Source organism: Mastacembelus armatus, chromosome 9, assembly GCF_900324485.2.
Source record: "Mastacembelus armatus chromosome 9, fMasArm1.2, whole genome shotgun sequence".
NCBI lineage: Eukaryota > Metazoa > Chordata > Actinopteri > Synbranchiformes > Mastacembelidae > Mastacembelus > Mastacembelus armatus.
The window spans coordinates 24,532,214-24,593,161 of NC_046641.1; the positions used below are offsets into that span (position 1 = coordinate 24,532,214).

The 60,948-nt window shown below is 43.4% G+C and overlaps 2 protein-coding genes across 2 annotated transcripts; both read left to right on the forward strand.

The window, feature by feature from the left end:
* The first annotated feature begins 22,250 nt into the window (after positions 1-22,250).
* LOC113138600 (cilia- and flagella-associated protein 157-like) lies at positions 22,251-26,736 on the forward strand. The gene is made up of 9 exons (XM_033325365.1): positions 22,251-22,339; positions 22,834-23,105; positions 23,506-23,638; positions 23,719-23,965; positions 24,404-24,504; positions 24,716-24,866; positions 25,906-26,054; positions 26,289-26,498; positions 26,625-26,736. Exons 1-9 carry the CDS (start codon positions 22,251-22,253, stop codon positions 26,734-26,736), a joined length of 1,464 nt encoding a protein of 487 aa, XP_033181256.1.
* An 8,847-nt stretch (positions 26,737-35,583) lies between these two features.
* Positions 35,584-55,037, forward strand: LOC113139342 (reticulocyte binding protein 2 homolog b-like). Its single transcript, XM_026322484.2, has 9 exons — positions 35,584-35,622; positions 35,721-35,811; positions 36,347-36,414; positions 37,143-37,196; positions 37,336-37,959; positions 38,055-38,093; positions 38,511-38,863; positions 51,303-52,143; positions 52,250-55,037. The coding sequence occupies exons 2-9, from the start codon at positions 35,759-35,761 to the stop codon at positions 54,340-54,342; spliced, it is 4,125 nt and encodes a 1,374-aa protein (XP_026178269.1). The 5' UTR covers positions 35,584-35,622; positions 35,721-35,758; the 3' UTR covers positions 54,343-55,037.
* Positions 55,038-60,948: the final 5,911 nt, after the last annotated feature.

The following is a 60,948-nucleotide window of genomic DNA, read 5'->3' on the forward strand; positions in this document are numbered from 1 at the left end:
AATCCACAGAACCATCGACCCAATCAGACTGACTTCTTCTTCTACTGTTCTATTTCCTGCAGATTAAACCCCTCACAGCAGGTGGAGCCACTTTGCTCATGTCAGAAAGTTTATTCTGAAGCTGTAAACACAGATCTGATTGATTTTAAGTTTTTAAATGAAAAATCGTGATCAGCTCGACGTGAACAGGGGGAATCTGATCAGAATAATGCCAGGCAGAGTGAAGTGAAATGAGTCCCTGTGAGTTAAAGACACCAATAAACATAAAGACGTTTGAACCATACACAGTCTCTGATGTACGTGCTGGAAATTGTTTGCTCTTTGATGGACGATGCAGTGATTTATATTCAGATCCTCACAGATCCTCGCTGTGTGTTTAGTTTGTTCTTATGTTCCAGAATCCAGTCTCCGCCTCCATTTCATCACATGTCCTTTGTTCTATGTTTCCTGATGCTTTCCACTGATAATGACAATAAAAAAATCTTAGACATGAATATTTTTAAACTGATTCAAATTCTTTTAGAAGTTTTCTTAAGAAACTGTTTTCATCCCGCCCACTGGATAAACAACCTGCATAATGTGTTCCTGTGTAAACTGTTTCATTAGCCCGTGACATGTACACACAGGTTTCACATCTGACAGTGAGAGTCTTAGAGCTGAGTAATGACCTGGTACGTGCAGACCTCGATCAGTGAAACCATGAATAACTCTGCTTCTTTAGAACCTGAATATAATAGAGCTTGTTTGAACAATGCTGCAGCCTTTTCATCAGCAGAGCTTTTCTGTAGAATGAGCGATTAATGATGAAATTAGCTCTAAATTAGCTGTTGACTCCATAAGTGAGCTGACAATAAAAGTGTTAAATATTATATAGAGGTTTGTATAAGCTGCTTCCAGTCAAGCTAATGTACGTCTGTTGTTCCAGACTGCAAATTAAAAACCAACTTTTGGATGGACTGCCATGGTTCAGAGTCTTATGTTCCCCACAGGATGAATGGTAACAACGTTCATTTAACTAAGATGGTTCTGCTTTAGTGAAGCCATTTATCACATGGTCTAATCTGACTTTAATCACAGGTGACACCACAGACAATGATTATATCATGAAAAACTTTCAGACACAAACTGGTCTTTGTCTGTTTGTCTGTTTGTTTGTTTGTTTGGGACTTTTCTTGGTGTCCTGTTCTGTCTCAGCCTGTTTTTCTCCTCAGACATTATATAAACTGTGCAGACATTCAACAGGCCACCAGAACATGAAGAGAAAGAAAATTAGCAGCTGGTAGAAACAGAAAATAACAGTTATTCAAGCAGCTGCCTGAATATGTCAGTATGGGAGTATTTGTTTCTATTCACACAAAATAAAGGAAGTATTTGGAAATGAGGTCGACACAAACTAGACACTGTGTTTTGTTAATTAATGATTCTTTGAAAAACCTTTTGTGACAGTTTCAATTCAAAGTGTCAGACTGGGCCTGTTGGTGCCAGCAGCTTTGGTCATAGGATAAAAGAGAGGATGGACAGAGGATGGACAGAAGATGGACAGAGGATGGACAGAGGATGGACAGAAGATGGACAGATGATGGACAGAGGATGAACAGATGATAGACAGATGATGGACAGAGGATGGTGTCATGGAAATTTCTTTATGGTGTGAGAGTTGCTAATTCTCAGGAACAAACACAAGTGTGATGAATCATCTCAGGTTTAATTACGTGTGCATGGAGAGAAGTCTTTTCTCTCCAGAATTCAGGTTTATATAGCTTGACAAAATGGGGTGGACTCATATCGGAAAAGACCCCACATTTGTTCAGGTGTCCTCTATCTTCAGACCTTTACCAGCACTAAAACTAATTATTGGCAGTTATTTTCAGGCCTCTAAAACCGTAAAACACTAAAACCATGCATTCTTCAGCCCAACACATTTAAGTGACCCTTTGAAACACCTGTTCCATGGTGTGTACAACAACCACAATGGACAGCTGATGGACAGAGCATGGACAGAAGATGGACAGAGGATGAACAGATGATGGACAGATGATGGACAGAGGATGGACAGATGATGGACAGATGATGGACAGAGGATGAACAGATGATAGACAGATGATGGACAGAGGATGGACAGATGATAGACAGATGATGGACAGAGGATGAACAGATGATAGACAGATGATGGACAGAGGATGGACAGATGATAGACAGATGATGGACAGATGATGGACAGAGGATGAACAGAGGATAGATGATGGACAGAGGATGGACAGATGATGAACAGATGATAGACAGATGATGGAGAAAGGATGGACAGAGGATGGACAGATGATAGACAGATGATGGACAGGATGAACAGATGATGGACAGATGATGGACAAAGGATGGACAGATGATAGCCAGATGATGGACAGAGGATGCACAGATGATGGACAGATGATGGACAGAGGATGGACAGATGATAGACAGATGATGGACAGAGGATGAACAGATGATGGACAGAGGATGGACAGATGATGGACAGAGGATGAACAGATGATAGACAGATGATGGACAGAGGATGAACAGATGATAGACAGATGATGGACAAAGCATGGACAGATGATGGACAGATGATAGACAGATGATGGACAGATGATAGACAGATGATGGACAGAGGATGGACAGATGATGGACAGAGGATGGACAGATGATGGACAGAGGATGAACAGATGATAGACAGATGATGGACAGATGATGGACAGAGGATGAACAGATGATAGACAGATGATGGACAAAGCATGGACAGATGATGGACAGATGATAGACAGATGATGGACAGATGATGGACAGAGGATGGACAGATGATGAACAGAGGATGGACAGAGGATGGACAGAGGATGGACAGATGATGAACAGATGATGAACAGATGATGGACAGATGATGGACAGAGGATGGACAGATGAACAGATGATAGATGATGGACAGAGGATGGACAGAGGATGGACAGAGGATGGACAGAGGATAGACAGATGATGGACAGAGGATGGACAGAGGATGGACAGATGATGGACAGAGGATGGACAGAGGATGGACAGATGATGAACAGATGATGGACAGATGATGGACAGAGGATGGACAAATGATGAAGAGATGATGGACAGATGATGGACAGAGGATGAACAGATGATAGACAGATGATGGACAGAGGATGGACAGATGATGGACAGAGGATGAACAGATGATAGATGATGGACAGATGATGGACAGATGATAGACAGATGATGGACAGAGGATGGACAGAGGATGGACAGATGATGGACAGAGGATGGACAAATGATGAAGAGATGATGGACAGAGGATGAACAGATGATAGACAGATGATGGACAGATGATGGACAGAGGATGAACAGATGATAGATGATGGACAGATGATGGACAGAGGATGGACAGAGGATGGACAGAGGATAGACAGATGATGGACAGAGGATGGACAGATGATAGATGATGGACAGATGATGGACAGATGATGGACAGAGGATGGACAAATGATGAAGAGATGATGGACAGAGGATGAACAGATGATAGACAGATGATGGACAGATGATGGACAGAGGATGAACAGATGATAGATGATGGACAGATGATGGACAGAGGATGGACAAATGATGAAGAGATGATGGACAGAGGATGAACAGATGATAGACAGATGATGGACAGAGGATGGACAGAGGATGAACAGATGATAGATGATGGACAGATGATGGACAGATGATAGACAGATGATGGACAGAGGATGGACAGATGATGGACAGAGGATGGACAGAGGATGGACAGAGGATGGACAGATGATGGACAGAGGATGGACAAATGATGAAGAGATGATGGACAGAGGATGAACAGATGATAGACAGATGATGGACAGATGATGGACAGAGGATGAACAGATGATAGATGATGGACAGAGGATGGACAGAGGATGGACAGAGGATGAACAGATGATAGATGATGGACAGATGATGGACAGATGATGGACAGAGGATGAACAGATGATAGACAGATGATGGACAGATGATGGACAGAGGATGAACAGATGATAGATGATGGACAGATGATGGACAGATGATGGACAGAGGATGAACAGACGATGGACAGAGGATGGACAGAGGATGGACAGAGGACATGTCTCCATGCTGCTTTGGAAACCTCTCTGGCCGGTGACTCAGATGTGGCTCTGACAGTAACAGGTTAGAGCAGCCTGTTATTTTAATGTCTCTCTGTGATGAACTCTGGGCTTTTTCCACTTTTACAGTCACAGCTGCTGAGGTTGAGTCATGTGGTCAGACGTGGTTTGTATAACGGAGGTTCATTTTACAGTAACTGTGCTCCTGCAAACACAGGAGTCGAGGTCCCACACACACACACACACATTCACCGATCACTGTCTCTGGTCACACGCCTGCCAGGTCGTTATGGCAACCATGTGATGTGGGTCACTGCTGTGCCGTAATTCAGATCCGAGCCACTTGTGATTGGCCGTGCTGACCTGTCACTGGCTCATCGCCATGAACACAGGCCTACGTGCAGGAAGGAGCAGCGTCCGCCCTCCGGCAGGTCACACGTTTTTTTTCCTAGATGGTTTCTTTCATAAACTCTGTGTCCATCCCCTTTTTAATTTGCAGTAATTTGGCTGATTTCTATCCTGAAGAATGAAGTGTTTCACCAACGTCTGGGCACATTTCTACTGTCCAGTTTTAAAAAGTGAGAACTACAAGAAGCCAGAGCTGTGCTGCCTCTGTCTTCTGTCAGGAAGAAGCCTGTTAACCTCTAACTCTTCACACACTAACATTTTATTCCTGCCTGTGGTTTTTAAGTTTCCAGCTCCAACGATCATCACAAACCGTCTGTGATGAAGCAACAATTTTAACCCTTCAACTCTCAAAAGTCCAGACTTGTAAAGATTTAAGAGTTTAAAATGTGCAAAGTCTAAATATGAGCTAAAGGCCTAGACCTTCAGGCCACATTCTATTTAGGTGCCAGTTTGCAGGAAAGAGCCTCCGGTGTCTGTCCTGTGGTGCAGGCCTGACAGAGCTCCTCCCCAGGAAAGGGTTAAAGCTGGACCCCGGGCTCAGGACTCTCACCTCATCGTTGGCTCACAGCAGAAAGTTTATTCTGCTTTTGGCCAGTTTCCCCCTCGATCTGATTGGTCAGCAGATCTGAGAGGAGACAGGGGGATGTCCTGACCAGTCCTGGCTGTTTCTGGTTTGGTTGCTCTTCACAGCTAAGAATGACTTCCAGCCCGTGAGTCACTGCTGACCGGCGTCAGCAGCCGCGACCTCGTGTGCACGGCTCGTCTCACAGAGGGAAACATACACTGGAGATGTTATGTCATGCTTTGTCACCGCTTTGTTTTTTCCCTCTTCCTGTAACCAACAGCAGGAAAATCCGACAGAGCTCTTTGACCATTTGATCGTCTGCTCTGACAAAAAAATAAAACACACTTTCAAATGTTGATGCAACAGCTTCCTCCGTAAACATAAGATTACTCAGAGAGGAATCAGTTCCTCAAACACTGAGCTGTGCTCATCACGTATTAAAACCAATAAAAAAACAATATTTCAGGCGTCCACACAAACGCACCGTCCTGAGACTTCTGTTCATTTGTCCTGTTAGAAACTTTGAGTCCATCACTGTCTGTTGTTCAACTGAATCCTTTAATGAGCTGAGGGGATTGTTTCCTAAAACAGAACAAATATATTCCTGCTCAGGTTCAGCCTCTGTCTGTGAGTGTCTGTGTCTGTCTGTGTGTCTGTGTCTGTCTGTGAGTGTCTGTGTCTGTCTGTGTGTCTGTGTGTGTCTGTTGTCATTTATTACAGATTTTCTTTCAGATCTGTGTGATTCCCATCAGTCCTTCACATCATCCAGGGCCCAGGGTGTTGTACTTACTGCGGCTGGACAGATTGGGAGCAGCAGGTCGGGAGCAGCAGGTCGGGAGCAGCAGGTCGGGAGCAGCAGGTCGGGAGCAGCTGTGTGACGGTGTTGAAACAGAAATAACTGAAAGAAGAAAATATTGACCAATTAGACACGAGCCTGAACAGTTTGCAGGCACTGAGCACCTGGAACAGGAAGAAACGTGTCTGAAAACTGACCAGGAGGCTGCAGCGTCGTGATGCTCAGTGTTTGGGTGTAATCAGGACTGAAGGTGTGACGGACCAGCTCAGGGACATCAGGTCGGTTTGCGCTTGAGGATCAGAAATCTGAATCAGTGCAGCCTCAGAAGGTTGGATGTTTTTGTCCAGACCTGTGGTTCCTGGTGGGATCAGGTGTGTTTTAATAATACACCAGTTCTGAAATAGAACCTGGATCCTGACCAGGAAGGAAATAAAAAAACATGAAACCCACTGTTTAGTAAAATCCTAACACAAAAGAGCAAAAAGCTAAAAGTGGAGTCGTCTGTTCTCCTTTCTGGCGGCAGGTAAACCCAGAGACGAGAACAGACCAGGAACTCTCTGGGTTTTAATGTAGAACATGACAAAGCAGCAGGTTTTATTTACACACCTCATCCTGTATGTGAAGAACCTTTACTTTGTCTCATCACCAGTGAAAACTAATTAGACCCAATAACAGAAACCAAACAATAAAACAGTCCAACCTATTTTAATAACAGTCTCTATTCAGCACCAGTGTCCTCAGCCCAATAATGACTCCAGAGACGACAAGACAAATGAAGTGACATCAGATGTCGACGTGCACGACTTAAGACAACAAAGAGGAGCAGGCGGAGAAATGAGGTGAGCCCAGTGCAGCTTGGTGACGTCCTGAGCAGGTTTCTAACCTGCCTCGCCTGAGATTCTGTCTGGAGGCTGAGCAGAGACTCAGACACTGATCTCAGCTCCAGATGTTTCTGGAACCAGGCTCCAGAAAACAGGCGAAAAGACTCTCGGTAACTAGACTGCACCAGGTTTCAGATCAGGCCTCTGACCATTGTGTTTCAGGACCGCACGGGCTGAGATCCCAGAAACTGGTTATTCTAATGAAAAAGCACCTGAGCAGTAAAGTGCAGGGATTTCTTGCTAATAGGTTGATTCAGTGTTTATGAATAAGTTTCTATTTAAATATATAGTCAGTGTGAATATTTCCACCATGAAGAGAGCAGGACCTGTTCCTGTGACTAACCCTAAGAAGAAGATATGGGGAATATTTTCTAAACAAGGATTTTGCAACGTCTCCTTTCACTAATGTTTCCCCCTCATGTTTCCTGCCTCTTCTACTTTACAGATGAATAAACCAAAGCAGTCAGGCTCATTTCTAGGAAGCAGGACATGAAAGTGCCAACGAGTGCAAAGAAAATCGAATCACTAAAATTAGAGTTTTTGGAATTTGTCCACTTTAATGTTTGGAGAGAGAAGAACGTGGGTGGACGTCCAGTAAAAGTCTCAGCTTAAAGAGGAAAAACAACTAAAAAGCAGAAAAAGTGGTTCATAAGATTCACATTTCTTCCCTGTGTGAAAGATTTCCAGCCACACATCAGCGTTCCTCTCTCTCCTCAGTCACTGCCAAAAACCACTAATGACCAAATCCCTCTCTCCCCAAGAGACTTTCCATAAACCTGGGACCAGTTAACCCTGGGCCCCTGACACTGAGCCCAGAGCTAATCCTGTTACCTGCAGTCTTAAAATAACCAGCAGCACAGGAAACTTTCTCTCCTTCAGGTGTGGGTTGTAAACCTGCCCTCTGACAGCTGTGAGTGACAGCTGGCGTTGGTGCAGGTGTGTTTGGTTGCACGTATCAGGTTGACACCGTTGTGAGCAGTTCCAGTATAGAAAGAAATCCTTTGGAAGCAGCTGGCACCGAGCGCCTGGCAGGAGGGAAACACACTTTCTAATTCACACACACACACACACACACACACACACACACACACACACACACACACACACACACACACACGTTCCTGCAATAATAAACAATAATGCTCTCAGGTGTTTTCCACTGCATGAACACAGGTATGAAACCCAGGAGGAGGAGTGAGTGAGTGAGTGGGTGGATTTCCACTGAAGTGCTGATAATATGCAAATGATAGGATATCAGATTACAGGAGCTGCAGGGGCCGATAATCCTGTCACGGTTTCACAGCCCATTTGTTCTTCTAAAAATATTTCTGATCAGACCTTGTGTCTAAATTTGACTTGTGAAAAGATGCAGCACCAACACAGATGGACGTGCATTATTCAAAGTACATGAAGAACATGATTATATTTATATTTATTCTCCTCAGCACAACAAGCAACTAATCTTGTGTTGAACTTTACCTGGTTTGTGGTGTCTGTCAGTGTGGAGCTCTGTGGGAACCACTCAGATCCACCTGTGCACATACCTGAACACACCTGCAGTGAGTATGTGTACTGATTGTTCTGCCAGTTTACAACACACACACACACACACACACACACAGAGTGCAGATAGAAACCGACAGCTGTGCTCATCACACTGTCATCCTGCTCTGTGGTGACGTTATGTCGTCTTCTTCTTCATTGTCACACAGTGTGAACTTTAGTCACCCCCAGAGTCAGTCGGGCATCAGTCTGTCACAGCGTGTCTGTCGCTGATTGGCTCGTTCAGCTGGTTCTCCTCAGCTGAGGTCACCTCACAGCGTCTATGACAAAAGTGTCAAAACATTTCTAATCTCCAGTTCCTGCAAGTTCGGCACTTTGAAGGATAAGAGGTGCAAGTCCAAAATGCTGCTGTGAAGGACACAGAGACTGCACCAGACAGAGAAACAACAAAAACAAGAATACATAAATAATCTCACACACTTCTCTCTTTTCTTTACCTGAGACAGACGCACAGTGAACTGCTCATATCAAAACGTGAATAGAGGAGATTTCAGGTGAGTGTAGCTGAAACAGGCAGTAACAGGCGGTGAGGAGCTAAAGCTGTTCAGCAGATTGGACCGTCCTCATGAGCAGCAGCCAGGTAAGCACACTAACTCCCTCACCTGGCCTGCTCACGCACAGTCATGCTGGTTCCCGTCAGCAGACTGGGACAGACCCCGGCTCAGACCTGGCAGCAGCTGCAGCTCAGGTCTCACTGTGACCTGGTGTCTGTACTGATGGACCACATGAACACACAGTTTATATCATCAGGTAACATTTGCCTTGGAAACGTCTTCACAGTTTGCACAGGCTAAATATTTGAGCAGGTATATTTAGATTTATATTGTCAGGTACATTTTTTTGTTTGTTTACTTTTACTTGTAAATACTTTAGATTTTTATTTGCTGCTGTGACATGAAAAGGAAAGTTGCTGTGTACAGTAGTTAAACTGTGTACTATAATATATACTATCATACTGTATAATATGACGGCGTGTACTATAATATATACTATCATACTGTATAATATGACGGCGTGTACTATAATATATACTATCATACTGTATAATATGACGGCGTGTACTATAATATAAACTATCATACTGTATAATTTGACGGCGTGTACTATAATATATACTATCATACTGTATAATATGACGGCGTGTACTATAATATATACTATCATACTGTATAATATGACGGCGTGTACTATAATATATACTATCATACTGTATAATATGACAGCGTGTACTATAATATATACTATCATACTGTATAATATGACGGCGTGTACTATAATATATACTATCATACTGTATAATATGACAGCGTGTACTATAATAAATCAGTCTAGTCATCTACACATTCCAGGGCATGTCCTGACACACTCAGTGATACCTGGCAGCCTGATATTTCCTCTGTCGGTCTCAGACTCGTGTGTTTTCTCAGCCTGCTCTAGCTGGAGCAGGGATTACCTGCTCTCCCTGAGGGAATCACACACACACACACACACACACACACACACAAACACACACTCAGGCCTCACACGGGTTCCCACCGCCTCAGGGAACACCCGAGCACCGGTCTACCGATGACGGAGGCGGCGTTCTCACATTTCAGAGCAGGTTGAGCCTGAAACGGATCCATTCATGGTGTGATAATGTAAAGTCTGTATTGTGGTGACAGAAGAACTGACAGACTGCACCAACATCAGCCTGTAAAATGACTCCAGTGAAAAAAGGTTTGCTCTTTAAAACTCCTCTTTAATCTGTAGTGTAACATGCTAACATGCTAACATGCTAACTATAATGTAGTAATTTACACAGAAACACACAGATTAGATCTTTATTTAAAAATAACACAGATATGAAACAGTTTTCATATTTGACATTGCAGTATTGTTTTGCTGCTGTGACAATGTGCGACAAGGTTCATCTTATCTGATTTAAAAAATCATTGTACAAGTTTCTTTTTGTGTTAAAGACATTCTGCTTGAGTCTTTTACAAAGAGAGAACATATCATCGTCAGCGTACCAGCTCACTGCAGTTTAACATTAAGGATTTTCGTCCAGGGGAAAAGGCCTCAGTCCCCTTCAGCACTGAAAGAGTCACATCTATTTGTACAGATCAAGTCTCCATCACTAAAGCTGCTGCCACATAAGGCCCTGACAGGACACTGTCTCTCCCTAGTCAAACCAGTATGGACAGAAACAGGAAGATGTGATCTCAACCTGCAGATCCTCGGCTGACGTCACCTCTGTCAGTCTGCAGCTTCTCCTTTTTTCCCTCCATCCAAGTGTGATCAGTTTTTCTTGCAACAATAAGAAAAGACTTGTTGCTCCATCAGGCCACCACACACTGATGACCCGGCTCTCCGCCCATAGTCTGGACCCACCAGGGCTCCTCCCCCGTCCTCCCCTGCACTGTGCCCAGGTTGCCCTCACTCTCCTGGGGCTGACACACCGCTGGCTCTGGACACTGGCTCTGGAGCTCTGCAAGGACAGAAGAGAATAATTTTTCAAACTGAAGTCTGGACAGAACAGGAACAACACGATGATGCCTTTGAAATTCAAAATAGGTTTTGGGTGCAGTTTGGATGAACCCAACACGTGATTTTACTGATTCACCTGCGAACAGCTGTCAATTACCCATAAGAATAGAATACACTTCTAATTTTTATGACTCACTGTCGTATCGAGGCACTGAAGGTATTATCAGAAAAAGGAAAGAAAAAGAGTCCAAATGCTAACCTGTAGTGACAAGCTCATATTCAAGCCTAAAGAACACAAACCACAACAATTAGCAGTTATTTCTCTGTGGCCACACCCAGCATCCCTGCACACTGTAACGGGGCGGGGGGGGTGAGCTGCTGCTCAGTCTGCAAACAAAACTGCTGCCGGAAGATATCACTGTTTTAGTTTACGACCTGACCCACTGCACCACCGTGCACCGGACGCAGCTCAAGTCTCATTATTGATGTGATGTGTGGCATCGTGGGAAACCAGTGTCCATCGAGTCAAGCACATGAGTTAAAGCACGAGTCATTTTTCATTACTGGTCTCTTTAAAATAAACTACAACCTACAAAGATCCGACTGAAAGTAACATTTTAAAAATCTAAATCAGGCACCAAAACAAACACTACACATCCTGTTGTTAGACTTAGAGCACATGTGTAACAGATAATGTGCATTTGGCAAACTGCCTCACTGATATAGGCAAACAAAATAAAACTCTCTTTTAGAGGCTGAGAAGGTTCATAGGTACCAGATCAGATCAGGCCTGTGAATGGTTGAAGTGTGGGATCTCACCTGTGCAGGTGTACGTGTCCTCCGTGTAGATCTGCAGGAATACGAGCGCAGAGAGGAGCAGCAGCCAGCGGCGGGCCAGGTCTGGGGCCTCCTTCCGCGGCAGCCTCCTGCTCCGAAAGGCCGGGTACAGGACCCGACGGGTGCGACGACACCGAGGAGAGGGATGCAGGGAGGAAGAGCAGCAGGAGGCGGTGAAGCTACTGACTGTCTCTAGAGGCCCCAGGGCCACAGGGAGGGGTCTGCACGAGGAGGTTGAAGGCATCATCGATGTTTGAGGACGATCTGTAGAAAACACTCTCCTACGATTCTTTGTCTCAGCCGGTCGGCAACTTCTCACTCTGTCAGTCTCTGTCGGTCTGCCTTGGCCTTACAAACCTGTTCTTATCTACTGCTCCTTCTTCAAACTGCTTATTACTCTTTTTCTTCCCTAGCACTGAAGTCAGCCTGGCCTCTCGTATAAATCTGGGCTTTCCACTCTGTCTTGCTCTGCAGGTCAATCTCCATCACCACTCTGGTTCTGAATTCCACACAGGGACTGCTTAAATATGTGCAGAGTAGGTGTTGTCAGAATGCCTGTGGCCAGGTAGATCCCGCCCACTTCTGGAATTATTGTTGTTCTGAGTTCAAATTATTTTTAGATGCACGCAAACTCCTTGTCCCCCCCAGCCCCCCTCCACCCCTTCCTCTGCTGCCTCCATCAGGTTTCCCTGCTGTGGGGAAATCCCTGCTGCAGCTGCAGCACAGGCTGAGCCAGAGCGAGGTCCCAGTCTGCATCATATCATCATCAGATCAGAAAAACGTGGTCCTGCTGCGGTACGAGCACAGAGACGAGAAATGGATCTATGGACAGGTGAAAGGAAATAAGGGCTGATAAGAGTTTCCTGGCACAGAGAAACACATTAACCCAAAATCAATCTGACAGAGGCCGACTCTGGAATCAGCTTTAAAATGTTTGAAAATGGACTTTACCTCAGTCTGTTAGACTTTACATGGATGAATTCGTCTTTGCAGTGTCAAGGCCACAGAGAAGGTGGTTCAGGCTTTAAAAAAACCACTTTCCTCTCCTTGTTTCCTCTCCTCTCCTGTTCCTCTCCTGTCCTCTCCTTGTTTCCTCTCCTCTCTCCTCTCCTGTCCTCTCCTTGTTTCCTCTCCTCTCCTTGTTTCCTCTCCTCTCTCCTCTCCTGTCCTCTCCTTGTTTCCTCTCCTCTCCTTGTTTCCTCTCCTCTCCTGTCCTCTCCTTGTTTCCTCTCCTCTCCTGTCCTCTCCTTGTTTCCTCTCCTCTCCTGTCCTCTCCTTGTTTCCTCTCCTCTCCTTGTTTCCTCTCCTCTCCTGTCCTCTCCTTGTTTCCTCTCCTCATTTCCTCTCTCCTCCTGTTCCTCTCCTTGTTTCCTCTCCTCTCCTGTCCTCTCCTTGTTTCCTCTCCTCTCCTTGTTTCCTCTCCTCTCCTGTCCTCTCCTTGTTTCCTCTCCTCATTTCCTCTCTCCTCCTGTTCCTCTCCTTGTTTCCTCTCCTCTCCTGTCCTCTCCTTGTTTCCTCTCCTCTCCTTGTTTCCTCTCCTCTCCTGTCCTCTCCTTGTTTCCTCTCCTCATTTCCTCTCTCTCCTCCTGTTCCTCTCCTTGTTTCCTCTCCTCTCCTGTCCTCTCCTTGTTTCCTCTCCTCTCCTGTCCTCTCCTTGTTTCCTCTCTTCATTTCCTCTCTCCTCCTGTTCCTCTCCTTGTTTCCTCTCCTCTCCTGTCCTCTCCTTGTTTCCTCTCCTCTCCTTGTTCCTCTCCTCTCCTGTCCTCTCCTTGTTTCCTCTCCTCTCCTGTCCTCTCCTTGTTTCCTCTCCTCTCCTGTCCTCTCCTTGTTTCCTCTCCTCTCCTGTCCTCTCCTTGTTTCCTCTCCTCTCCTGTCCTCTCCTTGTTTCCTCTCCTCTCCTTGCGTGTGGACTTCAGGTTTGTTTTTACTCGTCTCCTCAGGCTTCGACCACAGAAACTCTCACTGAAACTACTGGAATGTTTTTGTGTTTCCTTTGATTCCCTGCCTGCCTCTCTCTGCACGCTAGACACACACACACACACACACACACACACACACACACACACACACACACACACACACACACACACACACAGAGACAACACTGTATGCAACACACTGTAGGCCTATATCATTATGACTGTACAGTCATTTAAACACAAAACACACATCAAGGGCTTCATGCAACGTGCAGTCTGCTGGCACACACCTGTCACACTGGTTCCACATTAACACACAAACATACACACAAACACACACACAAACCCACACACAAACCCACTGTGTGCTGGATGTCAACACAGAAAGAGCATCCTCACTGCAGTAAACATGTCCTCATAATTATAGCAAACCAGAAGAGGAGGAGGGATCTCACACACTGTCTGCAAACACATAAACCTGATCCATACAAGTTACAGACAAACACATTCACTTTAAGTCATTTTCTGTTTGGCAGGTTTCAACTGTGGGTTTTATTGGCTCCTGAAGACGACTGGAAAACTGAAAAATTCCCACAATGCAGCGCTGTGACAGCTCCGTCACGTGGCACATGGAGGAGAAGGCCACGACAGCAGAGACCACAGGAGGAGAAAAGAATAACGGGCTCTCACGTTCAGAGACGGATGTTGGATCGCCTCCATGACATACTCCGCTTCATCAAACCCCGACTCCCGTGCACTGTGACCCTCTGACCCCCCTTTCAGTTCAAAACCCGAGACTTCAAACCCACGGCCGACCAGCCCAAACCGTGATTCACTGAGGGAGTGTCGCTGGTTCAGGCCCAGGCCAACGGGAACACATAGTTCACTCAAGCGTGAACCTATTTTTATTAAGATTCATGTTTTCACTTTGCCCACACCCTCTATCAGCCAATGAGGCTTTAAAAGGGAACAGGATATTAAATAAAGCTCGTCCTCAGCAGAGAAGATCAAAGGAGAAACCATCCTGTCTCGTTTGGATTTATGGTCTGAACACTGGTTAATATCTCCGCATTATCAAACACACAACAACACTAAAAATAAATTACAGTGTGACTCAAAGCTGATTCAACAAGGCCTGATTCAGCTGAACGCTAAGATGAACGTGCTTTAGCACAGGACCTCCAACAGTCTGACCCTGATCCGGTATATACACTCAGGACATGAACTGCTGTGTGTCAATAAGCTCTTTGTTGTTCACGTCTTAGCTTTGGGTTTAACACATGTTGTTTAGCACTGAAACACTGTACGTCACCTGTATATTATGTTTTCACAGAGATAAGGTCACTCTTTTGTTCCCACCTCATGCCAACTGAAACTCTATACAGCTGGAGCTTGACATTAGTATGTGGCTCATAAACACACTGAGCTGTGGCATCTTTGGCTGCTCAGTGAGTGTTCAGACCAAATACAGCACAAAATGAAGGAGCTGAAATTCTTCTACGCTACTGAGACAGGAAAGTACTTCAAATTAGAAGTATATAAGGTAGTTAACGTCAGCTACCCAGCGGTATATAAAGTACTTCAAATTAGAAGTACATGAGGTAGTTAACGTCAGCTACCCAGCGGTATATAAAGTACTTCAAATTAGAAGTATATAAGGTAGTTAACGTCAGCTACCCAGCGGTATATAAAGTACTTCAAATTAGAAGTATATAAGGTGGTTAACGTCAGCTACCCAGCGGTATATAAAGTACTTCAAATTAGAAGTATATAAGGTGGTTAACGTCAGCTACCCAGCGGTATATAAAGTACTTCAAATTAGAAGTATATAAGGTAGTTAACGTCAGCTACCCAGCGGTATATAAAGTACTTCAAATTAGAAGTATATAAGGTGGTTAACGTCAGCTACCCAGCGGTATATAAAGTACTTCAAATTAGAAGTATATCAGGTGGTTAACGTCAGCTACCCAGCGGTATATAAAGTACTTCAAATTAGAAGTATATGAGGTAGTTAACGTCAGCTACCCAGCGGTACATAAAGTACTTCAAATCAGAAGTATATGAGGTAGTTAACGTCAGCTACCCAGCGGTATATAAAGTACTTCAAATCAGAAGTATATAAGGTAGTTAACGTCAGCTACCCAGCGGTATGTAAAGTACATCAAATTAGAAGTATATAAGGTAGTTAACGTCAGCTACCCAGCGGTATGTAAAGTACTTCAAATCAGAAGTATATAAGGTAGTTAACGTCAGCTACCCAGCGGTATATAAAGTACTTCAAATCAGAAGTATATAAGGTAGTTAACGTCAGCTACCCAGCGGTATATAAAGTACTTCAAATCAGAAGTATATAAGGTAGTTAACGTCAGCTACCCAGCGGTATGTAAAGTACTTCAAATCAGAAGTATATAAGGTAGTTAACGTCAGCTACCCAGCGGTATATAAAGTACTTCAAATCAGAAGTATATAAGGTAGTTAACGTCAGCTACCCAGCGGTATGTAAAGTACTTCAAATCAGAAGTATATAAGGTAGTTAACGTCAGCTACCCAGCGGTATGTAAAGTACTTCAAATCAGAAGTATATAAGGTAGTTAACGTCAGCTACCCAGCGGTATGTAAAGTACTTCAAATCAGAAGTATATAAGGTAGTTAACGTCAGCTACCCAGCGGTATGTAAAGTACTTCAAATCAGAAGTATATAAGGTAGTTAACGTCAGCTACCCAGCGGTATATAAAGTACTTCAAATCAGAAGTATATAAGGTAGTTAACGTCAGCTACCCAGCGGTATATAAAGTACTTCAAATCAGAAGTATATAAGGTAGTTAACGTCAGCTACCCAGCGGTATATAAAGTACTTCAAATTAGAAGTATATAAGGTAGTTAACGTCAGCTACCCAGCGGTATATAAAGTACTTCAAATTAGAAGTATATAAGGTAGTTAACGTCAGCTACCCAGAGGTATATAAAGTACTTCAAATCAGAAGTATATAAGGTAGTTAACGTCAGCTACCCAGCGGTACATAAAGTACTTCAAATTAGAAGTATATAAGGTAGTTAACGTCAGCTACCCAGCGGTACATAAAGTACTTCAAATTAGAAGTATATAAGGTGGTTAACGTCAGCTACCCAGCGGTATATAAAGTACTTCAAATATAGGGTACGTCAGCTACCCAGCGGTATATAAAGTACTTCAAATTAGAAGTATATAAGGTAGTTAACGTCAGCTACCCAGCGGCACATAAAGTACTTCAAATTAGAAGTATATAAGGTAGTTAACGTCAGCTACCCAGCGGCACATAAAGTACTTCAAATTAGAAGTATATAAGGTAGTTAACGTCAGCTACCCAGCGGCACATAAAGTACTTCAAATTAGAAGTATATAAGGTAGTTAACGTCAGCTACCCAGCGGCACATAAAGTACTTCAAATTAGAAGTATATAAGGTAGTTAACATCAGCTCCAACATTAAAGTGATCGACACAATAATCATCAATAATTAGAATCAATAATATCAGATCCATTCATGTGAAATGGGCCAAGTACATTTGGTTGGTGATACTTTTGGACTTTTACTGCAGTGACACTTTGAATGCAGGAGTTTTACTGTGGTATTTCCACTGTTACTGCAGTAATGGATCTCAGTACTTAATACTGCATACACACAGTACTTTTTGACACTAGTGGAAAAAACAAAGTGTCAGTGGAGAAACAAAGTCCACTCAGCAGAAACAGAGTTTTTGGGGTGAAGCTGTAAAACTACGTGGTTTTGCCTCCATTACTTGAGGCTCTATTTTGAGAATGAGAACAGACGTAGGAAACGTGGGGAGATGGAGATACAGCCAAGGCTCCCAGTATTGTTTTAAATATGAGCCCAACTTCCTCTTTAACACAGTCACCATCTCAAGTCTGTGTTTTCACATACATGGACATAAAAAGCTCATGAGAGACGAAGTTAATCGGACACATGGCCAATAAATCAGTGTTCTCCATCACCTACTGTTCTCTAAGCCTCTTTCTCAATGAAACACAGGGTTCCTGGTTTACACTGTTGGAAGATGGTTCGGTCATGGGTCCAGAACATGGAGGTGCACAAAAATTCCAGGTCCCCACAGGTGTAGCTACTGAGAAAAGGGAGTAGACGTTGGGAAATGAAATTGAAAAATACCTTCATACACATTTTGTGGATTCAGCTGCAGTAACGAGGAAAGCAGTGTGTCAGAGGATATGACTGGTTTTTCTGTTGTAACTGAGAGAAAGTGATTCTGTTCAAGCAGATTCACCCATTTCCTGAGATGACGACATGATGACGACATATCAGCAAACATCCTGGACGCTTCAGGTTTAAAAGAGGTTTAAAGCCTTTTCCCGGATCAGTGCAGTACCTGGGAGCATTTCACTCTCCTCTTGCCCAGACCTTTCTCCTCGTCCTTGATGTTGTGTGATGCTGCAGCGGCTGCTGGCTGTTTTTGGCACTGGCATGGTAACAGAATACCAATGTGGTGGTTCATACCTGCTGAGAGGAAAAGGCTCGGCCTGTCGGCTGCAGGAAACAAGAGGTGAAGGCACGTTAGAGCTTGAAAATCACAGTTATTACAGCTTAATAGTACAGATAAGCTGTGATCACATTAGCTACCACCCCACACAAAAAATTCCACCCCATCATTCATCTGGTGTCGAAAGGTTCTGAAGGAAAATCCCACTGTTATTCAACCTCAGCTGTAACTCAGAGTCTTTCCAATAAAACAAGAGCTGGAGAATCAAACGGGGGTTTATGATACAGGTCAACTGTAGGTTCACCCCAGTTTAATATTTAGTTCTGAAAATTTGGCCTTTGGAAGTTGAGAGCTTCAAGAAAAAAAGCTGCAAAAAGCTCTGAAGTCTTATCTGGACTAAATGAGCGGGTCATGGCACATGATTCAGAGCCTTAATACTTGTGGTACTAGTCAAAGGTTTGCACTGGTAAATTGGTCCATCAATGCAGTTTGTTTAACAGGGTTTATTTTCAGTAAGATCACCAAGAGTTTTGGAGCCAAATGGGCAAAACCTGGTTTCTGGAAGATCTAATTTTATAGTGTGTTTTCATACAACACAAGGGATTATTCATTTGAAATATATTTTTAGCATCTTATTGTTTAAATAGTATGTTTTTCAGAATTTGATGATTGATTGTCAGAATAACTGCATTTCATCAATGCTTTGGTGCACCAGGTCTACTAATTCTATTCATAGTGAAATGGTTACGTTTAAGCACCAGAGTTACAGGGTTAGGTAGTCAATCTACATGGTCATGGTTAGGTAATAAAACTACACGGTCATGGTTAGGTAATAAAACTGCATGGTCATGGTTAGGTAATAAAACTATAAGGTCAGGGTTAGGTAATAAAACTACATGGTGATGGTTAGGTAATAAAACTACACGGTCATGTTTAGGTAATAAAACTACATGGTGATGGTTAGGCAATAAAACTACACGGTCATGGTTAGGTAATAAAACTGCATGGTCATGGTTAGGTAATAAAATTACATGGTCATGGTTAGGTAATAAAATTACATGGTCAGGGTTAGGTAATAAAATTACATGGTGATGGTTAGGTAATAAAACTACACGGTCATGGTTAGGTAATGAAACTGCATGGTCATGGTTAGGCAGTAAAACTACACGGTCAGGGTTAGGCAGTAAAACTATGTGTTGCTGCTCATGCAGTAAAAGTACTTGATGAGGATTTGGAACAACCTTAAAGGTGGAGGCCTTTATTAAAGATCAGTGTCTCAGACCGTGTGCAGCATGCAGATCCAGTGGATGCCATTCGTGCATATGTGACACCCAGAGAATGAGAACAAGCTGGTTCTAAGCCAATATTAATAGAAGAGGCTGGAAGCTATAATTGATAATTGGTTTCTAAAAACTGGTTTGGGTTCTCGTTGGCCTGATTCAAAGCAAAGATACGCACACATATGATCTTGTAGCACAACATCTAATCTGAAGCCTAATAATGGTAATTACAGCTGGAGTGGTAATTTGCTAAATGTCGGGCTGGATCTAATGAGGCTGACGAAACACAGTTGGCTGGTGCTGTTCATACTGATGTTCCAGCCGAGGTGGAACCTGTGTGTCAAATCCTGATTCATGTTCTTCATCTGCCTCCAAGACCATCTGGGTCCAGAAACTATAAAGATCCACTTTTTCCTAGAACAGCAAACAAATCTGAGCAGGTTGATCCAACATTTGGGACTAAACCTCTTTGAGACCTGCACTGGAGCTGATGCTTGAAGCTATTTGATGTGTTGGGCAATATCAAATTAGAGCTTTGTGTGTCTAATTACAGAATCCCATGACAACTGGCAAACAAACAGCTGATATATTAGCATAAAGAATTTTAATATCATAACTTAGGGAGCTATTTTGACGTGTGCCTCTCCCCTGCTCTACGTGCAGCCTGAGGTCACATTGTGTTCACATTCTGTTGATCTGTTGCTGCTGCAACCAGAACACAAACTCGCTGCGATGTTGACAGGATGTTAAACATATTAAGGTGTGCTCAGACATCTATTCCATGACCTAAGACTTTCAGGTGTGCACCAGGCTTTTTCTAAGAGGCCCAGACATACAGTAAACAACAAAGCAGCGTCTGGAGCCACAGGATGAAAACAGTTCTTCCAAAATAAATCAGCAGTTTTCTCATCACAAATAAAAACGTACTCACGTCCTGATTGTTCTCATTAGTGTCAGTGACCATCGGCTGTGATCACTGGCCTCCATGTGCTCAGGATGTCTGGGCAAAACCACATTTCACCAAACTGCCTGGAAGAAAATGAAAGGTAAAAACCAAAACAAAGCACCAGACGAAGCTGCTCAGGAGACACTTTTTATTCCTTGTTTCCTGGACTGTCACGTGTTGGTGTGTGTGTGTGTGTACGTGTTAGCAGAACAAAGCTAATGAGCAGAATAAAGGATTGTGTGTCTGCAGCAGTTTTCATCTGGTTGTCACCTTGAAATGTTAAAGAAGGAAAGTGAATGTTTGATTGTTTGATTCCTCTCAGGATTAAAGTTTCAGTTTTATTTCAATGGAAACGTATTTTGAGGGCCTGAATTCTTGTCGTGAGAACTGAAAGTCTCCTCTCGTCCTCGTCTTCACCCTCCACACCCTCACACTTAACCACAAACTGCTTTTGCTTTCTCCTCGTGGCTCCTTCTGTTTAATCCTTTCCTTCTGAGGGAACATACTCCTCTCACTTTTCGTGCAAAGAGCACATTATTTGTATTTTAAGGGCATCACGCTCCCAGGCTAAGCTCTGGTGGGTTGCTGCAAAGGACATAAATACAGTCAAGGAATCAGACAGGTGAGATACAGTACGCCGGCCTCAGGCTGAATATTTGGGAGAGGTGGAGCTACTGTAGCGTGCAGGACACCACACAGGTTATGACAGAAACCTCAACTATTCAAAGTGTTGATGGTACCTGAAGGTGTCCTCACAGGTGTACACTGGGCTCAGAACTCAGTTGGGACGGTTCCTAAACGTTTCACTTCCAGAATCTACAGTCAGATGAAAAAATGTATTTGACTTATTCTGTGTTTTTGCTCTGAGGTACAAACTGATGAAGACGTGATTCCTGATGATAACTCCTGCTGCTAAAAAAACAACACTGACACTGGACAGTCCTGTGATTGTGAGTCCAAAGATACTGGACTGGAGAGACCAGTCTTCCTTTGGGGTCATGTCTGGTGTTAATGTGACCTAAATACCTTTTATTTCAGTTTGTCTGGTCGTCACTTTACACTGTGTGTGATACCTCTGATTAATCAGTAACATTAGCACTGTGTGTGTGTGTGTGTGTGTGTGTGTGTGTGTGTGTGTGTGTGTGTGTCTGTGTGTGTGAGAGGCTAAACTCAGTAATTAGAGAAACACTTTGGTTTGGCAGCCTCAGACTGAGGGAACACCTCTGTTTGTATGTGCAGGTATTTTTAGAGCTGTAGGATGTGCATGTTGGGTCGTGTGTGTGTGTGTGTGTGTGTGTGTGAGTGTGTGTGTCTGCTGACTGAACAGATTCAAACATCTCTGATCGTCACGTGACCTTCCCACAACCCCATCCTGCCGTGAGGGTGGAGGATCCAACATTAACCCAGAGACACCGAACACACACACGAAGCTGATTTACAGCCCGACCTGTGCAGACTCTGTCAGCCCGTCTCTCCAGCAGGCCTGAGGTTATTCTGGAGAAGAGTCTGGAAAGTGTTTGTTATTGGTCCAGTATTGGATCAGTGCTCATGTAACCAGTCAAGCTTTAAAAATAACGTCTTAGGGACGTGATCTGGGTTTTAGCTCTTGGTCTGTTATGTCTCTGAGTTGAGTAAAAGAAAACCATGATTTGATCTTCATGGTGATTCTGCCAGACCTTCCTTCCTTCCTTCTCATTCCCCATGTGATGATCAAGTCAAAGCAAACAAACTGTACACGAGGGAAATAATAATGTGTTTATTTAACTAAAAAAGACAACAGCCCCCCTACACAGTGTAGTCACGGTGCTGACAGCGTCAAACAGACAGTTTGTTTTTGAAAAGAGCAGAACTTTACATTTCCATTCCCTGGCAACAGGCCAGACCAGGAAACACTTCCTCTCCTGTCAGAGCTACATTCTGATGATAAAACCTAAACACCAACATGACAGAGAAAGTGACGACCTGCAGTGACGACAAAGAGAAGTCGTTATATTTGGCACAGATCCGACATCTGGATGAGCAGCTGGAGCGGTAAGACTGAGGAGCAGCTTCTCTTAGGAGACAAGTAGATTCTGAATGAAATCTAAATGTAAACATCGGAGCTAGATTCTGTCTTTGGCCAGAGAGACGCAGTCAGTGTTTCATGAACGGTACCAAGTTAGAATAAAGTCACGTATTAGAAGACTGGAGCTAAATTAGCTGACAGGGAGGTGGGTTCGTCATCAACTGTCATGTTAGAGCACAAAGTACTAGTTAAAGTACTACAAGTACAGTGATGCTGTGGTTCTGCACCTGAACTGGAAACAGAAACTGGTTGTTCTCTTCATTTGTAACTTTAACCTGTAAAATGTCAGAAAAGATGATGTGTTCAAGTGCTGTGTTTTACTAAACCATCAGTGTCAAATAGAAAGGTGCAGTTTTGAATGTCTGGAATGAACTACAGTCCCAAGCAGTGTCTATATTTACAGCACAAATGAGACTCTCCTTTCCAACCCTGGAACCTTCATGGCCCAATTTTCCTGCAGGTGTCAGCTCAAATGTGACAAACTGGAGAAGCAGAACAAGGCCCTGGCCTCTCAGCACAGCCTGCTGCAGCAGGACAAGGAAGACATCAGCGAGTACCTGAAACACACTTCAGCTGTGCAGGAGAAGAAGCTGAAGGAGCTGGCGGAGCAGCTGCAGAGCCAGCAGGAGGCTGCAGGGCAGCACATGGAGGCCCTGAAGCTGCAGCACCACCAGCACAAGCTCAGGCTGCAGGAGCAGATCTACAAACTGAAGACAGTGAATGCAACACAGGGTGAGGCGGTCACACACGTGTCCGTGGAAAAGTTCATTACACGCTATTTGACAACAAGGAAACAGCTGCAGCTCTGTTCTTGTTTTAGCTCGATGAAGACCTTAAATGATCGACTGATTGTTCAGGCTGGACTTTGATCCTTTTTCTAGAACAAACAAATGTAGTGACTTTCTAAACAGATGGAGGTTGATGTGCGTGAAGGTACAGTAGGTTTTAAAATGCATTTCTACCTGAATAAATATCAATCCAGTAAAGTCACTATTAAAAGGAGCAGAATTTGGTGAAGTGGAGGATTTTGGTTGAGTTAAACCTGGTTAGGGCTCAAACTGGACTCATGACGTCAGGACGGGTTCACAGCACAGTGTGATTCATGCAGACGTGCTCTCACTCCATCCCTCAGAGATGAAGCTGGAGGAGCTGCAGCAGCATCAACTGGCCATGAAGTCTCTGGAGGAGCAGCTGGTCAGGCAGAAGGAGCTGCAGGAAGCTGTCGTCCACAGCCTGAAGACAGAAGCTCTGACGGAGATGTCAAAGTAAAGTCTGGCACCGTTTACTGTTGGATTAACTGTTGCTTTAAAATCTCAGCAAACTGTCACCTGACCTCCCACTACAGGATGGTTAGGGAGAGCCGGAGAGTAGTGGAGGACAGCTTAAAGGTGAAGGTGTCTGAGGTTCTTCAGGAGAAGCTGCCTCAGCACAGCGAACAGCAGGAGATGTTAGACACCCTGCTGACGGAGAAGACCGAACTGTTGGAGGAGAGAGAAAACCTGCAGCTCGAAGAGAGCACCCTCTTCTTCCAGGTAGAGGACCTGAACAAATCTCTGGACAACATATCCAAAGAAAACCTCAAGCAGGAGGAGGTGAGAGATCAACAGTGTGGGCAGGGAAATAGCTGTGGGGGAAGGGAGACCTGGGCTTGAACCTGAGACCTTTGGATCTGTAGTCAAACCCTCTGCCCCTGAGATCCACATCCACACCTTCCTGCTCCTTGTTTTCAGAGAGAAGCTCAGGGTTTGTGAGGGAATATGGTCCGTCAGTGTTTCTTATTCTTCACTACTTTTTTATCAGAGCAGAAACATGTGCCACTTATCCTGTAAAGGTTTGGGAGGTTTGATAGAAGGAGACCTGCTCCTGAGACAGATGCCAAATATACAGTACCTGAAAAAGTGTTGCAGCTTTAATAAATCTTAAGTTTTTTGTGTTTTCATGTCAAACTGATGAAAAACTAAAACTTATTTGGATACAGAAAAAACTGTGTCGTTAAGAAACACACTCCTTCAACATCTTTGCTCCTTCAGATGCTGAAGCAGCTGATGAAGACGTACCAGCAACAGATGGGGGCACTGAAGACCAGCAGCATCACCCACAGACACATGGTGGACGAGCAGGAGGCTCTTGGGTAATGTCTCACCTCTAGATTGACCTGCACCGTGTTGTAAAGGGCGTTATGAGTCTTCTCAGTGCTAATGAAGGGAAACTACACCACCTTGATTCTTATGAGGCAAATAAATCAACTCAGGGGGTATCTGGACTGGAAGCAGAGACCTACCCCTGAGCTAGACCCCCAGTGACACAGTGTGTTTGTGTTTCTGTGTGTGATATGTTTGCAGACGGAGTCTGGCCTCAGCGTTTGAGCAGCACCATCAAAAAACAGAGCTGCTGCAGCAGCTGGAGGCCGAGCTGCAGGAGGAGCAGAACAGGAGGAGGCAGCTTGAGGGCGACATGCAGGAGGCGGCCAAGACTCTCAGACTCATCCTGACGGTAAGAACACAGCCCCGACCAGGAGCCTTCACATCCTGCTCCGTCACACTGCAAACATTAGCATTCAGAAGCTACATGTTCTGAGCTACAGCACAGAAGTTTCCTTTGCACTGTGGTAAACTACTGATTATTCTGTTTCTGTGATACATTCATGTGTCAACGATACTGTGATGTTTCAAGAGGTCAAGGGTCAAACTCATTATATAAATGAATCTGTAAAGTAAAGAGGAGTCACAGCACAAACCAGAAACACAGTAAAACTGATTCACAGTTAAACTTGAAGTACATGAGTACATGCAACCAGTTTCTTTCGAGGGATTGCTGGAGCCAATCCCAGCATGCAGTGGGTGTGAGGCGGGTTCCCCCCCCGGACAGATCAGCAGCCAATCACAGGCCGACACACAGAGACAGACACACACTCACAGTTTAGAGTCACCAACAAACCTGAGCTGCATGAGTTTGGACTGTGGGTCCAACCCACACAGACACAGGGACAACCTGCAGACTCCCCACAGAAAGGCCCCGGGTCCACCTGGGTTCAGACCCTAATCCTGACCTGCATGTGTTTGGACTGTGGGAGGAGAAAACCCACACAGACACAGGGACAACATGCAGACTCCACACAGAAAGGCCCCAGGTCCACCTGGGTTCAGACCCTAATCCTGACCTGCATGTGTTTGGACTGTGGGAGGAGAAAACCCACACAGACACAGGGACAACATGCAGACTCCACACAGAAAGGCCCCAGGTCCACCTGGGTTCAGACCCTAATCCTGACCTGCATGTGTTTGGACTGTGGGAGGAGAAAACCCACACAGACACAGGGACAACATGCAGACTCCACACAGAAAGGCCCCGGGTCCACCTGGGTTCAGACCCTAATCCTGACCTGCATGTGTTTGGACTGTGGGAGGAGAAAACCCACACAGACACAGGGACCACATGCAGACTCCACACAGAAAGGCCCCGGGTCCACCTGGGTTCAGACCCTAATCCTAACCCTGAAAACCCTGAAGCCCTTATGTTCTGTCCCCTACAGGACCCGGACAAAGAGCCTAAGAAGAAGCTGCAGAGGCTGCTGGAGATCCTGCAGAGCCCTGCCCCCAGCAAAACTGACTCCACCCCTGAGAGAACAGACTCCCCTGAGAAGAGGAGTCCAGGACAGACCTTTAGCCCCAACCCAGCCAGGTACTGCTCTCACAGCTGAGTTCCTGATTAGAAAAACCAGGAACTGGTGCACAATTACATAAATATCCGTCTTTAATCTTCAATCTTTTATCTTTACGTTTGCTCTTTAATACGGGACCTACATGAAAATGTAACGGAGCCAAAGTACAAAGTCAAAAATTTCAAAACTGGGTTTGATCTAATCAGCTCAGCTCCGCCCTGGGTGGAGAGTCTGATCCTGTCTCTCCCCCACAGAGTCGAGTCTCAGGACTTCTCCTCAGACCCACTGTTCCTGATGGCCCGGTACAGGCCCGGTGACCTCGGCCTCATTCCACGACCAACATGGAAACACAAACCACTCCACGCCGTGTGCAGGACGGGTTCTCGGTCCACCAGCTCCCAGGTTCCCTCCAGCAGGTCCATCCCCATCCCTGTGTCCAGGATGGGGGGAATGGAAACACTGAAGTAAAGTACAAATACTTTAAAGCTGTACTTAAGTACTGCTGTTATTGAAGCTCATTATTCGGTTCACATACTGAGACATGACTGTGTTTAATCGGTTCTTTGTGTGATCGTTCTGCTGTCGCTCAGGAAACCCTGTGGCTCTGCCGGCCCGTGTGACCCGGTTTCTCCACAGACGGACTCAGAGCCAGGAGCCTCCACCTCTGCAGACCCAGATTCCAGCCAGCAGCAGGAGAACTGAACCTCTTCCATCCCACTGCTTCAAAATGAGGCTTTAGGTCTCATCAGTCCTGGTGGTTCTGACCACACATGTGGATCAGCACTGTTCTTTGGACCCTGAGGCCATTTCTGTTTGTCCATGTGTGTTTGAATCAGACTTTCCTGTTTGAGAATAAAGTTCACTGCATCCTCTGCAGTCAGGAGCCAGAGCCTGGTGATCGTCCTACACACACCGAGGTTACTGGGAAAGTCCGAGCTGACAGTCAGTGTGTGTGTGTTTGTGTGTGTGTGCACTGATGTAACAGGATGCAGGAACAGTGTAACAACAGTGACAGTTGATTTTTATGAAACAGGAAGAGGAAGTTGGAGCCACGCTGGACTGTCCGGGTGTTACAGTCACGCACGCACACACACACACACACACACACTTTGCCCACTCTAACTTCTTGCTCCTGCCAGCTTGGCAGCACGTTTCCAGCAGAGTCATCTGCCCTCTAGTGGCCAAATAAATCAAGCAGAACCCGAACGAGCCTTACAGGCCACCAGTTGGCTCTGAGGGACTATAAAGTCAACAATACACAAAGTTTATATTCTCCAAACGTCTTTTTTTTAAACATCAGGCCTGAGTAAGTAGTCAGGGACCAGTGACAGGGTCCGACATGAACACACACACCTTCCTGCCAAAGGGAAAACACACATCAGCAGATCATCTAACTCCTAACGAAGATCATTTTCTAAACTGTTGCTGATTCAGTTGTGGAAATAAAACTTGGAGCGGAAAGTGACGTTTGATTGTCAGAGAGTCAGTGTGTTGGAAAACAGGTGCAGAGGATCTGAAGTTGACAAGTGTGAAGTGGAGCAGGAGCAGTTTTCCTGTGACGACTGCATCAAAGCCACCGACCGTCTGTTTAGAGCACAGCTGAATCCTGGGAAAGTGGCAAAGCATCATGACACAATGTGGACGTTCCCTCCTGCTTCAACAACAATAGGCCTTCTGTCGCACAAACAAAGCCTCGGTGTGTGTGTGTGTGTGTGTGTGTGTGTGTGCGCTTAATGAAGCTGCTCTGAACGAGGTCAGCGAGCTGCACAAACCCTCCTGCTATAATGAGACTGAGAGTCTGTCAGATAAAACCAAGTGAGTTTAGCTTCTGTCTCGAGCCGACAACTGACTGTGTCTCGGTCTTTCTGAGCCTGATGTCAGAATCAGTTGTGGTCCACGTGTCCCACATGGACACACTACAGTCACTGCTCACATCCTGAAGGTGAAGGTGGTCTGTAAGTTAAACCAAAAAAACAACATACAACAAAACCCCATACAGACAAGAGCTCAACGTACAGTCTGTGGCTCTACAGACATAAACAGACCATCAGCTCTTTGGGACAACATTTGCTGTGAAACACCTGGAACCACATGGTCTTGGATGCTTGGTTCTGAAACCCAGTTGGAAACAGAGCAGACTTGGTTGGATATTAATTAAAAACAGATGAATCCAGTGAAGACAGATCAGTAATCTCCTGTTCATCTAGTCTCAAACCCTGTACTGTGTCTACAGATCGACTCCCAGAAATGATCCGTTCTCTATTTCTGCCCAGGTGAATCCAACCTGAGACCCTAAAGGCCAAAATGACAACTGGGCGAGTCACTTTAGAGGAAACACTGACCTCCACGCTCTGACTCAGCCCTGACCACACCTGTGTGAGGTGGGCTTTGTTTCTGCAGGTGTGGGCCGCAGAGGGCGGGGACTGGGTGCGTGGGCGGCCTGAGAGAACCTACTGTACCTGTACACTGTGATCCAAGCAGTGGTCTCCATGGAAACAGGTTTATTTAATCACCCGCTGTGTTGTTAAGGTGTGTCCACCGCTATATCTCTCTCACACACACACACACACACACACACACACACACACTGTGTCATGAAGGATGTGTAGGAGACTCATCGTGTCTCATATCTGAGTGAAGCTCAGCTTCTCCAGCCTGGGACCAGAAAACATCAGGACGGAGACGCTTTAATCCTCATCTCTGGTCTCAGGGTGAATATCTCCAAACATCACCGGACAAACCAAACGAATCCTCAGGGTTTAGTGAGAAGATGCTCCAGTGTGTTTTTCTGAGGGGAAACTTTGGTCCAGACGCTGCAGGAAGATCCTGATGTACCAGTTCACATCTCACCTGAACATCTTGTTTCCCTTCACTGGCTGGTCCGACACAGTCAAAGTTCTATTGAAGCGTGTGGACACAGAACCGAGTCAGCTAGAGGACAAGACTGAGGCCAGAGTGCAGCTTGACCTGGATGTGGATCCATGATGCAGCCAACGTCTCACTGACGCTCATTTGCAGATTTTCTCCTGCTGGTCCATGAGCCCTGTCCCTGATAAACGAGTGAATTAAGTTCTTCCTCTGTGACCTCTGACCCACGAGCATCTGCACCATTGGGGCTTTGTGGAACTTTCTCATTGGTTATTGTGCATTTAACATCCAGCCACATTAAAATGCTTCCTAGTGTATTTATCTACGTAGAATCAGTGGTTTCCAGACGGACACTCATCAAATCTCACTTCAAGTGTTGGTGCTACAGCTCCACCTGCTGGGCCTGACGGTGCAAAACACTGGACCAACAGTCCTGCAAGTGTACAGGTATGATCCTTCCATCATGTGGTCTGTCACTAGCTGCTTCATCCTCAGTTTGTCTGCGAGTTAACAGATGATTCATTCCAGTCCGTGGACCTGCTTTGCTCATCACACAGGTGTGTCCTCTACCTGCTGACGGAGACGTTACTGTGGTAAAACAGGACCTGGTGGATGTTTTTAATAACATGCATGTATTTATACAGATCCTTAATTTTCACTCGTGCAAAAACCAACTAGTTCCTATAAAAACTATCAGCACAAAGTTTCAATGAAGAGCCGGAACAAAAGCATGAAGAGTCTCAGTGTTTAAAGATCAATGAGCAGATTAATAAAGTCAGGCTGTAAAATTCAAACAGGAATTTATTTAAAGTTTAACATAAGGAAAACATGATCATTGTGCAACTCTTCTTAAAATTAGTGTATAAATATATAAAACTTTTACTTTTTTTTTTTACATTGCACAGTAAAAACAGACAGATACACTTTGGAAACACCTTAAATCCACACAGGGACGTTTGTGACTCATGTAAATCATCTAAAATACAGGAGACTTTTTTTGGGATGACACGCTGATGTAGTTTCTGATTTCAGGGTTGATTTGGAAGTCAAAGTGTGTGTTCAGAAGTTTTGCCTGTTGGCACCGGAATAAATTGTTTTCATGCAAAATGTGTCAGTGATCCTCAGATAAAAACATGATAAAGCTTCTACCTGAACAGGATTCAGTTTCAGACACATTTTTCTTTAAAAAGTCCCAAACTCTGCCCCTGTGGTGGCTTCTGTGCAGGCAGGGAAATGTCAGAGGCCAGGATCTCAAAACCTGAACAAAATCTTCACAAACAGGTTCCACTCAGGGCTCAGTGAGAGATATCTAATCCTTCACACTGCTCAGCTGTACCGGAGCTCGGCTTTTCATAAGAAACTGAAACATGAATCCATGATTTATCAGCTGATCTGACTGATGAGACTCAGTCTGGGTAAAAGCTGCAGCTGCATTACGGACAAACAGTGAACCTGAGGACAGGAACTGCAGCTGGAGCTGAACCTGCTGCTTCTCCACTCAAGCTGGACCTGACCAGTGCTTCTCCCTGCAGGACGTTCTCATGGTCTGTTCTTTTTAATAGACAGGTGATCATAAAGTCACAGCTCCTCAGGTTCCTCCTGAGCTCCTCATGTCGGAGCAGATCTTCCTCTGGGTTCTGGCTTTGGACGTCACCACTGACTTAACAGCTGCTTGTTGCACAACTGCCTGAACAACGATTTTTAACTGCACATCTGGATGTGTTTTAATCCTTTAACCACAGCAGTGACCCAGATGTTGCTCCTAAAGTCCAGATTGTGGTGTTTTCCTGTTTGATAGATGTTTTTCCCCATCAGAGAAATAGACGCAGACTTCCTCCCAGAGCAGGATGTGATGTCAGTTTTTTTTGAAGATGAGGATGAAGATGATGATCCCCACCAGCAGCAGTATCATCATCACCACACACGTCAGGAGGAAGGCTCGGCACGCCGGCCTGCCTGTCAGCCTGAACAGAGCTCCGCCCACGCCGCCCTGCTCGCCGCCACGGTCCCCGAGAGGCGGACTGGGAAGGCCCACGTCCAGAGAGTGGTTCACCGACCTCAGAGACGTCAGCGACCTCTGACCTGATGACGACCTTAACGAGAAACAGACCTACTGGTCAAATGAAGCTCAGGGTTCTGTTACATATAATTATATTCTAGTCCTGTCCACAGCTCCCTCATGCATCAAAACAAATGAGCTCCAACAACCACGACCTCTGACCTGCACTCAGACTGGACACTGTGGTGAGAACTGCATCAAAGATCTGCCAGTGTTGGTTTAAAAATCCACCACAAACCCACAGACACCACACATCTGGCCCAGGACACTTCACCTCCTAACGTCAGGGGTTTTTCTTCAGGTTAAACAGAGTCGGAGTCTTTTTGACAATACTCAGTAATTTTCCTTCTAACTTCACCTGTTTGTTACCAAAACAGTTGAAGGTCAGTAAGAACTAAATATTTTATAGGGCAGGGGGCTGACAAAGATTTACAACAGTCCTGAGTCCAGGTCGAGCTGAGAACCAAACAAACTTATTTTCCATCATACGCCTGTGGAAAAACCACAAAGCCTGAGAAGTAAAATAAAACAAAAAACTCAAATTTTCAGTTAAAAATCAGGTGGTGGAGCAGACTGACCTTTTGACCTCCAGCTTCCCTTTGTTGCGGACGAAGCGGATGCTGTAGACCCTCTGCATGGCGGCCGGCAGGCAGGACAGCACGTTGGAGTCTGTGGCTAGTTTGGGCAGGCCGAGGTCGGGCAGGGGCGTGAAGCCACGGCACAACGGGCACTGGATGGCGCTGGGCTCGGCCGACTTGACGTTGATGCGTGCCAGGCACTCCAGGCAGAACGTGTGTTTGCACTGAAGCATCTTGGGGCAGCGGAAGATGTTGTTGAACTGGCTGAAGCAGATGGAGCACTCAAGGTCTGGGCAGGTCTCCTCAGACCACTGGGACAGCAGGTCTGGGGACGGGATGATGACAGAGACCTGGGAGGTGGGGCCAATGGCGAGGGCAGGGTAAGGGTTCAGTGTGGAAGAAGGGGCTGTAGGTGGAGTCGGGGTTTGAGGCAGATCTGGACCTGGGCTGGACTCAGGCCAGGATCTAATGTTGGAACCTGGACCTGAGGTTGGAAGCAGCAAAGAAGAATTTGATAATGGAACCAGATTCTGATCCTGGTCTGATGGGGCTGGACCAGCAGAAGTGTTACGCCTCAAAACCATCACACAGCTGTGACTGGTCTGGATGACTGGAGGACAGGGAGTGCTGGAGAAGGATGGATTATGGGAAACATAAGGATCGGGGACCGAATGTGGAGCTGGAGCTGGAGATGAGCCCTGTGCAGCGACATCATGGGGTCCAGAGTTCAGGTCTGTATTCATGTAAGGGTTCATGACAGGTGGAGCAGATGGAGGTGTGCAGCTCCACAGACGATGGAGGACGGGGGTTGGGGGTGCTGCTCCTGGTCCAGCCTCAGTCTGCAGAAGGAAAGACAGTTATCAACCAAGCCCCCAGGATTAAACACATGGCTGAGAGTGTGTCGCTCCACTGTTCCAATAAACTTATGTTGGATGAAGAAAACCAGCTTCTAGTCTTCAGTTTTCAGACACAGAACCTGCAGCAGCAAAATCCTGCTCACGTTATTGCACCAGCATTGATCCAAATATTTTCTGCGTCAAGGATGAATACTTTAACTACAAACAAATCAAGACCTTTTAAATGAACATATAAAGAATCCATCTTATTAAAAACCACAAGTTCTACATGAACCTCAGACCTGGTCAGACCCACCGTGGGCTCTTATTCCTTATAACCTCGTGTTTTGTTGTTTTAAAGTCGAGCCAGTTCCTGGTGACACCAAACAACAGGCTGGAAACGGCTTCTGGAATATTTTCTTTTCCAAACTCCTCAAACAGAAGCTGATTAAAAGCAGAACGTCCTCTGGCCCAGTGGAGAACCACAGTTGTACTGAACTGCCTCGGGTTACTGTTCCTCAGGTTTGCATAGATCTATGTAAAACTGGACGCTGGTGCTCGTCTGAATGAATAACAGCTGGAATCATGTTCCAGGACTAGCGGCACCGACGGGATGAAAATTTGCATCGTCTGTTTTATTTACAAAAGGCAAATAATATGCAAAATCAGCTGTTTTCCGCTCGGCAGCTGAGAAACACCAGGCAGGAACCTGCTGAGCTCTTCCAACAGACTCCAAAAAACAAATATCTTTTCTCCTGAAAACTTCACCAGCTGCCACACTGGACACAGAGTCAGGAGCTATGGTCAGCAGGTCACTGCCTGCTCTGATACAGGGAGCACAAAGCGACGATATAACAACAGAACATCCATGTAAAATGACAAAGTGTCATAACATCAATGAGTCTGATGCTTTCACTTCTCTTGAAACATTTAAAGGCATCACCTTCAAATTAAAGAGAAAACAATTAGAGCAAAGCTGCTGAAAATCATCACTGTTCTATACAATCCAACAGAACCTCCCCACAGAACAACAAAAAGACCATCACATCAGGCTTCTATCAGAACAAACCACCTTTTCCTCCAAGTTGCATCCAAACATGCCGACTTTGCCTTGAGACTCTCTGAGCACACAAAACACCTGAAATTCAGTTTTACCGTGTATGTCCCTGTGCTCAGAAACAGGGAAGGTAAAACTATCAGATTTCTGAATGGAGTTTGGTGCAGACGCACAGCACAGCTCTCTTACCTCACTGATGTCGTCTGTCACACCACCAAGTCAGTTGTTCTCTCTGCTGGATCCAGTTTAATGTGGCACCTCTCTCTGGGACAGAGTTGCTAGTGAAAAACCAGGAAACACCTCAGTCAAATTACCTGCTGGCCTCACCTGCTCTGGGCTGCACACCTGAACAAAGTGATGCTGATTACAGAGCCAGGCTGAAGCTGCATGTTTCCAGAGACAGTGGACTCACTGATACGGACTGACTTCAGTGTTTATGGTGTTTCTGAAAATGTTCTTTTTGATCCAAAAGTCCAAAACACATGTGAAATGTAACTGTGTTAAAAACACTCGGCTGAGTTTGTTGTTATTAGCAGCTGGTGCAGACTCAGACAATTTGGACTAACAGGACGTGGAGCCACAAAAACACCAATGATTTAATCAGACAGTTCATTTTTGTGTGTGTCTGTTTTTTAGTAAATGAAACTGTATTTCATGACGTGTCTGTGACATAATAACTGACCTGTCTGTGCTTCTTTATGCAAAGTCAAAGCCACAGCACCACTGGAAACATACAAACTGATCTTCAATAGTTCTGCTAATGCAGACCTAGTCGACCTAACGCAGACCTAGTGGACCTAACGCTGACCTAGTGGACCTAAAGCTGACCTAGTGGACCTAACGCAGACCTAGTGGACCTAACGCTGACCTAGTGGCCCTAACGCTGACCTAGTGGACCTAACGCAGACCTAGTGGACCTAACGCTGACCTAGTGGACCTAACGCTGACCTAGTGGACCTAACGCAGACCTAGTGGACCTAACGCTGACCTAGTGGACCTAACGCAGACCTAGTGGACCTAACGCTGACCTAGTGGACCTAACGCAGACCTAGTGGACCTATAGCTGACCTAGTGGACCTAACGCAGACCTAGTGGACCTAACGCTGACCTAGTGGACCCAACGCTGACCTAGTGGACCCAACGCTGACCTAGTGGACCCAACGCTGACCTAGTGGACCCAACGCTGACCTAGTGGACCCAACGCAGACCTAGTGGACCTAACGCAGACCTAGTGGACCTAACGCTGACCTAGTGGACCTAATGCTGACCTATTTATTTGGTTTTTAGAAAACGGTGCAAAAGACAAGTTGACTTATTGGAAAACACGTGTATGTCCATGCACAATACATGAAATGAAGCAGCTGTGACTTGTGGATGATGAAGATCCAGATTTCCAGAGGAAACAGAGAACCTGGGTGGACTCACGAGTCCATGGCAGAACAGAGTTTAAAAAGTTAGAAAAAACGAAAATCAGTATCCAGAGACAGTGAAGTGATATCTCCTGTTCTGGATTAGGGCTGAAGACTGGACACTGCACCAGGAGTGAGCCAGATCTCTAAGGGGTTTTCTCCTGTTTAATCACAACTGGAAGGTCCTGAATGGATCTAGAGCCTGAGAGTATTTGGCCTGAGTACAGTGTGTGAACATATTGCACAATGTCATGTAGATAGAAACAGTAAACGGCTCCTTTGTCAATCATTAAACCTGCAGATTCATTGGTTTGTTGGAAACTGAGCATCAGGCCAAAGGTGAGAAACAAAGAGAAACTAAATCTGACACACACACACACATGCACACACACACACACATAAACCAGTTCTGGGTAAACACACCTGTACAGGTAAAGGGTCAACATAGGCTCCATGAAAATGGTTGTCATTAACATGAATGAGCTGTGCAGAGAGTTTCTTATTTAATCCATCATGGACCAGTAAAACTACTGACCCCTACTGGTGTTGCTGGTCGACCAGTTAGTTTTTAACTCATATTGAACCAGTGATGGTTGAACAGTTGGTTTCCTGCCGTTCAGTTGATTAAATGTGACGACTTTAAGATCACAGGTCCTGGGTTACAGGTTAAACATTGACTGATGTCGCCGTGTCGTCACCTGCACAATGCCCCGCCCACTGGGCAGAGAGCAGGTGAGTTATCGTCACTGTGTGACAGACGCAGCAGCAGCTACTGCAAATGGTGAGTGAAAATACTTCTGCTGTACTAAAACCCTGAGAGATGAAGACTGCTACACTTTGATAGCTCTTTAACATCTGGTTGGTGAACATCTGTCCCAGGTGTGTGCCAGCTGTTCAGGCCTGAAGTGGATGAATGCATGAGCTCTGTTACTGCTCCAAAAGTCCACGACACCAGCACCAGTCACCTCAGGTAAGTTCTGCTGTTCAACAATTCAGAGAAACAGGTGAGAGCAGGACTTTTATGACTGATTTTAAACCTGTGAAAGAGAAAATCCACTAAAGGACAAATGAATGCACCTTCAGACAGTATAGGGTTTGGATTAACAGACACATCTTTGGTCCTGACTCTAAAGTCCAAGGTCCAAGAATAAACTCTGGATTTACTGCAGTTGTAAAGATAAAGACAATAAAGTAGATAAAGTAGTAATAAAGTAGTTTTTCAGACTTACAGAGACGACACTGAACCATTTGTGTTTCCACTTGTTCATTATATGATCAGCATGTTCTGCCTGGACAGAATCACTGTGGATTTTATCTGCAGGGGTCAAGGTCAAAGGTCAGACATTAGTCAACCTGAGGGAAATGTCAGTGTGACTGCAGCTTCTCAGAGTCTCTGGAGATAAATGACTGCAGGAGGTTTTTAAATCCAAAGCTTCCAGCCCCCTGCACGTTTAGACTATAAGATAACATCATCTTAATTCCGTCACTGTGTTTTTAACCAACAGTCAGAGGCTCCTGCAGCTGAAGGACTTTCTCCTGGGTCTCCAGACTGACAGCATGGCAGCAGCATCAGGTGAGTCCATTCAGGCTTTATCTCACAGATGTGCAAAACCAGATGTGCAGGTTATTTGTTAGAGGCTCTGCTAAATGATCATGATTGTTTTGATGCAGTTATCCCCAAACAATTAAAGCCAATGTCAGAAAAGGTCAAAGGAAGTTGCTGTAAGTGGATTTTGTATAACAGGAGTGAACATCTTTGGCAGCACAAACAAACCATGGTACACCGTGGTACACCAGCCCTTGGAAAATGGTACACCATGGTTTGTTAGGTCAGTGGAAGGTAGAAAAACTCAACTTTTTATTCCTGACAGTCACATCTCTGAGCCTAAAAACATCACAGACAGTACAGACCAATGACAGGGGTGGGGTGTGCGCTCAGTCAGTAGTTTATGGTTATTGATGCTTCCACCTGTGTGACACTGGGTATAACAGGTTTCATAGCTGAAACACACATTCATGTCTGTACAACATGATTCTGACTCATAATCTCAGTGTGTTCAGGTCTTTGTATCAAACAGCTGCAGGTTTCAACAGATTCAAGTGACATCATGTAAACTGACCAACAAAATGTCCAAACCTCATTTTGATTAAATCAGAGAAAAAAACATCATCTTTAAAACGGCTCCAACAAATACTGTAAAACAGCTTCTAACTGGATTTATTTCATTTGATGTTCTGTTGTTCACAACATTAATAAAAGCCACATGAGTTGGTTTAATTATATTTTCTTCATCCTTACAGATCATCAGTTTCCTCTGAGACACAGCAGCAGCTTCGGATTTCTGCCACCTTCAAGTGAGTTTTGTAAAACAGTGTTTCATTATATATAGAGTTTAAAAACTTTAATTAATTCCTCTAGTTCTGAATTAGAAAGTAAATGGGTCTTTTCAAAGGTTCAGCTTTGCTTTGTTTCCACTAATTACTGTCATTCCAGTGTCAGAGCTGAGGCTGGTTCTACTGGGGAACAGCTGGTCTGAAAGGAGCTCAGTGGGGAACCTCATACTGGGACAGACTCAGACCAACCCTGAGGAAGAACCAGACACCTGTCAGAGAGTCAGAGGACAGGTGGAGGAGAAAGAAGTAGTTCTCATCAACACCCCAGATCTGCTGCATCCTCACATCTCCCAACACAAACTGACACAACATGTAGGAAACTGTGTGAGACTCTCTGATCCTGGACCTCATGTGTTCCTGCTGGTTCTACAGCCTGAAGACTTCACTGAGGAACACAGAGTGAAACTCTGCAGAATCCTTGAACTCTTCAGTGATCGATCATTTGATCAGTCATTGGTTCTGATATCAACACCCAGAGAGGAGAGTTCAGGGTCCATGGAACAGTACAGGCAGCATCCACCATTAAAAGACCTGATCAGAAAGTGCAGATACAGACACTTGGAGCTGAAGAACCTTGAGCTTCCAGAGCTGTTAAAACAACTGGGTCAGATTGTGAAGGAGAACAGTGGAGAACATCTGAGCTATGATGTGTTTAAGGACACAACAATAACTTCACCTGATGATCCTCCAGCTCCAACACCAAAGGAAACTGTCATGGTTGAAGGTAAAGATGTTGGTAAAGTGACATGTGATTTAGTTCATTATCAATAATCACAGTGTGGTGATATTTGTGTATTGATATTTGTTATTGATTCACAGCATTGACACCCAGGATGAAAATTGGTGCTGGAGACCAGTGTAAGTAAACATTGGGCTGAGTCAAGGTTAAGGTCTGCATACTGAACTGGGTAATGTGGTTATAGAGGTAGGAGATGAGGAGAGTCAGATGATATTCAAAGGTAATAACAGCACAGCTACAAAAACTGATTTACATCCCAACAGATCAAACTTGATGACAGCCAGCAGTCCTGTGTCATCAAGATCTATAGACAGACCAAAGAAGAAAAGGTTGTGTGAAAGTTGAAATTTAACACTGTAGAGTGAAACAAACAGACTGATCACTGCTATTAGTTCTACTCAACACAAAATGTGGAATGCTGTAATTAAATGAGGCCAATGGACTGTGAATGATAGGAATACACTTATTGAAAATACCAGTAAAGTAGAAATTTGGTCATGTTATGTTTATCTTTATTATCTTTATTTATTTTGCAGCACATCATCTGAGGATTGTGTTGTTTGGAAGTGAGGACAAGAAAACAGCCCTTGGAAACTTCATCATCCAGAAAAAAGAGTTTTCTGTCCCAAAATTCTTTTCATGGAAACAGTCTCAGGTCGCCTGTAGACAGTGGAGAGGAAAACCAGTAACTGTGGTGAAAACTCCAGATGTTTTCAGTCTGACTGTAGAAGCAGTGAGAGCAGAGATGAAGAGATGTGTGACTCTTTGTTCACCTGGTCCAAATGTTCTGCTGCTGTTGGTGAAACCTTCTGATTTCACTGAGGAGAACAGAAACTCACTGAAGTTCATCCTGAGTCTGTTTGGTCCAGATGCTTTGAAACACTCACTGGTCGTCATGATGCAAAATGAAGAGGGACAGAGTTCCTCAGTGAAAAACCTCATCCAGGACTGCAAACAAAGGCTGCACAGAGTCAATCTGGACAAAAAGCATTTTTCAGACAGTGACCTACAAGAGTTAATGCAAAAAATAGAAAATATAGTGAGAGACAACAGAGGACGGTGTCTAACTTTAACTGAAGACATTGATCCCATGACAGGGATGAACTGGTCCAAACCCCCTCTGAACCTGGTTCTGTTTGGGAGAAGAGGAGCAGGGAAGACCTCAGCAGCCAAAACCATCTTAGGTCAGACAGAGCTTCATCCAGTGTCCAGCTCCTCAGAGTGTGTTAAAAAGCAGGCAGAGGTGTGTGGACGTTGGGTTTCCCTGGTGGAGCTGCCTGCCTTGGATGGAAAACCTCAGGAGGCAGTGATGGAGGAATCACTCAGGTGTATCTCCCTCTGTGATCCTGAGGGCGTCCATGCCTTCATCCTGGTCCTACCTGTGGGTCCCCTCACTGATGAAGACAAGGGAGAGTTAAAGACCATCCAGAACACGTTCAGCTCTCGAGTCAATGACTTCACCATGATCCTGTTCACTGTGGAGTCAGATCCTACAGCTCCAGTTGTTGTTAACTTTGACAGAGAGAACAGAGACACCCAGGAGCTCTGTCAGAGCTGTGGAGGAAGATCTGTTGTTCTCAACATCAGGGACAAGCAGCAGGTCTCTGAGCTGTTGGACACTGTGGACACAATGAGACTGAACAAGGACAAACCAGGCTGCTATACAGTGGGAACATTCATGCAGGCCCAAATTGATAAAGTCATACAGCAGGAGAAATATATCAACAAGCTGCAGAGTAAAGAAGAGAAGCAGAGTCCAGACTGTCTCAGGATTGTTCTGATAGGGAAGACTGGCTGTGGAAAGAGCTCTTCAGGAAACACTATTCTAGGAAGGAAGGAGTTTAGAGCCAAATCCAGTCAAACATCAGTCACCAAATATTGTCAGAAAGCAAAGAGTGAAGTGAACGGTCGTCCTGTGGTTGTGGTCGATACTCCTGGTCTGTTTGACACAGGTTTGTCCCATGAAGAAGTTAATGAGGAGATGGTGAAATGCATCAGTCTTCTGGCTCCAGGTCCACATGTCTTCCTGCTGGTGTTACAGATCGGCCGACTCACACCAGAGGAGAAGGAGACGCTAAAACTCATCAAGGAAGGTTTTGGGAAGAATTCAGAAAAATTCACCATCATTCTTTTAACTGGAGGAGATGAACTGGAACATGACAAACTGTCCATTAAAGAATATATAGAAACAGAATGTGATGCTTCCTTTAAGAAACTGATCAGAGACTGTGGAGGAAGATACCATGTGTTTAATAACTATGATCAACAAAACCAGACACAAGTCAGTGAACTGATCAACAAGATCGACACCATGGTGAAGGAAAATGGAGGCAGCTGCTACACCAACGAGATGCTGCAAGAGGCTGAAGCAGCGATAAAGAAAGAAATGGAGAGAATCCTGAAGGAGAAGGAAGAAGAGATGAGGAGAGAGAGGGAGGAACTAGAGAGAAAACATGAGGAAGAAATGGAAGAAATGAAAAGAAGAATGGAAGAACAGAGGGAGGAAACTGAAAAGGAGAGAAAACAGAGAGAAAAACAACTTAAAGAAAAGGAGGAAAACATCAAGAAGGAACATGAGGAGAGAAAGAAAGAAAAGGAAAAGAGAGAAGAAGAAGACAGGAAGAGGAAACAGCAGGAAGAAATTCAGCGACAGGAGTGGAAACAGAAAATTGAAGCTTTGACAAAAAAGATCAAATCAGAATCAGAGGAAAAAGAAACTATTGACAGAAAACTGGAGCAGAACAGAGAAGAGATGAGAAAAGAACGAGAGAACTGGGAGAAGAAACAAAAAGAGTGGTGGGACAGACGAAACCAAGAAGAAGAACAGAGACGACAGGAGGAACGAGAAAGACTTAAAAAGCTCCAGGAAGAATATGAGGAGGAAAGAGAGAAATATGAAAAGAAAAGAAAAGAAGATCGAGTCAGAAGAGAACAAGAGGAGAAAGAGAGAAAAGAGTTGGAGAAGAATCATCAGAAAAAAATGGAGAATTTAAAGACGACGTATGAGGAGGAGGCCCGACAGAAAGCTGAAGAGTTCAATGGATTCAAAGAGAAAATGACAAATGAATTAGCAGCTCAGAGGGAAGAACATGAGAAACTAGTGAAAGAGCAGTGTGACATCTTGACAGCACTTTCAGTCCAGAATAAAAAACAAATGATGTTTTTAGATGAAACAACAAAGAAAGAATATCTGAAAAGAATCATCACGTTACTGGATAAACAGGAAAAGCAAATGAAGGCTGTGAAAAATGAGGAAGAAAAGAAGAAGCTCCAGGAAACACATCAAAAAGAAATAAGTGACTTGATGCAACAATTTGTGACTGAAGAGTCATGGTCGCGTTGGTTTATGACATTCTTTGGTTACTGAATGTTGGACAGTTTCACATGTGTTTCTTCAGTCCTACACAGGAGTTCCTAATAAAGCGACCAGGTCTGATGCAGGGGTTCCTAATAATAATAAAATGTGTTTTTTATTTTTTTTAGGAGTGTTTGCATTTTTGTTCATGTATTTGTGTATTTCCCTCAAAAATGATTCTCTGTAATATGAGAAAGAAATTGATGTTTGTAATATAGATTAAATATTTAAAAAGCATTCATTCTGTTTACAACAAATTTTAAATATGAAACAAACAAATAACTCAATAAATCAGTGATTAAAATGACATTTTAGACATTTATGTTTCTCATGTTTGTTTTGTTCCACATTAAATGAGAAGAGATGCCTTCCAACGTATAACCCTAACACATAAGTCAGATGTATCTGGTGTCTTTGTTTCTCCTGGTGTTAATGCTGAAGTCAGTGAGAGCTCAGTTCGGTTTCTACCTGCACAGGAGACTCGTCTGAAACAACTTTCAGCTGCTCATTTCCTGGATCTTAAAATACTGATGTTACTGAGGACACTCACCAATATCTTACATTTCTTCACCAGAAAATAAACTGAAGACTCCCTCACACCAACAAATACAATAATTCAAACAACTGCAAAACATACTGTACAGTTAAAGCAGAGTTAATGTCTAGAAAACACTTAAAATACACTGTGGTTATACACTCCCCTTCAAAAGTATTGGAACAGTGAGGCCTATTCCTTTATTTTTGCTGTCGATAAACATTTGGGTTTGACATCAAAAGTTGAATATGAGACAAGAGATCAACACTTCAGCTTCTATTTCCAGGTGTTTACATCTGGATCTGATACACAACTTAGAACATTGCATTTGTAATAGAACACCACATTTTTAGGTGAGTAAAGTATTGGAAGATGAGACTGACAGGTGTGTTTTGTTGCCCAGGTGTGTCCTATTTCTGACTATGACTATTGACTATTCAAACAGTAAATAATGCTGAATGTCTACGCTTAGTTTCAGAAATTCTGGGACAAGGTTTTATTGACTGATGAGACAAAGATGAAACTTTACCAAAGTGATGGAAAGGCTAAAGTTTGGAGAAAGAAAGGTAATACACAGGTAAATGTACAAGCTCATCTGTGAAACACAGTGGAGGGAATGTCCTGGCTTCTTCGGGGACGAGCTCATTAATCTTCATTAATGATGTAAAACATGATGGCAGCAGCAAAATGAACTCAGACGTCTACAGAAACATTTTGTCTGCCAATTTAAAGAAAGATGGAACCAAAGTGATTGGAGATCCTTCATCATGCAGCAACATAATGACCCAAAACACACTGTCAAAACAATAAAGGAGTTGATCAGGGGCAAGAAGTGGAAGGTTGTAGACTGGCCAAATCAGTCTCCAGACTTAAACTCCACAGAGCAGCGTTTTACCTGCTAAAGAGGAGACTGAAGGGAGTAAACCCCCAAAACCAACAACTGAAAGAGGCTGTGGTAAAAGCATCACAAAAGAAGAATGTAGACGTTTGGTGATGTCAGTGGGTCACAGGCTTGATGCAGTTATTGCAAAGGATTTAGCATTAAGGATTTATAAAGGATTAAGGATTTGCAACTAAATATTAAGTCTTATTCACGCCAATCTATTTTAAGTCCATCTGTTCCAATACTTCTGCTCACCTAAACATTTGGTTTTCTGTTACAAATAGTGATGGGACGTGCTGTGCAGATGCTTCAAAGCGTGTGTCGAGAAATCCAGGAAGCGTTTAGTGAAGTGTGTATCGAGGCTTGTATTGTTCACTGTGAGTGACGTCATCGATGTGTTTAAAGCCTCGCTGACGTAGCAGTTCATGAATCGGTTCAAATTTTGGCACAATGTATTGACAGATATAAAGCCCATGGAATCTCCACAAAGCCGGAGAACTCATTTCAAACACTGTTGAACAAATACTGTTTTTAAATAAAAATGAATGAAGTGTCTCTCTACATCAGTTGCACAAGCACCTTCACTGCCCTTGTATGTTCACAAGCACATTCAGTGCCACAGTCTGAAAACATAATTGTCCCTGTCAGTACAATATGACTTTTTCAAATGCTGATGTGAAGGAGGAGGTTGTCTTTGGTGTGTGTACTACTACCACACAACATCGATTAGACTGTATCAGCCAGGAAACTCTAATGCAAACTATTTACAAACAATCACAAGCACGTTAATAAGGAGAGACAAAAACACGTGGTTAGAATGGGTTATCATCTTGTGCTCGCAAGAGAAAAATGCATAGTTAAATGAAAATGTATTTATTTGTTGTTCCTGGCTGTTCATTATTCCCGTGTTCAAACTGTGGCAGACAGCTTTGAGAGTATCACACAGATAAAATGACTACGAACACATCTGCCTGTCTTACAGTCTTTGACCAGCAGGGGGGTTTGTGTGTGCATGAAGCCTCGAGAAATGAAGCATTTTGTGAACCAATTGCCTTCAAGGCTTCATGAAGCTTCATGTTGCCATCAGTAGTTACAAATAATGCAAACTTCTAAATAGTGTATCAGATCCAGATGTAAACACCTGGAAATAAAAGCTGATGTTGATCTCTTGTCTCATATTCATCTTTTGATGACAAAATAAGACAGAATTAGCACACAAACTATCTCTGATCCTTTCAATTGTCCTGTAAAGCAAACAGCCAACCTGTTTCCTGTTTCAGAGTAAACACGAGGCTGTGAGGAGCCAGAGGACGTTAGCCGGGCAGCATTAGCGCTAACTATGCAGCTAACGTGGCTAACGTCAACACGTCCATGTTATAAGGAAACTGAAATAAAATATATAGAAACTGAAATAAAATATATAGAAACTCACCGCTGTCACTGAGAACAGACTCCTGTTGTTACAGTCGACACCAGAGCAGCTTCTGGGCTCAGCTCGTCTCCTCTGGGTTCATCCTCTCGGTGCCGGAGCCAGGGTCCAGTAATGGCGGACAGCGGAGTTTGGGCAGAGCCAGAGGAGGGACTCGCCTCCAGTCTACGTAGACAAGAGCAGGAAGTGGAAAACCGCTCGTTTCACGACTTGTCTCCAAAAAAACAGCAAAAAGTCAATAAAGGAGGCGGCGCATCTCTGCCCCCACAGGTGTGCTGGAGAAACACGGCCCGGACATCCAGCAGACTCCTCTGGCGGCGGGAAGTCCTGACCTTCACTGCGGCAGCATCCGAAGCAGACTACTGAAACATTCCCAGACAGTAAAAACACCTTTCTAACCTGTAAATGTCCATAAAGTATCCGTATCAAACTCAGCGGCCATACTCGCTCAGGAGCTGCTGCTAACACGCCGAGCTAATGTTAGCTAGCAGCAGCTCGCCCTGTCCGTTAGGGGGAATTCCCGCCAGAAAAGAGCTCGTGCTGCTCCTAAAATCTCTCTCAGTCCAACAAATGTCCATAAACGTGTTGACGTGAACACTTCATCAACCCCATCATTTTTCCTCAATACAAGACTCCAGTACTTTGTGTGATTTTGACACAGTTTGTACACAACATTACACATTTGGAAACATCAGTACAAGTCAACTACTGCAATATATTATGGAAAATACTACATAAATGTCAATAGCTTGGACTTCAGAAGGAGACACATAAAATAAAAACTAGTCCCACACTCCTTGTGTCTGTCTGCGTTTGGTCTTTCTCACTTTCTCCTGCCATGTTCAGTAGATCTGGACTCTCTGTCTGGTTCTGGACTTTCTGTTTGTTCAGATTAGCTGTCTGTCTGTTAAAGTCTCTGACTTTGCCTCCTGCTCGTCTTTGCCTGGTCTTTCTCAGTATGTTTGCCTGGACTACAGTCAGTCCTGTTCACTGTTACTAAAGTCCAAACCACTGAGTCTGCCTGTTTCTGCATTTATGGCCCAGACACATAATGAGACAAGAGTCCAAACTCATAGGATCCAGACCCACTGAGTGACAGAGACTCTTTGTGGTGGTTTTGTGTCTCTTTTTAGTTGTTTGACCTTCCAGCAGAAACATTAAAAGTCACTTCATACAGATGTTTTAAGGCTCCTACTGGTCCTTTAAACACCAGAGAAGAAGAAGTAGTTCAGGAGTAAAGTTGACGATGACAACAAAACAAGAGATTGTGCAGTTTGTAGTCGGATCAGACACTGAGTCTGTTTTTAGCGCATTAACAGAAACTCTGTCCTGTTGATCTTTAGTATCAACAGGCTCCTGCAAACAAACTGCCACAGCTGGTGAGTAAACTCGACCAAAACCAGTTAAAGAACAAAATCAGTGAATGATTAAATCCAGTAGTTCCCACAGTGAGCTATGGGGTACAGAGCCAAAGGCACTAGCTTGATCTAAGAAACACAGTCAAGTCTCTGTTTTCTGTCTTTGCTGACTGAACTTGGTGTCAGAATAAACTTGTGATCTCCAGGTATCCAGAAAAACCTGTGACTCCAGCTTTCTGTACTGAGGTGATGATAAACCTATGACTCTCCAGATAACTTGACAAAGTTTAAAACACACTAAAGAAAAAAACAATTGTTCAAAAAAAGTAACATATAGAAACATAAAGCCTTTTGCATTACAGTGGCATGATCTTTAAAGTAATTTTAAGTAAAGTGTGAAATGAGATTTAAAATGAATTAGTATGACGTGTGAATGACACAAATGGAAACAGTGCCCAAAGCTACCTTGCTTTGTTTTTCCAGACTTATTTAAAAATGTCAGAATACATTTCCATACTTGTCTACACATTCCACACCTGTCCTGCAGAAAATTTGCTAAAGCTTATACACATTTGTCTTATGTGATACACACTGAGTCTGGCTGGACTTGTTTTCCTGAGTCCTGCACTGTGAAGAATCCAGACTTTAAACATCCATCACATGCGTGAGGTGGATCTGCAGCTACAAGCAAAACCCCTGCTGGTAAAAAGTAAGTAAGGAGGTTTTACTCTGAGTAAATTTGAAACACAAGCTACTTTTTACTTAAATAGAATTTACCTGAAAGTCATCAGTAATTGACATAACAAAGAAACAACTGGTTGGACTCATTAAGGTTGAGGAGCGTCCTGTGGAATGCAGTGGGACTGGCCAGTCTGCTTCCAAACATGTCCAAGTTATTTCTACTTGGCTAGTTTTTAAATGAGAACATGTCCGTGGATTTCCTGTTTGGTGATGATCAAATAAATAAATAAAGCTTATAATTAAGGCTTAGGTGACCCAGAACCTTCCTTTAGTTATGCTGCTATAGGCCTAGACTGCCTGAGGACTTCCCATCATGCACTGAGCTCCTCTGTCCTCTCCATACATTCATATGCCAACTTATATACAACAAAATGACGAACATTGACGTCTGGTAGCCAGTGAACGTGAACAGACTGTAACTGTTGCTCCTGTGGAATATTTAGTTTTTATTGTTTGTGTTTTATTACATGGACCCAGGACAGAAAGTTCATATACCAAATAAAGGTCTGTGCTGTTCTCAGACGCTGCATCGAGACATTTTGAGAACAAACAAAAACAGAGAAATGTAAAGTGACAAAATGACTTAAAGGTTCCAGAGTATTATTCATAACATATTCAAGATTTTTGTTGAAGATTGTTGCTTCAGTCTCTGTCTTGATTTAAAACTAAAACAATGTCTTGTGTGAACAATCAAATGGCTGTTGACAGAAAATGCCACAGTGCACAAACTCTGTGCTGTGTAGACAGAAGAGGCTGAAGGTGCTGGGACCTTCACAGTGAACCAACAAAGAGACTGGTGGCTCCTAGAAGAGCAGAGAAAGTGGATTTTAGTGATGTTTCAGGCAGACGTGTGTCACAGCTGTGTTCAGTCGTCTAATCAGCCGTTCAGCCTGTTTCTACAGAGGAAAGTGCTCGATGTGCTGATTGGGAGCAGACTGTGGACTCTGAGGGTCCAGGTGTTTCAGAGCTGCTGATCCACTTTGTGGATCTTTGTGCTGCTGCTCAACTTTTTGCTCACTGTGCAGTTTTATAGGCTCATTTCAAACACTCAGTCATTCACAGTAACAAAAATCACAACATGAAATTTGTCATGGACAGAAAAACTGTTTTACAGTTGGTGCTTCCAGTCTGGTTGGTGAGTCTTTACACAGGGATCTGCTGGAGCCTATCCCAGCTCTCTCTGGGTGAAAGGCAGGGGTACACCCTGGACAGGTCCCCAGTCCATCACAGGGCCACGTAGAGACAAACAACCTCACACACTCACACTCACTCCTATGGGCAATTTAGAGTCACCAATCAACCTGACATACATGTTTTTGGACTGTGGGAGGAAACCAGAGGACCTGGAGAAAACCCACACAAGCACAGGGAGAACATGCAGACTCCACACAGAAAGGCCCCTGATGGGTTTCAAGCCAGGAACCTTCTTGCTGTGAGGCAACAGTGCTAACCACTAAAGCACCGTGCTGCACTGAATTTGAGCAGTTTGTTCTAAATCCTGTTTCTGTGATTTATCATAGATTTTCTGTTTTATTATATATTTAATTGTATTTTTATTGTATCATATATTGTATATACGTGTGTAAATACAGTAATGCTGCTGTTGTATTCTTGAATTTTCTCATTATGGGACTAACAAAGTGTCATCTTATACTTAATCTGCACATCAGGGGAGTCTAACAATGAAAGTCAGTGAACATGATCAAATATGTTGAGTTTCAAACACTAAAGTGTGTGTGAGACTCTTCATTGTATAGAATAAATATATAAAGCTCCTGCAGCACATTTGAAACAGGCTCTTGACTGAATGAATGAAAATCATTTTTCCATTAATAAATAACTTGTGTTGGTTTTTCCCACACATTTTGAAGCATGTGAACGCACCCTGCATTCTTTCACTTTCACCTGTCCCAGGCTGACACAGGTGTTGTCTCTGTTTGTCTCACTTGTCTTTACTTGTTGCGTTAACTTCAGTAAAACCAACAGAAACGATCTGAAGTTAAAGAAGCAGGAACGACTGAAAATTGATTATTGATTGTGTTTGGTCCTCATCGACCCCTGGTCATCAGGTGAGTGAGTGTCAGGTGAAACAGGTTGTTATGAATCAACACCTGACACCGACTGAGACACAGCGACACTTCAATGTTCAGGACTTTGATAAAGCAGGAAACTGAAGATTCACTGTTTGTAGCTTGAAGCTGTTTCAGTCTGTCGTTAAACTGAATAATCAACTTTTCTTTGTACGTTTTTATTTTAAACATGCAGGTTCTCACCTGGTTTAGCCAACTGGACCCTAACTGGACTGTGACTGTGTCCTGATGAGTTTCTTCTTGTTCTTATTGGGGTGATGATGCTCAGATGATCCAGGACAGTTGCTGAGATCAGAGGACACGGTGCAGAAGCACAGACACAGGTCAGGACTCACTGGTTTCCACAGACCATCACACCTATTGATGAATGAATTCTGTGGTGAGTCAATAAGAGGCTTCACTGTAAAAGAAGCTGAGTTGCTCTGATTCTTCCCTCCAGGTGAATCAGTGTTTCCAGCAGAGAGACATCATGGCAGCTGCAGCACCAGGTGAGTCCACTGAGACTCATCACAGACGAGACATTAATTATTCAGGTTCCTCATGTTGGGTCTTTGAGTCCTGCTGGTTGGCACCTTCACTGTGTTTCATGGTTCAGTCAATCATCTTCCTCTGTCTCTGGAACAGCTCTGAACAATGTTTTTAGACTTTTGTTTACAACATAATGAAGAAACAGACGTCACATCGAGTCAACGGCTGATCTGCTGTTCAATAAATAATATTTAAGACATTGACAAAAAGAATTTGAAATGAAAAGTTATGACACAAAAATGATCATCATTTAATAAGAGAGTTAAGTTTTGTAAGTTTAAATTATTTTTCAATGTTCAAACTTTATTGATCCAAGAGCAAAACTGTTTGCTTTCACAGTTGCTGTCAAAGAATAAACTAAATTATGAGTAAATTTTAAAGCAAAATTAAAACCTATTATTGATGAAAAACTGAAAACTTATCCACAATCATTGAAATGTAATTAATGACTGATTTGTCATGTTTCCTCCACAGTCACAGGTGATGTGCGACCACTGAAGCGCAGAAACAGCGTTCGTCGCCTGCCACCTCACAGTGAGTCAAAATGAACTGGGTCATAAAACATTGTGATGTGTTAAGATCTGAATTACCAGCAATTTATTGATTTAATTACCTGCTAACAACAAAGATAAAGGGCAGAAGGAGAAAATTACAATGATTCTGGATCATTTTAACCTGGGACATTGTGTTAACTTTGGACTGTTCAAGAGATTTGAAGAAACAAGGACTTCCACAGAATGATCTTTACTGGGACCATAAAACTGCAAGAGACACATTTATGGGAAATATGTCTGATTGAAATGAACTGGAATTATTGATAATAAAACTAATCACCTAATATTTAAATTACATTTTATAAGTTGAAGATTTTCAACATCAGTTCAATTTTAATCTAGTCATTCTCTCCATGTCCACATTAGAAAGATGGTTGTAAATCAATTTCAGTTTGTTGTTTTGGATTAAATCAACACTGAGTGTTTTCATTCCAGTGTCAGAGCTGAGGCTGGTTCTACTGGGGAACAGCTGGTCTGACAGGAGCTCAGTGGGGAACCTCATACTGGGACAGACTCAGTCCAACCCTGAGGAAGAACCAGACACCTGTCAGAGAGTCAGAGGACAGGTGAAGGAGAAAGAAGTAGTTCTCATCAACACCCCAGATCTGCTGCATCCTCACATCTCCCAACACAAACTGACACAACATGTAGGAAACTGTGTGAGACTCTCTGATCCTGGACCTCATGTGTTCCTGCTGGTTCTACAGCCTGAAGACTTCACTGAGGAACTCAGACTGAGACTCTGCAGAGTCCTGGAACTCTTCAGTGATCGATCATTTAATCATTCATTGATTCTGATATCAACACCCAGAGAGGAGAGTTCAGGGTCCATGGAAAAGTACAGGCAGCATCCACCATTAAAAGACCTGATCAGAATGTGCAGATACAGAAAATTGGAGCTGAAGAATCTTGAACTGCCAGAGCTGTTAACACGACTGGGTCAGATTGTGAAGAAGAACAGTGGAGAACATCTGAGCTGTGATGTGTTTAAGGACCCAGCAGAAACTTCACCATCTGATCGTCAAAGTGTGAAACAACCAGAAACACAGACTTCTATCATAGATGCTGTTAAAGCTGCTGGTAAGTGTAGAAACAAATCTGACAAGGTGATGAAGAGACAAGGTAACCAAAGCTTCACTGGTTCAATTACAACATTAACATGGAGATGGTGATGTGATCTTTTCACAGGGCTCCGTGCACTTTCACTACTCAGTCCACAAACAATGATGTCTGGGATTAAACCTCCATCTCCCAGTAAGTAAACTCATCACTGCAGCTTCAAATGCAGCTTTAAGTGTGAGCCCTGGGTGACCCTTGACCTTTGAACCAAATGTTGACCCTATGAATTGCAGGACAGATCCTGAGGCCACAGGTGACTGCAGAGATCTCCTCATGGGAGTGAAGTGCAGAGATTTGAGCCTCTGATGTTTGTCCATGTGTGATCACTGAAACATCCAGATCCTTTGGATCATTTCATCTTTCTCTCTGTTGTGTTATAGCTCCTCCACTCAGGATTGTGCTGTTGGGGAAAAGTGACGACAAGAAGACAAAACTTGGCAACTTCATGATCAGGGACCAAGTTTTTCATCACCAAATACTTTCAGCAACCAGACAGAGGGTGGCTTCCTGTGGAGAGTGGGGAGGAAAACCAGTAACTGTGGTGAAAGCTCCAGATGTTTTCAGTCTGACTGAGGAGAACCAGAGAACAGAAGTGAAGAGATGTGTGACTCTTTGTTCACCTGGTCCAAATGTTCTGCTGCTGTTGGTGAAACCTTCTGATTTCACTGAGGAGAACAGAAACTCACTGAAGTTCATCCTGAGTCTGTTTGGTCCAGATGCTTTGAAACACTCATTGGTCGTCAGCTCACATGAGGAAACTGGACCGAGTTTCAGTGAACTCCTTAGAGACTGTGGAGGACGACACTACAGGATGTCTGAAGAGAACCGGAACTCCTTAATGAGGAAGATGGAGAACATGGTGCATGAAAACAGAGGAGCCTTCATCACATTCACTGAACAGACCATAAGACCAAAGTCTGGTTTAAACCTGGTTCTGTTTGGGAGGAGAGGAGCAGGGAAGACCTCAGCAGCCAAAACCATCTTAGGTCAGACAGAGCTTCATCCAGTGTCCAACTCCTCAGAGTGTGTTAAAAAGCAGGCAGAGGTGTGTGGACGTTGGGTTTCCCTGGTGGAGCTGCCTGCCTTGGATGGAAAACCTCAGGAGGCAGTGATGGAGGAATCACTCAGGTGTATCTCCCTCTGTGATCCTGAGGGCGTCCATGCCTTCATCCTGGTCCTACCTGCGGGTCCCCTCACTGATGAAGACAAGGGAGAGTTAAAGTCCATCCAGAACACGTTCAGCTCTCGAGTCAATGACTTCACCATGATCCTGTTCACTGTGGAGTCAGATCCTACAGCTCCAGCTGTTGTTAACTTTGTCAGAGGGAACAGAGACATCCAGGAGCTCTGTCAGAGCTGTGGAGGAAGATCTGTTGTTCTCAACATCAGGGACAAGCAGCAGGTCTCTGAGCTGTTGGACACTGTGGACACAATGAGACTGAACAAGGACAAACCAGGCTGCTATACAGTGGGAACATTCATGCAGGCCCAAATTGATAAAGTCATACAGCAGGAGAAATATATCAACAAGCTGCAGAGTAAACTTGAGAAGCTACAAAGGAAGAGCAAGGTCACAGGTGAGTACCTAAACAAGTCTATGGATATTCTGTGTATTGAATCATGTCCTGATTATAGCTGGAGCACAGTAATATGGGTGTAATTCTGGTTGTTCTGATGTTGCAGGTGAAGAAGAGAAGCAGAGTCCAGACTGTCTCAGGATTGTTCTGATAGGGAAGACTGGAACTGGAAAGAGCTCTTCAGGAAACACTATTCTAGGAAGGGAAGAGTTTAGAGCTGCAGCTTTCCAAACATCAGTCACCAAATATTGTCATAAAGCAAAGAGTCAAGTGAACGGTCGTCCTGTGGTTGTGGTCGATACTCCTGGTCTGTTTGACACAGGTTTGTCCCATGAAGAAGTTAATGAGGAGATGGTGAAATGCATCAGCCTTCTGGCTCCAGGTCCACATGTCTTCCTGCTGGTGTTACAGATCGGCCGACTCACACCAGAGGAGAAGGAGACGTTAAAACTCATCAAGGAAGGTTTTGGGAAGAATTCAGGAAAATTCACCATCATTCTGTTCACCAGAGGAGACGACCTGGAACATGACAAACTGTCCATTGAAGAATATATAGAAACAGGATGTGATGATTCCTTTAAGAAACTGATCAGAGACTGTGGAGGAAGATACCATGTGTTTAATAACTATGATCAACAAAACCAGACACAAGTCAGTGAACTGATCAACAAGATCGACACCATGGTGAAGGAAAATGGAGGCAGCTGCTACACCAACGAGATGCTGCAAGAGGCTGAAGCAGCGATAAAGAAAGAAATGGAGAGAATCCTGAAGGAGAAGGAAGAAGAGATGAGGAGAGAGAGGGAGGAACTAGAGAGAAAACATGAGGAAGAAATGGAAGAAATGAAAAGAAGAATGGAAGAACAGAGGGAGGAAACTGAAAAGGAGAGAAAACTGAGAGAAAAACAGCTTAAAGAAAAGGAGGAAAACATCAAGAAGGAACATGAGGAGAGAAAGAAAGAAAAGGAAAAGAGAGAAGAAGAAGACAGGAAGAGGAAACTGCAGGAAGAAATTCAGCGACAGGAGTGGGAACAGAAACTTGAACATTTGAAAGAAAAAATGAAATCAGAATCAGAATCAAAGGAAACTATTGACAGAAAACTGGAGGAAACTAAAGAACAGATGAGAAAACAACAAATGGCCTGGGAGAGGGAAAGAAAGGAATTGTGGGACACGTGGAAACACGAAGATGAACAGAAACAAGAGACATCCAGGAAGCTCCAGGAAAAATATAATGAGGAAAAAGAAAAATCAGAAAAGAAAAGAGAAGAAGAAGAAGGAAAGAAAAGGGAAGAGGAAGAGAAGGAGCGGAGAGAGTTAGAGGAGAAATATAAAAAACAAATGGAGGAAATGGAGAAAAGATACAAAGACGAGGCCAGAAAACAAGCTGAAGAGTTTAATGAATTCAGAGAAAAAATGGAAAATGATTTTGCAGCTTTGATTGAAAAACACCTGGAGGAAGTGAAGAACCTGAGAGAACATCATGAGAACGAAATAAAGGAGAAGCAGGTGGAGTATCAGAGGTTAACAGATCTGTCAGCACACAAAGAAAAAAATCTGAAGCAAGAAATGGACGAACTGCAGGACAAACACAAAGGAGAGATGTCTGACCTCGTAGTTCTGCTTCTGACCCAGAAGAAGAAAAACAGGGAGAAAATAAGGAAAATGCAGGAAAAACAGAAAAAAGAGATGGAGGACCTTAGAAAAGAGATTTCTGCTGAGAACAAAAGAAAAGAGAAAGAAGAAATGAATAAATTAGATGAAAAACACAAACAAGAAAACAAAGAAATAAATGCTGAGCTTTCAACCAAAGACAAAGGTGATCAGTGGATAAGAAGGAAGAAGCTGTCAATGAAACAGTTCCAAGGGAAGAATGAACTGAAACTGAAACTTTTGGCTGAACATCAACAAAATCAGAAAGAACAAGAGACAAAATTACAGAAACAACATGAACAACAACTGAGTGAACTCAAGCAGAAACTTTTGGCAGAAAACAAAAGAAATGAAAGAGAAAAACTTGATCAGTTGCAGAAGAAACATGAAAAACAGATGAATAAACTGAAACAGAAACATGAGAACAAAGACCCAGATGCTGCCAGAGAACATCTGGATAAGCTGGAGAAGAAACATGAAAAAGAGATGAATGAACTGAGGGAGAAACTTCTGATCACAGAAGAATCGTCCTGTTCCATCTCATGAGCAAACCCCAGTTGTCATTTGAACTGACACTGAGCAGCCTCGGCTAAAACCAGCCAACGTCACCGACACAGAAAAGACTAAGTCCAGTTTATTACAACAAGACAAGCAGGAAATTCAGCCTGTGAGATCAGCTTCATCCAGACTTTGTATTCAAAAAGTCATTTGATCATTAATTCATTTGTCTGTTAGATCGTAGTTATTCCTCAGTTAATGAATATGTGTTGTAGAATCTGCTGAGACTCAGGATGGTTTTGGTTCCTGTGTTGAACAGGGACCAGTCCTTCGTTTTGGCTCCACCCCCTGATGTGTCCTGACTAAATGTGCCAGTTTAAATCTGGATGTTGCTGCTCAGGTTGGAGTTTTATCAGAGTCAGACTCTCACGGTGCCAGGTTTTGTGTTTTGTGTCGATATTTGAACTAAAATATCCAAACAGGTCCTTGGTTGATGCAGCAAAGTGGATGATTCTGCAGGTCACAGGTACTGACCATCATCAGGGATAGAACATTTGAATGAGCTGAAGACATTTGAGATACTTGTCATAGTATTTTTCCTAGATTATACTATAATATTATTACTTCATCACGTTCATCAGACAGTTATTGTTACCACTTATGTTACATATTCAGTTTCACATACAAAACAAATGATCAGTGTGTAAATATGATACAACTAGAAATTAAATGCTGCCTATCCAGATGCACGACTTAGCGGTTCTGCGTATACGCAGACCCAAAATCCTGATGCTGCTTTCTTTAATCCCAATATCAACATGTTGAATCAATTTGTGGTAAGTGCACCTGCCTGACCGACACATAATGGCTGCTCTATGGTTAGTTAACATTTTGTTTTACCATGTTTGATAATATTTCATGATTGTGTTTAATAAAAATGGGACTACATTATTATTAGACTGCTAGTTGGTCTTTATGAGCACAAGTTGAATAAACAGAGTAAATATAATAGCAACAACATGCACAGAAGATGGATGATTTTCCTATTTGGGTTTACTAGTCACATGTTTTAATGATATGTGTTTTATTAATCTGTCAGTTGTAAAGAGATAAAAAATATAGATACTGGAGGACAAGTGCTAGTTAATGAAAGTACCTACATTACTGTTGACACATACTGTTGAACTGTTGCTACAGAGACAGACCAGGTGTGTTTGGCTGCTAGTTACTAATGTTATTGTCTGGGTAATAAACTTACCTTTTCCTAACCAGGTCACAGGACAGCTCAACAGTTTCCAGACCTACCATCATGGTGAGCACCTGGGGCTGGAACATGTGTTTGAATGTGTCACAGAAGACTTTCAAAATGTATCAGGCTGACTATGACTCCTTGTGTCTAAGAGGATTAAATCAATAAGTCTGACAGGCTGTTATTACCAATACTTTGGAAACTATATGTTTAAAACTTATGTTTTACAAATTCATGGATGACATAAAGTTGAATGAACAAGATGGGCTGTCTCACAAACTAAGTACAAATACATCAAATAATATACTGTATCTTACCTGCATATATACATGATTAATCTGCAATTGGTTCATTCAGAAAGTTTTCAGGCTGTAATGTTCTTTATTTACACCAAAATAAGAAAAAACATAAATACACAAGAAAAATATACATGTTGTAAAAGTTTTCTTCATAACAAGTTATTCTGCATCCTGCTATGTTGTAACGTAGTTATTTATTTAAGCAAACCAACTAACGTTTGTCACCAAGTAAACCAGACAGAATTAGCACACAAACTATCTCTGATCCTTTCAATTGTCCTGTAAAGCAAACAGCCAACCTGTTTCCTGTTTCAGAGTAAACACGAGGCTGTGAGGAGCCAGAGGACGTTAGCCGGGCAGCATTAGCGCTAACTATGCAGCTAACGTGGCTAACGTCAACACGTCCATGTTATAAGGAAACTGAAATAAAATATATAGAAACCTCGACACCTGATAGGTCACCGTAAACGTCTCTAATTGGCTGACACGACTGACTGACAGCCGTCCAGCCCAGTCACAACACAGGACAATGGCGAATGGTACGTTCAGGAACCGTGTTAGCGTAGGAGATTTCATTCACTTCATCAACCCCATCATTTTTCCTCAATACAAGACTCCAGTACTTTGTTTGATGTTGACACAGTTTGTACACAACTTTACACATTTGGAAACATCAATACAAGTCGACTACTGCAATATATTATGGAAAATACTACATAAATGTCAATAACTTGGACTTCAGAATAAAAACTAGTCACACAGTCCTCTGTCTGAGTTTGGTCTTTCTTACTGTCTCCTGCCATGTTCAGTAGATCTGGACTCTCTATCTGGTTCTGGACTTTCTGTTTGTTCAGATTAGCTGTCTGTCTGTTAAAGTCCCTGACTTTGCCTCCTGCTCGTCTTTGCCTGGTCCATGTTTACCTGGACTATAGTCAGTCCTGTTCACTGTTACTAAAGTCCAAACCACTGAGTCTGCCTGTTTCTGCATTTATGGCCCAGACACATAATGAGACAAGAGTCCAAACTCATAGGATCCAGACCCACTGAGTGACAGAGACTCTTTGTGGTGGTTTTGAGTCTCTTTTTAGTTGTTTGACCTTCCAGCAGAAACATTAAAAGTCACTTCATACAGATGTTTTAAGGCTCCTACTGGTCCCTATTGGGCCCTGGGCCTGTTTGCTGGGGGGGGTCTGCCTGTACAAACCAGAACAGGTCAGTCTGTTGTGTCTTATATTATAATGTTGGTAGAACAAAAACTACAAACAGCTCAGTGCTGTCTGATTGTTGACTGATGTCATAGCATCTTTAGAACAATATTTACTGTATATTTAAAATATAGTTAGAATAATTTTAATCAACTACTTTAACTAAATACTTTCCATATGCAAAACTACACCCTTGAATTAAAGTAATAGTATCAAAGTATTGCTGCTTGATAAAATAACTGCATATAACCTGTAAAGTCAGAAATGATCCATTTCAACATTTGTTGATTTGTATCACTTCCTGTTGTCATTTCTCACTAATTAGTATGTTCACCATGTTGTAGTGTGCATGTCAGCTGCAGCCTGTCCTTTCAAAATTAAATAAAAACACTTCATGCAGCAGGAATATTCATCCAGAAACATCAGGTATAACAGTAAAACACTGACCAGTTTACTGCACCATGAGTACTTTTACTTTGATACTTTAGGTACATTTAGCTGATAATACCTAAGACACTTTATTTAAGTAGGATTTGAATGCAGGACTTCTACCTGTAGTGAAGTATTTTTACACTGTACTAATACTGTTACTGCAGTAAATGATGTGAATCTGCAATGAGAACTAGTGACACATGATGGCAGCAACGCAACAGCAGGAAGTGAGTCCTGTTAAACACCAGAGAAGAAGAACTGCAGGTGACAACAAAACAAGGGATGAATTGAAAAAGTCGGATTGGAGCCAGAAGTGACAGAGGGCGGGTAAACTAAACTGTACTGTGAACGTGTCTATTATGGGTGATGGTACAGATGGAGAATCAATGGGAAAAACATTAGTGTGCATATCCCAGAGAACGCAGCCAAACTCAGAGGAGTCATTCAGGATGTACTGATGAATGTAGCTATGGATGAGACTGTACAAGAAGTAAAAGAAGGGAAAGTAGTGAAAGCTACAAGACTCCAAACGTGAAGAAATGGAATAAAGAGTGACAGCCCATCAGTTGTTTTGGAGTTCAGGGATGTATTGCCAAAACGAGTTACTGTAGGTTTCCTGAACTACGAGGTTAGAGAGTATATCCCAGCACCGCTGCTTTAGGTCAAAGAATTTGAAGATGTGTGGAAAAGACACTAAAGTAAAGTGTTGTTAAACTCTGGCCTGTTGATCTTTAGTATCGATGCCACAGTCAAACTATCACACCTGGGGAGGAAACTGGACCTAAACCAGACCAAGAACCAAATCCTGAATGATTGAAGTAGAAGCTACTGTGTATGACAGTCGGCCATATAATTGATAGTATAAGGGCAGGAGGTGATACCAGTTCCTGCAGATGGAAACACGTCCTCCAGTCAGTGCAGGGTCCAGATCTGATCCTCAGGCCCTCAGTGGTTTTTCTGTACCTGAGCTGGAAACTGCAGGTTTGTTGCATTAACATGTTCCTGTCACTACAACATGTTCACAGTCACATCAGTGAGTTTCCAGGTCACACTGCTCTCAGTCACTGACCATACAGAACCTACTGGGTCTTCAGTCTGGACTGGTTTCACTGGCCTGGTATTAGTACCACTATGGTGGGACCTAATGTGGATGTTCAGGTTCACTGCAGCACTTTAACCCTGAGGGTTTGTGTTTGTGAACAAACAGGCAGTTTCCCATTTGGCTGCAGATCAAGTCCCCCCACCCCCCAGTCCGTGCACAGCCTCAGGTCCTCAGACAGGAACTTGAAGGCAGAATAACAGGGACTGAGCTGTTCCCCAGTCTGAGAGTCTTCAGCTCAGCTATTTCCTGTCAGATTTCTAGATCAGACCAACAGACCAAGTCCCTCTTCTTCCTGTATAATGTTATTCAGTCCAACATGTTGTCCCCTTTTCAAACTGAACCAAACAGCTACACATCTGCTTAAATCTAACAAACTATATTCTTGATAGATTCCAAAGAACCAGTCTCACATTGATGTTCCTCATATATTCTATAAGTCCAGACAACATGTTTACACATCCTCAATAGATCATTTATTATTTATTAGATAACTGCAGCATTTTCTCTGTTCATACATGATCTGATATCCAGGCCTAATGGTCTATGAATCCACACAGACCAGGAAGCTTTGCTGGGCTCAGTTTATGGATCAACCCATTACTGGCTGCTCAGGTCAAAGCAGCTGTGGGAACAGTCTGACTGTAGGTCTATGAGGTTCAGTTTAATCCATTTAGAACTAGAACTCAGCACAAACAGACAGTTACCATCAAACTCAGAGACGAGCAAGGAGCTGATGTTTTAATGTGAGCAGGGAGACTGCAGAAAGGCTGCACTATATAGTGACTGAGGGATCAGGGACTAGGGTGGACACCTCTGACTTCCTGTTCTCGTCTCTTGAAGATGCTCCAAAGTGTCCGACTTAAACGCAGCTGTTTTTCCTGTTCAGGTAAATGTTCTAACACTTTCCTTTATCTCTCACTGCTCCCAAAGTTCACTACACTTTCTAATCTGATCTTTGCCAGGTGGAACTCCTGGAGTCGTGAGACCACATTGACTCTTCCTCTGGAATATTTCCTGCACGTCATAATGAGTTTTATGGATTCTGCTTCTTCAAAACACACCAATCCAGTTTGACTATTCCACATCTTTGCCTCATCAAGGCTGCCTGTTGGACAAACATCTTTAAATACTGGATGATGCAAAGACAAAGACAATGACACACCTTTGACTAAAGAACTTTGATTAAAGCCTCAGACAAAGACACAATATAAGATCCATTACAGCCTGAAGCAACCATGGATGAAGCAGGTTGTCAGAACATATGAGAAGACCACAAACCTGCAGTTTATGCACAACCAGACTTGACTGGATGTGGAGGCTTCATCCCATGAGAATAAACAGGATCTTATCCACAATTACCACAAGAGGCTGAAACTGTCCTTAATGCTAAAGGGCCAATCCACAGTACTGAGACCTGAGGGTCTGCAAACGTTGGAACAGGACAATGTGGGAGATTTGTGTCATCACTAGGATTTAAAAAGGCCAAAATAATAACTGTGATGATAAATGGATCCATCTGACCACTGTCCTTAAATAAGACAAAGGCTTTACATACGATCAGTGACATCACTGTTGTCATTTATGTGTATTGGGCTTTAACTTCATTTATCTATAATGTCATTATTGATACAGAGTGAACCTTCTGGTCCTGTTGTTATTAGTCATAATGTTAATGCAGGTTGGTGACACCAACAGTCATGGGACATTTGACATATGAGGCTGATCATATGGGAATGAATGGATGTCCACATTTTCTGTCTCTGCAGGGGAAGAGGAGGAGAAGAAGAAACGTGAAGAACAACATCAATGTAAGTGAAAGTGAACAGAGTCAGAAATAATCTCATCTCCATCAACATGTAGAATCACAGTGTTTTGTAGTTGGTCCACACATTGTTTTTCATTGAATCATCTTGAAGCTCAGTTGTGAATTAATAAGTTTTGACTTTTACTGAATCTGTGAAATCTGACAGATTCCCTTAAATCCCCCTTAAAAAGCTGAGTCCTCCTTATTGGTTGTTGATGCAGTTTTATTATATTATATTCAACATGGATTAAATCTACATGTGTGTTTTTAATACACTGTTTTTTTTCCAGTTGTCTGCCTCCGCAGTCTGTTTGTCCATCTGACATCAATGCACCTGTTTGACGGTAAGTAACTGGGAAGGTGAGCCACTGTCCCAGTATAAACTGGAATAGACCCTGAACAGGACAAGTGATCTAGAGAATCAGTAGATGATGTTTGCTGACTGAAGCCTAATTCCATCCAGTTCCCACTAAGGTGTTTTTGACGTGACCTCTGTTCAGCTTCTGTCTGTCAGCTCCTGACGAGCTCAGACAACAGTGGAATGAAAATGTTCTTCAGCAGGC

Bases quoted from the DNA above. Each gene is read 5' to 3' on its own strand.
- LOC113138600 (XM_033325365.1), top strand. From the start codon at position 22,251: ATGACAGAGAAAGTGACGACCTGCAGTGACGACAAAGAGAAGTCGTTA. The intron at 24,867-25,905 runs GTAAGAACACAG...TGTCCCCTACAG, and splicing joins CTCTCAGACTCATCCTGACG to GACCCGGACAAAGAGCCTAA. The intron at 26,055-26,288 runs GTACTGCTCTCA...TCTCCCCCACAG, and splicing joins TTTAGCCCCAACCCAGCCAG to AGTCGAGTCTCAGGACTTCT.
- LOC113139342 (XM_026322484.2), top strand. From the start codon at position 35,759: ATGAGCTCTGTTACTGCTCCAAAAGTCCACGACACCAGCACCAGTCAC. The intron at 38,094-38,510 runs GTAAGTAAACAT...TTTATTTTGCAG, and splicing joins AATTGGTGCTGGAGACCAGT to CACATCATCTGAGGATTGTG. The intron at 52,144-52,249 runs GTGAGTACCTAA...CTGATGTTGCAG, and splicing joins AAGGAAGAGCAAGGTCACAG to GTGAAGAAGAGAAGCAGAGT.